The sequence below is a fragment of the Pituophis catenifer genome, unplaced genomic scaffold (genome assembly GCF_029215685.1).
Source record: "Pituophis catenifer annectens isolate HBS135680 unplaced genomic scaffold, rPitCat1.0.hap2 SCAF_6, whole genome shotgun sequence".
Classification (NCBI taxonomy): Eukaryota; Metazoa; Chordata; class Lepidosauria; order Squamata; family Colubridae; genus Pituophis; species Pituophis catenifer.
This window is the reverse complement of record NW_027256886.1, coordinates 19,887,639-19,959,727: the sequence shown is the minus strand read 5'-3', so window position 1 is coordinate 19,959,727 and position 72,089 is coordinate 19,887,639. Positions and strand designations below refer to the sequence as shown.

At 36.9% G+C, this 72,089-nt stretch overlaps 2 protein-coding genes across 4 annotated transcripts; both read right to left on the bottom strand.

Annotated features, from left to right (window-relative positions):
* Positions 1 to 20,128: 20,128 nt before the first annotated feature.
* NMD3 (NMD3 ribosome export adaptor) lies at positions 20,129 to 43,210 on the bottom strand. 3 transcript variants are annotated; one of them, XM_070944921.1, is made up of 16 exons: positions 43,096 to 43,210; positions 41,565 to 41,652; positions 40,872 to 41,006; positions 37,213 to 37,309; positions 36,779 to 36,859; positions 33,540 to 33,668; positions 32,487 to 32,577; positions 32,050 to 32,128; positions 30,959 to 31,055; positions 30,070 to 30,187; positions 29,160 to 29,305; positions 26,734 to 26,846; positions 26,045 to 26,117; positions 24,474 to 24,580; positions 22,925 to 22,995; positions 20,129 to 22,100 (listed from the first exon to the last, which is right to left on the bottom strand). In XM_070944921.1, the coding sequence occupies exons 2-16, from the start codon at positions 41,606 to 41,608 to the stop codon at positions 21,967 to 21,969; spliced, it is 1,515 nt and encodes a 504-aa protein (XP_070801022.1). In that variant the 5' UTR covers positions 41,609 to 41,652; positions 43,096 to 43,210; the 3' UTR covers positions 20,129 to 21,966. The 3 variants fall into 3 exon arrangements, with proteins under 3 accessions (XP_070801022.1, XP_070801023.1, XP_070801024.1); XM_070944922.1 differs by having other exon boundaries at positions 43,115 to 43,210; XM_070944923.1 differs by lacking the exon at positions 43,096 to 43,210 and adding an exon at positions 42,875 to 42,948.
* A 5,462-nt stretch (positions 43,211 to 48,672) lies between these two features.
* Positions 48,673 to 50,413, bottom strand: SPTSSB (serine palmitoyltransferase small subunit B). The gene has a single exon (XM_070945826.1). It carries the CDS (start codon positions 50,395 to 50,397, stop codon positions 50,167 to 50,169), a length of 231 nt encoding a protein of 76 aa, XP_070801927.1. The 5' UTR covers positions 50,398 to 50,413; the 3' UTR covers positions 48,673 to 50,166.
* Positions 50,414 to 72,089: the final 21,676 nt, after the last annotated feature.

The following is a 72,089-nucleotide window of genomic DNA, read 5'->3' as shown; positions in this document are numbered from 1 at the left end:
AATTAGAGGATTGGGAAACAATTTGGAATACAAATTATAAACTAACCAGGTTGGCAAAATATAAAGAAAATCAATATAAAATGCTTTACCATTGGTATTTGAAACCTTCTAGATTGGAAAAATATATCCAAATTTAAATCCCAATTGTTGGAAATGTGGACAAAAGCAAGGTACCTTCTTTCATACATGGTGGTTATGCTCTGAAACAAAACAATTTTGAATGAAAATATATAGTTGGATACAAGAAGTAACAGGCTTCCAAATAGAATACACACCAGAATTGTTTCTTCTAGGAATAATGAAAAGGAAATACAAAAAAAACCCCAACATATTTATTCTACACATGACAATTGAAGCAAGATTGGCCTTCACGCAATGTTGGAGAAGCTCAAATATATCTTCTGAAGATTTAATAATTGAAAAGATATTGGACTGTGCCAAGATGGACAAAATGACACTTGAATTGAAAGGATTGATTTTGGTTATCAATTTTTCATCCGGACCAATCAATATTTTATCCAGTTGTTGTGGCTGCATTTCAATTCCATATTCATCTTTATCTTTTGTATATCGTGATTTTAATTGCAAGTATGGCCACCAGTCTATTTTTATTCCCTGTTCTTCCAATTCTTGCCTATTTTTTAAATTTCCCTGCCTGTCCAGAATTTCATTATGTTTGACCATTTTGCTTATATCTAGGGTATTGGGATGAATCATTGCTTCCATCATTGAGACCCAGCTAGGAATTTTCATATAATGTTTTTTCTTAATTTCTTGCCATATTTGCATTAGAGCTTCTCATACTTTATGTTGAAAAAAAATAAATGAGATTTATTCTCTCTGTCCTGTAAGAAGGTATGCCATCCTTTTTTAAAATCATGTCCTTCCAGTATAAGTAATCTTTTATTTGTCAAATTTATCCACTTTTTAACCCAAACCAAGATTGCTGCTTTATAATAAAGTTGCCAATTTGGGAACCCTAGGTCACCTCTACTTCTGCTATCCTGAAGGTCAGATAATTTTATTCTTGCTTTTTTTCCTGCCCATATGAATTTTGTTGTAATTTGATTCAGCTCCATGAAAAATTTCTTGTCCAGTTTTATGGGTATGGTTTGAAAAAAATATAATAGTTTTGGAAGAATGTGCATTTTGATAGTTGCGATTTGACCTAGTAAAGATAAATGTAATGGCCCCCACCTTTCCAAATCTACTTTTATTTGTTGTATTAATTTTACATAATTGTCTTCCTTAATAAAGGAAATAAGGAATTTCCTTATATAAGGAAAAAAAGAACTCCTTTCTTTATTTCGAGTGTTCTTGTGATTTCTCCATTTATTATTATGCTTGCTTTCCTTTCTATGTGTATTTCCCATTATGTACTTGTTTACTCTCTTGTAACCTGTTCCTTTCCAACGATTGCAAATACAAACAATTTCCCATGTTGATTATCCCCAAACTGGGTGAAGATTCCAAAAATGTATAAGATTTCCTTTTCCTTCCCAGCTTCCTGGTGAATTGAGTACCAGAACATGAACTTTCCTTGCCATTATGGTTTACCAGATGATTGGGGTCATATCCTCCTGATTTTGTAAGTATTTAGGGACATTTAGGGACTTTTTAAAAGTTAATTAAAGTCCTGGCATCTCTCTTAGTATTCTTCCATATCCGTCCTTCAAATTCTAAATTAAGCTGATAAGCAGATTAATAGAAACACAAGTAGAGCTGCCTTTTGCAATTGACTGATGGTGATTTTGTCAATGCTTGAGGGTGTTCAAGTGGTACTCCAAATGTTATAAGTTTGTATCCAAGGCACCTATTACAATTTGTATTATCCTTGCTTTCCTTTGCCACAGTTGTTCTACTTCCATTTTCAGATTCATCTCTTCTGTTCTGTTTCTCCAGGTACTGCAACATCCACTCTCCAGACTTTTTTGTCTTATTAGCAGGGGTGAAATGCTCCCGGATCGGACTGGATCACCCGATCCGGTAGCGATTTTCCCCTGTGGTTCAGCGATCTGGTAGCGATTGCTGCCTGGGTGTCATTACTTCCTGGTTTTAACCTTCTGCGCAGAAAGGTGCGTGCGCTTCCGAACTGGTAAGGAAGGTAAGTGGACCTTGCTTACTAGCAATTGTTAAAATCTAAGGTATTATGTGGTGGCTGCTTGTCTGTTAAATTCTAAAATCCCAGCGCACTTTAGCTTCTGCATTTTCTATTACTTTGTCTATTTTGTGCTTGTTGTCTAGGTGCAATTGCATGTCTTTTGCTTGCTTGTTTGTTTGTGTTTTTTTTGTTTTTGGGTTTGGGTTTTTTTTTTGTTTTTTTTTTTGCTTTTTTTTTTGGCAAGATGTCTGTTGGTAACCACTACATGAAATAGCTATTTTAGCCTTGTTTTAATACCGCAGAGTTTGGATGGAATCTGTGGCATGAAAGCAATAAGTATGATCCATTTGATTCTGCTGTAATTACAGTATTTAGGTATTTCCATCTGCAATTTTTTTCTGAGTCATTTGTTTATTTGCTTCCAATTATTTGGTTCATGACTAATAGGTGGGTTCTAGACAAAGTAAACTACATATACACAAACCCTCTGGGGTGTTATTCAGAAATTACATCCAGCTCTGCTGTTCCTCATCGTATAAAACCTAGTACATAGCACCCTTGAACAAGTTGATAATCTTGACAGTAGTTTAAATTAAGGAAAAATTAAATCCAAACGAAGTGCTACACTTAAGGTGAAGGCTAGATAATGTTCTGTATGGGTTAACATCCTGTCTAGAAATTTAGGATTGCGTTGAAATCCTCAGCTGTCTTTGGACCTGCAAATTCCAGTTCAAGCCTCAACTCAAGTTATGATGAGGAAACAATGACTAAAAAGTCACCTGTAACCCTTCCTGAGCTACTTACATAAAGCAATAGTTATTCATATCCTGTCTTGACTGTTGCAGTGCACTTTACAAGGGGCTGCCCCTTGAAAAATGTGAGAAAATGGTAGTTGGTAGAAAGCCTGGTTAATCACTATGAGGCACTGTTTTTGCAAGACGCATATATGAAAGATCTAGATATCTGTCAATGTCAGGCACCAGGAACCAGATAAGGTAGGATGAGCTGATCAGAGTGGTATCTTTATTGTTGCTTGCCTAGAGACGGGAATCTTACCAGACAACAGCACACACTACTATATAAATACCCTACAAGCAATTTAAGGCTAATTTCACATCTCCCCTCAGCTCAATGCCAGATTCCAGCACAGCCAATTACTTACTTAGCATATGTAGCACAGGGCATGACTGTTAAAGCTGTAAATGACAGTGGTTCTTAACCCCTTCTTCACACAGACCTCCTTTAAATACCTTTTGTGGCCATGGATCTTGGCCATGGACCCTCAAGTCTTAATTCAAGATTTAAATCATAGCATATCTTCACACTTTCGCAGACCACCTGTGACATTGTGGCCCCTCAGGGATCCCCAGACGACTTAGGAAGTTAAAGGTGTAAAGACTTTCTAAAGAAAAAACATCTTTTACACGATCATATTTGACTTCTTAAGTCAGCAGGAGAAGCCCTCTTGAAGAGTCACCTTCCATCCCCATTGCCAGAAGTTTATCTGGCAGTTAGAGCAGTGGCGAAATGTACCGGTTCTGTGGGCGTGGTGTGGTTGTGGGGGTAATGTGACTGGGTGGGCGTGGCCAACTTTTTTTTTTACTTTTAAAACCATTTTTTCTACAACCTCTTTGGCTGAAGAGGTTGTAAAAAAATGTTTTTAAAAGCCTCTGACGATCCCAGCTGAATTGCCTGATCATCAGAGGCTTTTTTTTCTTTTAAAAATATTTTTTCTACAACCTCTTCGGCCAAAGAGGTTGTAAAAAAAATGCTTTTAAAAGCCTCTGATGATCACGCAACTCAGCTGGGATCATCAGAGCCTTTTAAAAGCATTTTTTCTACAATCTCTTCAGCCGAAGAAGTTGTAGAAAAAATACTTTTAAAAGCTTCTGATGATCCCAGCTGAGCTGCAGGATCATCAGAGGCTTTTTTTTTAAAACTTTTAAAATCATTTTTTCTGCCGAAGAGGTTGTAGAAAAAATGCTTTTAAAAATAAAAAAAAAGGCCTCTGATGATTGTGTGGCTCAGCTGGGCATGGGGGTGGGGGGGAAGCAGGGATTTTTGCTACTGGTTCTCCAAACCACCCGCCACCATTGCTACTGGATCGGGCAATCCGGTCTGAACTGGGAGCATTTCAGCCCTGAGTTAGAGGGAGCTCTGCTATGGAATAACATCCTGCCCAAGGATGTGCTCTTCACCACTGCATATTGTATTCAAGGAAGAAGGCAAAAAAATTCTCGTTAGCTCTATAGGGTGTACCAGATTAGAAACCAATGCCATATATCTCATTGGAATAGCTATAGTAATAGAACCTTGCAAATCTGAGCACGTTTTTCTCCTCCCAGATTTTATCTTTATGCCAGTTTGGGAGAGGCCTGTCTGATGTTAGTTGCCTTAATGCAGGATTTTACCAGAGTGGGATGATTCCTTATGCCATCTACATTTCTCTCATCAGTCTTTTAACTCTTAACTGAATTCATTTTAATTTAATTTAAATTAAATTTACTTCCAATTTTAATAGTTTTTTCAATTTATTTTTATCTTTATAATTTGAAATTTGAAAATGGGGATGTAACGTCAGGCAGGAAGGATATCAACTCAGTCAATTATTTTGGGAAAGATGAATATAAAGCAATGAAAAGGTTCCTGCACAAACAGAACAGAAATCTGTTCAGGAGCCTTCTCCCAACATAGAAAAATGAACTAAATCTATTTTTATCCTGTCTTTATTCTTTTTAGAAATAACTCAAGATGACGAATGTATCTAATACAGTCGTGGTGGTAGATGGTTAGAGTGCAGTACTGCAGGCTACTTCTGCTGCCTGCCTGCTGCCTGCAATTTGGCAGTTCAATTCTCACCAGGCTCATGGTTGATTCAGCCTTCCATCCTTCCGAGGTGGGTAAAATGAGGACTCAAATTGTTGGGGGCAATATGCTGACTCTGTAAACTGCTTAGAGAGGTCTGTAAAGCACTGTAAAGCGGTATATGAATTATTAAGTTGGTATATGAATTATTGAGTCTGTCATCTGCACCTCCATAATGTCTGGTTTGGCTCTGCAACCAAACAAGACAAACACAGACTTCAACGGATAATTAGAACTGCAGAAAAAACAATTGCTACCAACCTGCCTTCCATTGAGGATCTGTATACTGCACGAATCAAAAAGAGGGCAGTGAAAATATCTAAGACCCCTCATATTCTGGATATAAATTGTTTCAACTTCTACCTTCAAAATGATGCTATATGGCACTGGACACCAGAACAGTTTTTTCCCGAATGCCATCACTCTGCTTAACAACTAATTCCCACAACACTGTAAAATAATTTACTAAGACTGTATTAATATTATTCTTCTCTTCCTATTATCTATCTCTTCCCACTTATTACTATAACCATGTTGTTTGTATCTTTCAATTTATATTGTTTTTGTTTCCTAGTACAATTTGATAGCTTTTAGTAACCATGACTATCACTAAGTGTTGTATCTTTTTATTCTTGATAAATGTATTTTATTCTCCTTATGTACACTGAGAGCATATACACTAAAGACAAATTCCTTGTATGTCCAATCACACTTGGCCAATAAAGAATTCTATTCTATTCTATTCTATTCTATTCTATTCTATTCTATTCTATTCTATTCTATTCTATTCTATTCTATTCTATTCTATTCTATTCTATTCTACTCTACTCTACTCTACTCTACTCTACTCTACTCTACTCTATTCCTAATAGTCCTTCCTAGAACTCACCATCTCCCACTTTCTAATCAGGTGCCGTAATCAGGAGATAGAACTGGCTTATAAAGCTACACTGGCTGTTAATGGCTCTTGTAGCACTGTTTCCCAGAAGAAAATACAGATCATTCCTATGATTGTAATAGCAAATGATGCCGTCACTGACATGTTAAGATCTACCAGATTTCCCCTAACTTTGTTAGCATTTGCTGCCACAAATTCCATCTAATTTTCCATATCTCTTTCTCTTGAAAAATGGTAAAGGGAATGGAGAGGTAGTATCCACAGAGTCTTCTCAGCGTCCCCTTTGATGGTCTCTTGGAAAATTTCAGCATGTTTGACATTTATGCTTAAAATTCATAGTGTAAGTGATGCTGGATACAGACTACTATTCATTAAGTTGAGTTACATAGTCTCATCAGTTATCCATTTATGATTCATTCATCTTGTCCAAAATATGCTAAATGTTAAGATTCCAGGAGTTGAGCTCAACTTTTATCGACTATATTCTTGATAATAATATAAAATTGGTTTGCTATTGCCTTTTTCCTGAATGTGAATTAAGAGACTAGTAGGGAATGCCACGGATAATTTATACGATGGATAGAATGTATCCATGGGATTTCCTGGTAGTCTCTTAATCCACTTCTGAAGGAACTCATCAGATCAGTGCTTGCTTCTGATTAATGCCCAAAGAAGGACATCAGGTGTAATAGCATCTTCAATATTCTCTTTGTTTAATTATTGAGATAAAGCAATAATATATAGTGTGGATACTTTCACTTTGAACGGTTATTAGAAGATGAGGACTTTGGGTTCCTAGGGTCTCATATGGAACACCAGCCCATGATATTTCCATCATTTTAAAGAACTACTTTACTCTCCCCCCGCCCCTTTTCAATCATGTATGATTCTTAGAAACTGCTTGGATACATCCCTGCAGTTTTTTCAGCAAGGATTTTTCAGAAATAGTTTGTCATTGTTTCCTTCTTTGGGCTGGTAGAAAGTGACTGGCCCATGGTCACCCAACTGGCTTTGTGTCCAAGGCAGGACTAGAACCTACAGTCTTCCAGGTTTCTAGCCTTATGCTTTAATGACTACACCAAACTAGATCTCTAATCTGTAATTAGCTTTATTAGATATTTTCATATTTATTTTGTTTAATATTATAAAGACAGGCAAATTTGTACCTACTTTTTGCTCTTGTCGATTTTCAAGTTCCTCTTATGGGAGATTTTCCACTTAGTAAGAGCCCAGTAATATTATTGTGCAACTCACAATAAGTTTTTCATGCACTACTTAAACATCAATACACATTGCTGAAAGAGATTTTCTGTTAAACCAAGTGGATTTGATTACCTCTCCCATCTATAGTTAGGAACTGAATTATTTTTAAAAAACTGAAAAAGTATTTATTATATTGCTATTTACTGATGCCGGTCCTTAGCTATTTCTATTTAGATAACAGAAATGAAGCAAAACAAATTTATTTATAACCATTTGTAATGATAATATAACGTTTGGGACTCAAAACTTTAGTAGGAAGTCATCAAGCTTGGAATAACATGTAGGTCAACATTGCAACAATTAAATTGTAGTCTTCTTAATTGTGTGGCCTATAGGTTGAAATGACTCATGCCTTCAACTTTAAAAATATGTTTAGATGTAGTTCTACATAGTTCAGGCGTTGATTGCATTAACTTCTTGCTAGCTGATCAGGTGGCAGGGATTTCAGACGGTTTTATGTGTAGAGTGATGATTAAACATAAACAACTTCTCCATGTAAGGTAGTACTGAGCCTTAACTAGACTTCCATTACTCAATATATTTTCTTTTCTTTTTTCTCCTTTCCTCCATCCCCTTTTCTGCTCTCTCCTTTTCGTTTAAATATACACATAAAATTGTTGTATTTAACTATTTTTTTGTTAAAATCGGCTGGATTCTTAATTCCAACAAACTCTAGCAGGGCTTCAGCAAGTATTAGATGTAATATAATTTATCATAGCCTTACATTCTTGTAGGATTTTATAGATTCTAGTACTACTTAGTCCTCTTATAGTTTTGAATTATTCATTGTAATATTTGTAGCTTTATAGGATTCTGTAATTTGAATACTCTGTAATTTTATTTTAAATGTATTTTTACTTTATTTTATTATATCAATATAACTTTATATTTTTATACCCATTTTATACCCCAGCATAATTGTCATGATGGTCTAGATTAAAATAAAGTTGATTATTTCAGTGGGTTTAAGGGCCATGCTGTGCTTTTAAAAAAATATACTCTGAAAGTATGTAAACCTACTACATCCTGAATACATTTCATTTTAGTTGAAAGATTTCCTTCCAAGTAGGTACTTGTAGGACTACAGCTTGTGAAATCATAGCTATACTTAAAGCTGATTCAGATCATCTTAGTAAATCAGTAAACACTTTGTTGAGGTTCCTTACACAAAGATAAAGTCTGGATTTACCCAAGCTTGAAATGGGCGGCAACTAGGCGTGTAGAGCAGTTTTAAGCATTACATTCTTGAAAGAGTGTTAATGAATGTTATTCCTTGGTTTTCATTGGGCTGTCTCGCAGCAACAGACACCAGGTGAAATCTCTTGTCTGGATTCATAACAAGGTGAGAGTTCTTAAAGTACTATTACTATAATGATTATTAATTAAAAAAAAAACTTCACAAAATGAGCACTGGAAATTTTTCTCCCTTTTTGTTTGTGTAAGAAACATAGTGCATGTTCTGGAGCATCTATTTCTTTTTCTTTTCTTTTTTCTTTTGTTAAAGAAGAGATGCTTCTTTTTGGTAGTCTCTTGGCAAAGCAGATGTAATTTATTATGTGATATCACAATTCCATCCCCACTCCATCTTACATTATTAAAAATGGATGGTTTGTAAAGAAGTAAGGCATATTAGCAATTGCATGGAGAAATCTGTGTCAGTCTCTTATCAGTATAAGCAAACAGAGACTTTTCCAAGTTTCAGTGCATCTTGCTCCCCTCTCACTTCAGTTTCAATTACAGCTTAGCCTGAGTTCTCTAATACAATTCAAAGTTCTGCTTGATTTTTTATTTTTTTTTTATTTGTATTTTTAGAGGGACAGCGCAGGCATCAACCTCCTTGAGAATTCAAGATTTGCCTAAAATTTTGGGATGCTGAGTGTGTGGTTACTTTCATTACTTTATCTTTCTTTCTCCAGATTTAATAATTATATCAGAGAAAGTGATATATACAAAATATAGACTCTGGAAATTCTATACAATTTTGGAAAGAATACATTTAAAATAGAGGAGGCATATTTTACCCAAAGCAAAGAGTTTGCTTTTTTTCAGGCTATTCAAACTTGACGAGTATTCCACAAGAGAAAAATGAAACAGTGCAGGAAAATTCTCTTTGATGATATATTCTGTGGGCATCATTTTGGGATAATATGTTTCCAGGTGATGGAGTAGGGATAGTCAATTCTTTGCAATTTTATGTATAATTGATAACTGTAATTTTTTTGTTTTCAGAGAATCATTTTGGGAAGAAGATTTAAAGGAACAGTTTAAAAAAAAACAATGAACTTGGTCACAAGTAACATATTTGCCAAATTTGATTGAAAGAATGTTAAAAATAATCAGACAAGTTTTGTTATGGAAAAGGGACAAAATAGATGTGCAAACTGTAAATAGAGTAAATCTTAAAGATTTTCTGCAAGGAAAAATGTTCTATTACACTTTGTTAGCACAAACTTCATCTTTTTTCTGTATTGTGTAAAATTGTTGGAGAGTCCATATAGTTATTTATTTATTAAATTTATATGCTGCCCATCTCACTATTGACAGACACGACCACTGTAGAATTTAAGAAAATTAGTAATATTAATGTCAGTTTTCATATTTATTCTCTAATCATTGATAAAATAACTTCCATATATTATAATAATCTGATTCTTCCTTTTCTTGAATTGCAAATGTTAATCTGTTCATTTCTGCACATTCTAATATTTTCTTAATCACTTTTTCATCTGTAGGGATCTCTTCGCTTTTCCAATTTTGTGCAAATACAATTCTAGCTGCGGTTATTACATGAATAATCAAATATACAGTTTCTTTACTATAAATTCCCAGTAAAATCCCCAACAGGAACACTTCCGGTTTTAAATCAATATGTTGTTGGGTCATCTTCTCTATCCACATACACATTTTTGCTCAGTCTTTTTGCTTCCCCACATGTCCACAACATATTGATAATACGATCCCGGTGTCTGTTGACATTTCCAACATTTAGTTGATTTATCTTTAAACATTTTAGCCAGTCTTTCTGGAGCTAAGTGCCATCTGTAAAACATCTTATATAGGTTTTCCTTGTATGCAGTTGACAATGTTAATTTGTAATTCCTATCCATAGTTGCTGCCAGTTATCTAGCTCTATCGTGTGACCAAAATTTTTTCACCCATGCTATCATTGTTTCTTTGACTTGTTCTTCTAATTTAACCCACAATAAGTAACTGTACAATTTTTTTTTATCATTCTCTCTTCTATTCCTGTCAATATCTTATCCAATTCTGTCAGTTCCATATAAAAACCATAAAGTTTAGCATCCTTTTCATATCTAGATTGTATTTGCAACTGTGTGTACCAATCCATATCAATCCCCTGCTTTCCAATTCACATTTCATTTTAGGTTCCCCCTTTTCTGACAAAATATCTTTGTATCTAGCAATATTAATAATATTTGGATGTATAAGTGCTTTCATCGTCGGAAGCTAGACTGGTATCTTCAAGTAGTGTTGCTCTCTAATTTTTTCTCATACTAATAACAAAGCATTTCTTATATAATGTATTATAAAAATAGATAATAAAGAAGAGAAATGTTAGTTTTGTTATTTTATCAGAATTATTATTAACTAGTATTAATATAAAAATGAATGTAAGAAATGAATATGGTGGTAAGTTTAATTGTTAAAACACAAAGAATTTTATACTCAGATGACACACTATCTAACATAAGATGGAATGTTTGTATTAAAAGAAAATTTTAAAAAATATTTAAAAAATGTTCAATTTTAACTTTAATTTAATTTAATTTAATTAAATAAAACTATCATTTCCATTTCTTATTTGTCTGCATTAACAAAACTATCATCCAGATAATGGAAACAGAAATAAGATATCCAATTTTCTAAAAGAATAGTTGTTAATGCTTTTCAGTGGGGATAAATAATGCAGTAAATGTATACAATTATACCTTGCACTTATTCTTTAGTTATTTTTTTAAAAGGAAATCTTTGTTTCAAAATTGCAGCATTCAATGCTATAATCAGATGTAATTTCAGGATTAGGCAAACATTTCTTACATTTAAACATGTCAACATTGGAAACGATGTAGTTCAGTTTAGCAAGAGATTAGTCAGAAATACCAGTACTTCTGAAGTTTCACAGGATAGCAGTTGTATTGTTTCTAGTATCAGATAGACCTTTGCAGTAAAACACGTTTTTTCCTGTATAGATCTGACATGAAAAAAAATCTTTTTTGTCCAGATATTTACATGACATTTCTGCTAACCAACAAGTAAATATCAACAAATGCACATTTTTTTTTACTTAAATCTACTACTTTCATTTGAAATCAGAACTACTTTCATTTGTATGTTTTGTAATTTAATAGGTATGCAGCTCATTTTCCCAAATAAAAGTTTTGTAAAAGCAATAGCTAAGACATACATTGTAAAAACAATATGTGGGCTGGTTAAAAATTACTCAAAAGTTAAAACAACTATTTAAAAATATCAGGAAGTCCAGAAAAGGATAATATTTCAAAGAACCAGGGCAATTATATTCCACTTTCATGAGGACTTTAATGGCATATATCTAGCTAAATGTTGTATAAATTATAGAGTTTCTGTTTTATTTGGGCAATTACCAGAACTGAGGTAATGAATTTCATAGGTAGGAGGTAGATGCAATCTCAAATTGATGTTTGGGGAGATAATCAAAGATAATATTAAGAAAGAAAACTCACCACAGACTATTAAATAAATATGTTCTCATGACATATAGGGAAGATTATGTCTGTGGGTAAACATTTAGCATCATTTGTGGGTAGTTTTGATGCATGCTTTCTCTCACAGAGTAGATCATAAAAAATAATATTTTTAAATCATGAATTCAAGTGTTATTTGATCTCAAAAACAGTAAAATTAAGAAACTTATTGGAAATATATAAGAAAAAGAAGCATTGCCTTCCAACCTAGCATTTAGAAAAAAGACCATGATTTAGATAACAAAAAGTTTCTCACCTCCTTGTGACATATACTTGTTGTATATATAAAATATTCATTTAGATGACAGGTAGTCCTTGACTTAGAATAGTAGGTTTAGTGACCTTTCAAAGTTACGACATTGAAAAAAGTGACTTATGGCTATTTTTCACTCTTATGACTGTTGCAGCATCCCCATGGTCCTGTGATCAAAATTCAGACACTTGACAACTGATTCATATTTATCATGGTTGTAGTGCTCTGGAGTCATTTGATCACCTTTTGCGACCTTCTGACAAGTCAAGTCAATGGGGAAGCCAGATTCACTTAACAATCGTGTTACTAACTTGTGATTCATTTAAGAAATGGGCTCCTGCCCTCTGGAACGAATTGCCCCCCCGAGATGTGGAGGATTCCCGACTTACGCACCTTTTGCCGGGCCCTCAAGACGCTTTTATTCCAACAAGCGGGGCTGGCCTAATTTTTTAATTTTTTAACCTTTAATTCTTAATTTTTAAATGTCTAAAACGGGTAGTTTTATTTTAATTAGATATGGGCCAAATTATTTAATATTTCTTAAATTGTTTTTTAAATTTTATATCTGTGTGTTTTATTTTGGCTGTACACCGCCCTGAGTCCTTCTGGGAGAAGGGCGGTATATAAATTAAATAAATAAATAAAAAAAATACAACAGACAGGGCCATAAATGAGCAAGCCACTTTGAGGTGTAGGCCAATTTGTAAAGCTAGCTGTTCATTTCAATTGAAGAGAATATGCGTAGATCAGATCGAACTATACTATGGGGTCCTTGGTGTTCTCTGGCTGCTTGTTTGCTTGCAGACATCTTATTACCCACTAGGTAACGTCATCAGTATTAGTAAATTCGGGATTTGCTCCCTGTTTATATACAGCAACTTGTCCTACCAGTGTTGGTGGAGGATTGGTTTTCTCCCTGGTATTTCCTTGATTTAGGGGTATTATTTTCTGCTTTGTTCTTTGTCTGGTGTTAATCTGTGCTTATGTAGGTGTAGTTTGATATAAAGGATGTGTTCTGGTCTTTTTGTTTTCTTATGTTTTAATCATATGCTTTGAATGGTGTGTTAAATGTGGTCTCTATATACCTGTTGATGACTGATATGTCTGAAAGCTAAGCTTCCAGGAATTCTATAGCATTTTTGGATTTAGCTCGTTCTAGGTCCCTTCTAACTCTGTTATTCTGAAGGATGCTGTTTGCCACTTGAAATATGGTGAAATCTGTATATATGTTGTGAAATTAAAGTGTTTTCATTTTGTCTTCTGTCTGCTGATTGGTGTTCATGGATGCACTATGCTAGTTTTCTGCATGTCTGTGGCTGTTACAGTCTTTATACTATGTTGTAGATGACTCTTCTTTTTAATTCTACTTTTTAAAAATTTACTTTTACAGGGTTTTAGTTGGTTTGTGAACTACGGTGATACTATGTGGTTGTAATGTTGATAGTTTATGAGATGTTTTTGATGTATGGTAGTTTTATCCTTTGCATAGTTTGTGTTGGTTGTAATAGAATAGAATAGAATAGAATAGAATAGAATAGAATAGAATAGAATTTTTATTGGCCAGGTGTGATTAGACACACAAGGAATTTGTCTTGGTGCATGATAGTCATAGGGTACAAATAAGCAATCAGGAAACAATATCAATATAAATCGTAAGGATACAAGCAACAAAGTTACAGTCATAAGTGGAAAGAGATGGATAATGGGAATGATGAGAAGATTAATAGTAATGCAGACTTAGTAAATAGTTTGACAGTGTTGAGGGAATTATTTGTTTAGCAAAGTTGCTAAACTCTGTTAGAGTTGGTTGTGGTGTGATGGTTTGAGTGTTCAGGCACTTTTTGATAAAGTTGCATAAGTATCACTTTTGTTGGAAGAGGTTGTGTAGGCAATCTGTTTCCTCTTTTTGGTATTCTGGGTTCTGGTGTGTTTGTACTATTTGAATAATCTTCCACAGCTCCTCGAGTTGGTCCTCTGGTAATGGAAAAAAGGAAAACACCACAGCCCCACCAATACCAGCAGCACAAGCTACTGTATATAAACAGGGAGCAAATATCACTCACTAGGATTGGTTTTGTTACCTACTTGGGTAATGAAATGTCTGCAAGCTAACTACAATCTCAGTGCTAAGAATTGCATTGCTGTTTATTTGCATAAAAACACTTTCAGGCACACCAAAGTTCACATAACAATCAAAGGGGTTGCAGTCTCTCTCCTTCTATAAGGCAGGAGAATGAAAGGTAGTTTTACTACCTATGACTTATCTTGATAATAAAGGCAACTCTTCCTTTTCCTGATAAAGTTGTGCCATTAAAGGTAATTACTTTTATCTGTATATCACTGAAGATGTTACCTAACAAACATTTGGTAACAAAATGTTTGGAAACCAACCCACAAGCCCATACAATGAACCTCCACCCTCATCCTACACCTGAGCTACAAATATTCACTACTATTGCAAATCCAGGTAGATGACGCAGTGTGGGCTTCCCTCAGCGATTGCCTCATTAGAATTTTCGTTGGATATGCTACCACAACTTAACTAAGTTTGATCAAGCTTAGTCTTTTATCCTGATTGTCCTGCTCCCCTCCCCTACTTATTTCTCCTATTTTTCAGGTCTGTTATCTGCTCATATCACTGATGGTGTGGAAATTGGGAGTCCATTATCTTTTTTTTTAAAGTTTTTTATTTTGAAAACATTAAAAACAAGACACAAACACACAACATTTATATACATATCACTTGTCCCTATAGCTACTTCGAAGTGATCCTTTCTTACTATTTACATCTATTCACATTGGCATAAAATTAATTTGGGGAGTCCATTATCAATCAGACTTTTTAAAGGCCTTTCATGAATACCATCACAAGGACTTGTAACTTTCATATTCTGACTAACTAGATAATCTATCCATTTCACCTGCATTCTTTTATTATTCTGTAACTTGTACTTTGCCTGGGTCTTCAGGAACATTACCAGTTCGGACTGCTGGATCTGACCTTTTGGGGTATTTTATGAAGAAATACACAGAGTATATTTTTTTTTTAAAAAAATTGCTTAAACTTTGTGTTCCTATGTACTCCGATGTTGTAAAATAGGAATTACTTAGTTTTCTCTTGTCTCAAAACATCTCATCTTTTAGAAATTTCTGCCATATAATTCCTATATTTCAGAATCATTTCCCCTTTGAATAGTATTCAGAGCGATCTTATAAGGTTTAAAAAGGCTCTTAAAAGGTTTATTTTTCATGTTCTTGATAAATTTGAAAGACCTTTTCAGTAGTAATACTTGTAGGACTTAAATTATGGCATAGGTTGGATTAAAACTTTAAATTATTGAATAATTTTATTGTTCAATATTGGTTTATACTGTATTGCTAATTTTGTTTATACTATATACTAGTATACTTTATACTATATTAAAATAAAGAAATAAATGAAATTATTCAACATAATTATGATACTATCAGTTCTTGTATATGACTGGCTAGGCTTCTCCACTGTTTCCTAGGACCGGAGACAATGACTAATCTCCAGGAAATCATCACTGGATACAGGTAATAATGAGCTTACTAATTATAAATACACACTTAAGTATAATGAAGCAGTTACTTTAGATTGGGATGTGTAAGGGGTGATGAACTGAAGTAAATACCTCATGTCATGATGTCATGTTAAACTGCAGCCCAGAGCAACATCACTCTATATATGGCAGCTATGCATGCTGTGATTGTGACTGTGGTATCTTTGTGTACTGGGATTTCTGTGGTACCTCATAATTCATTACTTTGAGAGGCTTTCACAATGATATTATTAAATAGGGAGCTGAATCTAGGAAAATGGTTTTATATATATAAAGGATAACTGAGCCTTTGAAATATTTTGGATCCAAGCAGTACTCAGGTGCTCATAAACTACTAAATACCCAGAATTGATAGTTATTACTGCTAAGTGCTCTTCATGTTATCTTGTGAATCTTATCTCAGAAGTAGCATTGGAAAAGGAAGATGGCTTACCCCCTTTTGATGTTTCAGTTGCTATCATCAATGAGAAGACAGCAAGCAATTTTCTGCTTTCCAACTAGACGTTAGAACAAAGTTGAATGGTTTCCCAAGAGTTCTGGATTGCAGAAAGTGCAGCCTACAACCATGAATACCTCACTCATAGGGTAAACATACACAAACAACTTATAAACTGAAGGTCAATTATGATCAATGTAGGCTTTCTTTTCATCCTTTGCCTTTATAGACCCGTGATGGCAAACTATGGCAAGCGTGCCACAGGTGGCACATGGAGTCATATCTGTGGGCAGCTGAGTGTTGTCCTAGCTCCAGCGCGCCAGCTGATTTTTGGGCCTTCCAGGCCCACTGGAAGTCAGGAAATGTGCTGTTTCCAACCTCCAAAGGACCTCTGGGGTGGTGGGGAACGTGGTTTTTGCCCTTCCCAGGCTCCAAGAAAGCCTCTGTAGCCTGGGGAGGGCAGAAAATGGGCCTACTGGGCCCATCATGCCATCATGTGCCAAAAGATACTTTTGGTATGCAATGGCAAAAATGTTAGCCATCACTGTTATAGACTATGCAGTCTTCCCAACTGTTTGCCATCATGTGCCAAAAGGGAAATGGTGATATACAAGTAAAAGAGATGGCAATGAAATGCACCTTCTCCAACAAAAAATTGCTAAAAAATATTGTTGACACATGAAATTGCTATACAATCAGCATATTATGTTTCAGTGAATCTTATCTGCGTTTTCTTGATTCTAATAGGACAACTTTCCAGAAACAACGATTCATGGCAGCAGCAGCTATGAAGAGAATGAAGAATTATTTCTACTGGCTTTATTTTCAATACTTGATGATTACCTGCTGCAATGACTTCGAACATTGGGAACAAATAGTGATCCACCTTTTTGTTACTACTACTTTTACCATGCTGGCATACACAGCTTATGTGTTCATTCCTATTCATCTGCACCTGGCGTATCAATTCTTTCTACAATTTTTAATCAAATAGCAAAGGAAGACACTGAACTATACCTATTGCAACCAAGCCTGGATGTTTTTGTATTGTTTTGCTTCGTCTGTGTAAATAGAAAATTTAAAAACATTTCCTTTCCTTCCTAAATTATTATATCAATTGATACCCTTAGATGTGTTAACTTGGGGGAGTTGCTAAAGGTTTGGATAGTTTTCACAATGTATTTTACTACATTTTTTTTTTAATTATCAGACAATGAAATGAAGTGAAACTAAAAGTGGGTAGAGATATTGAGAGGGAAGATGAGGGAAAATATCAAATATGTATACAAACTGATAAACAAAAAGTAATGGGAAAGTGAGTTTCAGTCTGATATTAAAGATGTAATTTAAGACTTCTGAACTAAAGCCTTCTGAACTTGCTGTAAAATGTGTTAAGAGGAATTTTTATCTGGCACTTTGTTTCACTGCTAATATTTAGAGATCTGTTGTTTCTATCTTGGATACCAAATGGCCTGATTTAAATATTAGATGTTCATGTGGTAAATTAGTTCCTGATTTTAATACTGACTGGAACATATGCAAGATGGCAAATTTCAAAAGGCAACCATGAATGTAGCTAAATTAATGTATTAGGCTTTCAATAGAGTTTAGCTGAAGTGGATGGCAATGATCTCCATATGGGAGATAACCTTAGGTCATGATTAGTGGTATCATTGTTAAATATCGTTCTCTTCTGTGGTTGACTCCAATCAGTGTTACTAAATATTAGAATGCGCTGAACTTCCCTGCCCATGCTGAGAGAAGTAGTCAACTGGCCTGTAGGAGAAGGAAGAGCCTTCTATTGATTAGTTTGGCTTGGCGCTATGCAGATCTTTTGCCCTGGGCTCCAGGCCATTCTTTGCTATGGTGTTGGTGGCCATATAAAGTCACTGAACAATTTATGGAATGAAGGGCATGAATGGTAAACAGGTGATTTTCTTACTTTATCTTGTAGCCCTGACCACCAATTGAAGGTCTATGGGATGGGGAGTTGCACAATAAAGCAGGAGACAATGAATTTTATGCCAACTTTTTTTCTGTCAGCTGAAAGATATATAGAAAGTATGACAAGTGGGCAGTGGGAAAAGCCCCTAGATTTCTCTATTGTTGCTCTAATTTCTTGATATTATTGTTGCCCAAGCTTGACTTCCTTTCCCATGGATCGAAAAATGTGGGAAAATACTATATAATATTTGAAGATACTTCATCTTAAACCACAGAGGAATATAATCGTGTATACTGTGAACCACCCAGAAGTGGTTTGGAGACATTGAATTAATTTTCAAAGCTAACATTTTGTTTCTCATATTGCAGTTCTAATGTTCTCCTAATATCATAATAATGGCACTAGAAAGGAAATGTTAATCTAATTGATGTTTAATCTTTATCAAGAGTTAAGTGCGGTAGTTAAGAGTACATGTTAGTACTTGAAAGTTTATTTTACCAATGTGCTTGGCTTGTAGCTACTGTGTTTAATTATCCTATGACCCTTGAGTAGTACACAACTGATACTACTTGTCTCCTCTGCAACCACACAACAGCAGTTCTAAGAGAATATATATAAACTTGTCAAGACTCTGAAACCAATATTGTAATTTCTAAAATCATACCTATACATTGAGCATAATTAGAATGGAATCTCTTAGGACTATACTACTTGAGCAGAAAGGAGGGAGGCTGAAAGTATTTGCATATTTAGAATTACAATATTAGGAAAACTATTTTTTTAAAAAAAATATTGTGGAGAAGCGCTGTGCTTTGAAAGAATTAAAACAGGACCTATCTTAATAGAGGTGTGCTTTTGTATCTTCCTATGTAGCCTGTCTAATGGTGTTGTTCTGCAATAAAATATAATCCCTGACAATAGGAAAAAATTCTGCATCATCAGAAAAACACACATACATAGACTGATACTAAATGGAAAGCTATCTCACTGCACTAAGTCATTACTTTGAGTTTCTGTTAAATAACTAAGAATAGCCAACTAAATGGAAAAAATAGGAATATATATGTCTTCTCATATGCAACAAAAATCATAACAAGAAGGACATTAAAATACATGTGTGTTTTAATGTGTTTTAAACATTAGGGAAAAATTAAAAAAAATGATGTAAAGTATTACCATTGCTGTTATTAAAATGTGTCACAACTATCACTGCAAAACGTGTCATGGCTATCAGTGGGTGGCTTTTTGGTAGATGAATTTTCTATATTTATGTTTTCTATTTCTGTTTACTTTAACCCTCAGAGAGACACAAAATCAAAGCAAATAAATCCCATTCTATAGTCACTAGAAACCCTGCAGATTTCGCATTTAATCCTGCAATTTTTATAGGAATTGTCTGTTCATTTCAGTCATAACAGAGTAAAATATTTAATTAGCTGTCCTATTAACAAATGTTATGTGTTGCAGATATAACCATACATTATGAGTCATATGTAGGTGTTGTGGTCTGCCAGCAGCCTGCGGAGATGGCAGCAGTCAGACAGTGAGGAGGCTGGGGAGGATCATGGGCCAGTCCTGGAGTCTGGGGAAGGCTCGGACAGTAGGCTGTCTTTGCATAATATATAAGTACAATTTAATGAATCAAGTCTCACTGAATTACTACAATTGTTATTGTTCACACAACGTAACTAAAGCACATATTAGCCTATCACATTTTCATCAAGTGTTTGTGTGAATGTGACAGGTAATCCCCATCTAGCAAACACAATTGGGATTGGCAACTCCATTGGTAGATGTTGCAGTCACTAAATATAAAGTGCAATTTTACCTTTCCTTTTTTCAGAAGGCAACAATACATTCTAATGAACATATAGCTGAGATTAATTATATATGCTTCAGTGCTAAAAACGTTTTCATGAATACGTTATAGACTTTGATGAAAATAAAATGGATCATGCAGCATTGATGCAGAACAAATATATACATCTGATTAAGAGTGTACAAGATATGAGATGAAATTGAAACATAGTATCAACGATGAGCTCAATCTTGACATATTTTAATGAAGAAAGGTAGTTATTACCAAAACAGTGAAACAGCATTTACAAATTCATTGTAAAAGTAGCAGTGTAATTTCTAAAACTTCTTTGATGTAACATCTGCTCTACATTTAGAGTGAAATATTACTACACTACATTTAGAGTGAAATATTACAGAGATGTAAATAATACAAATATTCAAATATCATTATATGGATTGAGAAGTGCATTTCTTTTACTACAAAAACTCTTTTAGTAATGATACCATTTCTATTTAATTACTCTGAAAAGAGGTATTGTATACCAATCTTGTATGAAATGATTTTATGGCGTGTTGTCCTTATTTAGGGGAATTGTTTGTTTTTTTAATCATTGAAAAGCTATTTGATACTTCCTCAACTCAAGGGAGAGATCTTGAAATGCAACAGAAAAAAAATTGTTTGTGTAGACTCCTTCCCCAAACTATGTCACACCTGTAAAATAATTGATTTGGCAAGGACAAAAGTTCTAGATTTCCCCATTCTGCTTTCATAAACACACTTTCTTACATGTCTATGTAAGACCACAACCACAACTTGTGAAATCTCATTGCATAATTAAATAGTATCTGTAATCATAAATTAGCATTCTAAAAACTGTTCCTGGACATGTATAATCAACTTATGGAAGTAAAGAAAAAAAAAGACTTCTTTGGTGTTCTTTAAAGATTAGCTGGAAACGATAATAACATATCAAGAAAACAGATACAAAAGCAGTTAGCATTTTCTATACCATAAAAATATTGTCAGCTTAATACAGCATATTTTTAAAAAATGTTTTTTATGGTTTGTGTCTACTTCTAACTTCCATCAATGAGAGTATGTTGCACAAATAAAAAAAAATTACAAAGAAAGTATTTCAGACCTGCAATACTGATGCACCTTTTTACCTCATGAACATATTTCTAACCTCAACAGAAGGCTTAAGAATTATGTCCTGTTGGAGAAGTTAAACAGAGTTTACACCAGCCTGACCATTCTTTACCTGTCTGGATTTCAACTGCCATTATTCTGAAAGAACTGAAGGACACAAATATAGTTCTAAATATTTGGAATATTAGCTGGTATGCTTAATTGTGGGGTTCATGTATCACACTATCTCCCTAACTCTAACCTAACCATGGTTTATTAATTCACACAGTCCAGTGGTGGGTTCCTACCTGTTTGCACCAAATTGGGCGAACTGGTAGCGGCGGGAGGCTCCGCCCATATCCCCGGACACTTCTGCGCATGTGCAGAAGCGATGTGCGAGTGTGCGCGCACGAGTGAACCAGTAGCGACAGGATTTGGAACCTGCCCCTGGTACAGTCCTAAACCATAAATAAATTTTAGAAATTACAATAGCTGGGGAAGAAGAGAAATGACATTTCATGGAGCATGATGTTATAATGCAAATGATATGCATTAAATAAATTATACCATAATTATAATCTATGTCTTTACATTATCTGCATAATTTCATAATTTCATGACTCATATGATATTTTGACACTTATGTCATAAAGCATACTAAACTATCAAATCTCATTCAAACTTACTGCAACATGTTGAATCAGTTTTTTTGTTTACACTCTAAAGAAATTTAAATCATTTTCAAATAATATGAATAATCTTGATTCAAATTGTTTCACTTCCTAATTTGAATTTGAACTTCATTCATTTGCCAGCTGTAAGATATGTATTTAAAGGACCAGTTTATTTGAGATTTGTTAATACCTGTCAACACCAACAGCCTCAAGAACAGATATTGAAATTATTAAAATAGTAGGAAATATACCAATTTAGCAAGATCTCCTAACTTATCCCATCAGCATATTGGCACCTTCTCCCCCTGTAGCATCTTCAGATATCTGAAGGTCTTCAAGCATTTCAGTGAGACTGATTTGGGGAATGCTCTCATCATCTATGTCACCCTCCACTGGTATCACTGGATCTACAATATAAAAACATAACATATAGTCTATAAAGAAATTATTACAGGATCAAACACCATGGCTCTCTGCAGGGCATAGAATATTACAATCTTAAAGATTAGTAACGTGTATTTCTACAAGGTTTTATTTTATTTTATAAAATAAAATAAAAATACTGTGCTATCTTTGCATTATCTATCATATAAATGTTTATGAAGAGAACCATAAAATAAACTAACCAATGGTAAATTCTTACAAAGCCTTGTTGCCAAATTTATTATAAAACAAAGGACATTATCTTAGAAATGGATATGTGCATAATGATCTGTGTTTGTAATTTTGACTCTGTGGACACCCATGTCTGGACAAACCCATGGGAGAAACCCAAGAGCCAATGTATCCTTATTGCTGTTATAATCTATTGAATTAATCCTAGCGTCTGGTGACTGCAGAGACAAGTATTTTTGGCAATATTTTCAGAAGTGGTTTGACAGTTCCTTCTTTCTAGGGCTGAGTGACAGCCCAAAGTCACCCAGCTGGCTTTCATAGTCACCCCGCTGGTTTCATGCCTAAGGGAGATTAGAACTCTCAATATTCCAGCTTCTAATACAGCCTCTTTAACGACTATGCCAAATTAATTATCTTAATCTTCAGACAGTTTAAAAAATGTTGGCAATCGAATAGAGGTAGGCAAATCACTAATCATCAAACATGTCTTAGCAATAAAGCTAATTTAAGAAAAATATGACCTCTATTCCTCATGAATTGCAGGTTCTATAGATGCAATATTCCCTAACATTGCAGTGTTCAAGAAGAATGAAATTATTTCAGCTGGGAAACTTACTTTTATAAATATTGATATTTTTTCTAATTGTTTCATCTTCTTCTAGATCTTCTAAAAAGTCTTGGTATTGTCTGTAAAAAATATCACATTGGAAATAAAGTCAGCATTTTTTCCCCACCCAGAACTATGCATTCTAGATTAATTACATGCACATGCAAATAACATGAAAAAAACCAAATATTTGGCTCAAAGGCATGTTCTATAACTGTTACAAACATATTAAATTCCTGTTCCATATGAACCTATTCTAAGTATACAGTGTTCTGAGAAAAACCAGTTTCAAAAATTGGGCAGGAAAACCAAATACAATGTTGGTGATCTTCAGTCTTTAATTTAGTTAGTTACATCCATCAGCTCTTAAACTGGGTTTAATACATGCTAGTTTACACTAAACTAAGCCACAATTTGTTTCAACAGTGGCTTTATACTAAGCTACAATTGGCTAATGATAACTGGTGAATTAGGAATGGGTACTTTGCAAAATGTACTGCTGCACATGAAGCTGCATCTCTGTGTGGCTGTTCTGAAAACTTTTCATAGCTCTCTATGATTATAGGCATAGAAACATTTCCTTTGGTGAAGTAATCAAGTGAAAAGGTTACAACACAAGTGTTAAGGTAATGATGATTTAACAGCTGACCAGCTGCTGTAATGCTGTAAACTGATATGATGCAATGAGAATGAGTCAGCAGGGTTATCACTTTAAGAGGCTATGTAAGAGAGACCCTGTGAGGGCAGTCTCTCTCTCCTCATGTTCCATCTCCATTGTAGTTCTCCATGTATTTCTCTCCGTATAGAGTTGAAGATTGATTGATTGCCTGGCTTTGCTTAGAACGTGTATGTATATAGATATGACTTGTAGATAAACCACTGTTTGAAAGACAAAAGCTCTGTGTACTGTATTTTGCTCCTGGGTTGTCTCAAACTAGCATTCACACTGTGCACACTCTGAGACAACAAGCAAATAAACAAGACAGCCAGAGAAACCCCTAAACACAGCTGTACCAATCTTCCAAACGATAGAGTTGCTTTAATATGTTCAGGAGTGCTTTGTGTCAATGCTTTGCAAAGGGTTTGCTTCTGCCAATGTGCTTTGCAGGGTGCTCTTTTCAAAAATTTTGCATAGCCTTACCGGCTAGATCAATTTATTTCTGAGTAAAAATAATTGAGATTGTATAATAAGCTAAACCAAAACCAAGCAACCTAAATTCAACGTGCAAATTCAATCAAAATGGACATCAAGAGATAGTAGAGGTGAATAAGCTCTTTCCTGGCATTTGTGTTTTTGCTGCTCTAACTTTAGTGAAAGAACAGAGCACAATTTAAGATTCCTAGAGTTTCCCATTTTATTTAATTGTAGCTCAAATACATTAACTTCAATTTTTATATTCTTTAAACTTTGTGAGACTTCATTTATAAATGCATATGTCACGTAGATAGTTCTCACACAGATCTTCTGCAAGCAACTTAAACTGGGAGCACAAGTAAGCAGATTAAGCTGGTAAAATAAGAACAAAGCATAAAAAAGGAGATTAAAAGAATTCATAACCTTTCATCATCGGTATCCATGTTATCTCGGTCTCTTTGTAATTCTTTCAGTTTCCAATTTCTGCGACGTTGACGCTTGGTGCGATCGTAACTTTTTTTAATCAAAACCTATGAATGGAGCAGGGGAAAAAAATAAGCCCAGATTAATACTGTCTACAGAAAAATATTGAGATCTCCTGGAAATCCATTTTTATTAAATAGTATATTTGTAAATAATTTCACTAAAACTATTATTAGAACTGCCATTTTGGTTCTTTGCAGTGCAAAATGCAAAACCAATTGTTTATCGAAAGCATTTTTACTTTTCAGATAAAAATAAAAAAATCCTGCTACAGCAGTTTCCAAAGAAAATGATTAAAAGTGACTGCTTATGTTATACCTTCTCTATATACTCCAGCTACTTCACATATAGTGCAGATTATGAGCCAATATTTTGACCAAGAGTAGATGTGACAGGAAGTAGTAAGCTTGTTAAACATGTCTATACTAGTCTATTCTATACCCTTAATTTGATCCTGGAAAAAAGAAATGACTTAAAGTATAAACAAGAAGACAACGGAGTGTATTAAAAACATTTAAAAAATAAACTAGAAGTGGGAACTTTAAAAATTAGCATTTGGAAACGACTACTCAAGGTGTCTGAATCTAAGATTTTTAGGTCATGTATAACCTTGGGGACTCATATGCTCTCTCTTATACAACAAAGATATACTTGAAAGAGAAAGTATTGGCCCAATTTTAATTGTAAATTAAATTAAATTTTAATGTGATTTTTTCATACAAACATGTAAAATTCACAGACACTTCAGGGAGACAGAATTTATTTATTTATTTATTTATTTATTAGATTTTTATACCGCCCCCTCTCCCGAAGGACTCGGGGCGGTGAACAGCCAAAATTAAAAAACATACAATATAAACATTAAAATACGTTTAAAACAGAATTAAATCCAAAATGGCTCCCCAATTTAAAACGCCTTACCCATGCCCCTATAAATTTAAAAATTTAAAATTTAAAATTTCCACATTTAAAAAGGGGGAAGATTTAGGCCAGGCTAAATGGTCATGTTTAAGACGTGGAGAAATAAAAATGGATATAGTGCTTGTTAGAGAACTGGGGCACAAAAGAAAAACAAATATAATTTCTATATCTAGCTAAGATAAAATAACATGAAACAAAATTAATTTATTATGCTATCAAAATATACTAATAGAAAACAAAGGCAAGTCAGAATTCTTGATGTGCATTAAGATGTATTATATATACAATAAATTTTAGAATTCCTAGCCGATATGGGATTCTGTGGACTGTAATCCAACAGATCATATGTTATTTTAATATGATTTTAGTATGTTTGTACGGTTTTTAAATTTAAGTCACCTAGAGACAGTATTGTAGGACATGTGGCTATATAAATGGAACAGAAGAAGTCAATTAATTAAATAAGAAGCAAAACAAAACTAAAACTGTCAAATTTGAGAATGGAAGCATATGCCACAATCTATGAATGTTTATGAGTGTTTTTAACTTTAAGAAATGACTTGTTTAAAGAAAAAAAAATCACACCATACCACATCAGGAACATTATGGGGATTCATCTTATTTGCATATTCATCATTCAGATTACAATTAACCAAATCAAAGCTAGAAAACAAAAATATGAAAAACATGTATTAATTATATATTGTTCTATAAATCTTAACAAGTGTTATTTCCATAAGATTACTATAGAGTAGAATGGAGAACATTTACAACAAGATTAAGTACCATTGAATATTTTCATGAAAAATTCAAAATGTGTCATTATGCAAATAACCAGAATAGTAACAAGAGGGGAGACTTGACAGAATCTGTATCTGACAGTTTTCCAAAGCATATAAAAATACCGAAGCCCAATGTCTTTTGATCCAAGACTTTAGAGACCCCATAAAGCTTTCTTTCGCTTTCTTTCTAGAAGCAAATGCAGTTTCTAGCTGCAGCAATATCCCAAAGGAGACATGTTAATGTAGGTTGTAGACATTGGAGTCCAAACATGGACTAGCAAAAGGAATCTGGTATAAAAGTGCAAAGATAAAGCACTGTAATGTTTTCTATTGTTTACCAATGAGCATTCAATCGGGCACGATGGGAAAAACTGACTGAAATCCTTGCATAATTTGGCTGCCCAATAACTTTGTTTTCAACTCTTCTCTCTCCCATTTTATCGTGTATATCAACCATAACATTGTATGTGTAGAGAAAGATACAGAATATTACAAACCCCAATACAAGATCTCCAGGATTCAGAAGATGCCCCAAGTGAGTACGACAGAAATACTGATGGTCTGTATTCAATTCTGATGTTTTCTGAACCCAGGCTTCCGCAAGGATATGCTTAGAAATGTCAAAATAAAAGGAGTACATACATGAAAAGTAGCTCATTAACCGAAGCAAAACAATTACAAATTACTTTCTAGCCTAATGATTCAATCTTTCTAAGCTACATTGAGAATTTTCACATGTAGATTTTCAAGCAATGCACATTTGTGTGATGTTCATCACCCATTTAGCAAATGCTGCTGTACATGTGAAATCCACTATATGCTGAGTGTACTTTCACATGTGGCTTTTCAAATAATATAACGAAGTCATTTTGCAAACTAAAGTAACAAAATAATCACAATGCATATATGATTAACTTATACATCCCAAAGTAAAGCTTTGTTTGATCGTTAATAAGCCAAGCCGAAGCTGTTCTCCTCGAGAAATCTGTGTTGTGGTATTAACTCATAGGAAGCGAAGCCAAAACTTTTCTTTTAGAACTGGTGGTTCTCTGTGCAAACTTGGGAAATATATGCTTTCTTGGCAAAACCTTGGGAAAAGGAGGGCAAGTGTTTTTTCCTTTATTTAAGAGCGACGTAGTGGGTAAAATGAAGACCTAGATCCGTGATGGTGAACGAATGGCACGTGTGCCACAGGTGTCACGCAGAGCCCTTTCTGCGGACACACGTGTCACCTAAGCCCAGCTTCACCACACATGCACCTCTCGCTGGCCAGTGGGTTTCTGCCGCGCATGCATGGGGGGCAGGGTGCATGTGAGAGGTGTGCATGCGCAGGGATGGGACACATGCGCCGGGTGCTCCCATTGCAGCTGCACCCCACCCACACCCCATTTTGGGCCTGGAAGGCCTCCTGCACCAACCTGGAAAGCAAAATAGAGCACGGAGTGATGTGCACACATGTGCAGGGGAGGGGTGCATGCGCAGCGGGGTGCTCACATTGCATTTTGGGGTTCGGGCACACGTGCATGCATTTGTGTGCGCCCATGCGCGCTTTGGGCACTCGGCACCAAAAAGGTTAACCATCACTAACCTAGATTGTTGGGGGCAATATGCTGACCCTGTAAACTGCTTAGAGAGGGCTGTAAAACACTGTGAAGCGGTGCTATTGCTATTTCAGCACAAATCTAGCTCTACTGCTCCAGGAGTTAGGCAAAAAGGGGCATTTTAGGTGCAGCGGCTGAAGCTTTAGCGTATCTTTTTTCCCCTGGCCTTTGGCTGCCTGGGCATTCTGCCCTTCTTTTGGGTGGGTGGGGCTGCTTTATACTATAGTGTGCCCCTGGAGCCTCCTGGCTATTTGGACCTTCCTGCAGGATAGCTGCTTTTCCCCTGCTGTGGAGGTTTCCTAGCATTCAGCCCTTTCTAGCATTCAGCATGCTTCCCCATACCCTGAGGCAGTCCTGTGCTTGTTACTTAATGACCCATGAGTTCATTATGACTATAAGGGGAATGACTATAGGGGAATTGCCAGGATTGTAGTTGTTGAGTGAAGTGATCCTGTAATGTACCACTTAATGACTGCTTCGTTCAACAAACAATTCTGTTCCTAATTGTGGTAATTAAGCAAGGAATACCTGTACTTAAATCTAGAATGTTACTCTTCAGCGTAAACTTGCTTATGTTAGACAAGAACAATTATAGTAATTTACAGCATATGTCTCTTTTTAAGACTAATTGTATCACATTTATTGTCATGACATCATTGAAAATGAAGTGTTTTCATATATTTCTAAAGAAAGCAAAGAAACATATTTTCATAAATGCAAAGATTGTGGTACAAGTTGTTTTCCTAAATAAAAGTATTCTAATCACACCCCTAAATTATAAAATCCAAAATTTTTCATAATTTCAATAATCTGAATACCTGATCTGAAATTATTGATGATTAATTGCAAAATATTCCTCATTTTAAAGGATTTACCCTATGACAAATCTTGGATCAAGCCTTTAAAAAAGCAAAAAAGGTTATCGGGATAATCCTGAGCATAACTCTGTGGATGAAATTATGATCTTCTTGGTAGTGTTATTCCACCTGCTGAAGTTAATCTAAATTAAGTATGCCCCTGATTAATACTTATTATTTCCTTGTTTGTTTTGTTTTTCTAGTTTTTAATATTTTTACAATTAATGATAGTGGTTTTACTTAATTATTTTTAGCTTTGTTGTATGCCATCCAAAGTCACTTTTGGTGAGATAACTATATAAATTAATTATATAAAAATAAACAATATTTAAATCATTCTGAAGAATCAAGGACTTCATTGGAACTATCATACTTATATGCAATATACCTGCAAAGTGAAACAATGTTAATCAGGAATCAAAATTTACTCAAGCTTCTAGCAGAGAACCAAACAAATATGCTTACCTTATTGGATTTCATGCCTGCACCAGCATTTTGCTTCTGTTCATAGGCCCTACTGATATCCATTACAATAAATTCTTCTAACTGTTTTGGATGAAACAAGCTATTAAAAGGATGGCGCCAATAAGTATTTCCATCTATTTCTGCAACTGAAAGAGCAAAAGAAGAAAATAGGAACCAGATCAGATATTTATGAATCAATTGTCGACATTTCTGGATATACATGCTGATATGGTATTCTGGTTAGTAACCTGATGTTGGTGAAGTAGTTTGTAGGCTTTGAATGGGGAAATAGAATGGACAAATTATGAAGGAATCACAAGCAAGTATTTCTTCTAGTTAACTTCTAATGTCTTGGAAATTCAGACAGCTGGCAACCTAGGACTCTAGCTACTAAGGGAAAATATGAGATCCAAATTGTTCATTCACAGCTTAGTTGTAGATTTGCATATAATACCATGACTGGATGAGTTCATTTCAAGATTTGCCTTTCTAGGTTTTGGGTCCTTTTGATTTCAACGGGAAAACTCTTGTGAAAAATCTTGAATGACACCATGCCTATGATCAGAATCTAATAATCTGTTTTAAAATAGCTGTAAGGTGGTATCTAGTTAGCAGGTTTTCATTTATTAAATTACTTAATTATCAATTTATGTTTTTAAACTTTTGAAAAACATGTTTTTCATTTTTTATATTTTCCTTTTAAAAATTTAGTTTCCTTGAATCCGCAATCTTGAAAACAATACTCTCACATGTCAAAGATACACGTATTTTCAACTGTAGCTTCAAACCTTAAAAATAGTTCAGTTTTTTTTAAAGGCTTTAGGACTGTATTTAAATGAAGATTCATACCGAGTGTTTATTATTGGTATTTTATGATTAGAGTTTACAGAGAAAATATCAACAAACTTACTTTGAAGAGTACTTGGATCAATGATGTGAATGGCACTGGTTACCCGGATACAGATGCAGATCTGGCTCATGTTACCAAGGCTTTGAGCCAGTTTTGGTGATAAACACACAACATTGTCCTGCAAATGAAGAACAGAAACAAAAAATGGTATTTATTTCCATTTTCTATCTTAAACCGTTTTAATAAATCCTGAAAGACATCTGGAGATCAGAAAACTACACTGATATGTTTCCGGGTATTAAAGAATTATTGAAATAAGGCAAAGAATTAATTAATATCAGCTCATTAATGCTAAATGGAGATTTAAATAGTATTAAAATAGATTTGTTTAGATTAACTTATTAATCACTGCCTGCTAAGTTGATCATGTATATACGCACACATATAATTTTTAAATTTTATATAGTTGCTGCTACCGACTATATAGTTGGAAGAACATTCAATTGAATTTAACTGCACTTACTTATTAGATTTCATACCAAATACTGTACTGACATTAAGATGTAAACCAGGAATGAAAAAAAATTATCTGAAGCTGGTAGAACACAGGTTCCATCATCTGACTCCTAGTTAATGTAGTCTGACTAAAATTAAACGGAATCTTGGAAGAGCCACAGATTATCCATCTCTAATAAATGCAAATAATTAATGCTTTTACAGGGATTGGACAGCTCAGTTCTTTTTATCTCATATTGAATAGTATCCAATATATGCTGCCCAACGTTGCTCAAAGCCACCCAAGGTCACTTGAGAGTGAATTAAGTGACATATAAATGAAATAAATAAATACATGTGCAAGAATGAATACAATTTATTCTAAGGAACATCCCACTCCAGGCAAAAAGTATGTGTAGTTTTTCAGTGCCTAATCCATAAAGACAGAAAATACCTTGCATACTGGAACAATCTCAACAGAGAAAGTGCTTTTGTAATTATATGTATTGCTGTGAATGTCATGAGAAATCAAACGCTGTGATGATTTAATTCTGAAATTAAAAAAAAATGACAAACTCAAATCAGAGCAAATAAGGCTGTAGGTATAATTCATTTTTTCAAAAAAAAAAAAAAAAACCCATGGTTTTCTGAACAAATCAAGGTGGCCTGGCTTGTAGACAAAGCCCAGCCATAACGAGCAGTTCCTCATAAGCTTATAACAAACAAATCATATTTTGGATTAGATTTATAGATGAATTAGATTTTACAATAAAAATCTCTCCCTCCCTACCCTGTAAAATAAGGTAAGGCCCATTCACAATTACAAGTCTAAATCTTGGCTGTATTACTTAAATCACTTCTAGTTTGTAAAAGTGAAAATTGAAAGAGGACATTTAAAAAGAATCAACATTCTCCAAAGATATAAACTATCATCTCCACAATGGTTAATACTTGAACCATTCCGACTGTTAAATATTCATTAAAAAGTAAAACTGCAAGGATCTCATTCTAATAGTAATTTTCGAAGTATAAGCTTTCCCTCTTTCCAAAAGATATAAGAAAAGCTTGAAAGATAAAATGCAAGAACATGTATTGGATTTTGCTTCCATGATATGAAAATATAACTTTATTTATTTCATTAAATTTATACGTTGCGCATGTCACTTGTAAGGTGACTCTCAATGTCTTATCTTGAAAGGAGAAGCCTTCTTCCAATTACATTTTACTGTTCTTGTTTGGGAGTTTATCAGATCTGGTGTTTCACTCTATTTCACTCTATTTCTATTCTCATTATTGGAATTGTAATATGTAAATCTTCAAATAAAGTATCAGGCAAACAAGACTATACTTGAATATGAGTATGTCTGTTATGGGTTGTTAATGATGTTCTGGAGTACATCAGAAAATAAACCATGTGTATGGACTTTCCCCCCCCAAAAGTTTGACAACTTGGGGTTTGTCTAACTTTTTTCAATATGTGTACAATGCCTTAAACAACTATGCACAATTTAACAACTATGGACAATTTAAAGAACAAAGACTTACCTACAAGGTACAGTACACTGAAGGAAGTCCACCATTTTCTGAGCATGCTGTTTGGAAGCAAAATAGAAATCCAGACCATCTGTAGGTACATAAAATGAAATTGAAATGAAGACTTATTTATAAGGGATCTTATTTTCCTGGATTTTTGTGAAAAGCTGTTTTGATATTTTCATAGACTAATGTAAACTGAGTTCTTTATATAAACTTGTTAAGAAAATTTTAATTTTATTCTAAAAATAGTTAGACAACAATGTAAATTTATTTATTTAACTAACAAACAAACAATAATCCTCAACTGACTTTCCTGTGTGATCCAGTTTCTTTAAAAAGCAAGCATTCTATTCTTGAGTACTAGTAACTCATGTTATTAGTATTGAGATGCCGATCATTCATACACAAAGAGCTTTACATAAAGAATATAAAAGCATATTACTTACCATGAATCTCTTTGATCCGAAGAGTGTTCTGGTGAAGCCTGTGCTTTAAAATTAATTGCTCTAAATAATAGAATGTCTTTTTATGTAGAGTCTATAAACAAAACAAAATTTATACATAGATTGTGTTTATATTCCTGCAAAGGGATTAAGGGTATTAAAAAAAAAAAGACCACGAGAGCTATCATTTCACTTGAAATCCGAAACTCTGTGGCCCATACAAATTATAAAGGCAGGAATAAATATATAGACCAAAATAAATAAATAATAAACATCGCGGGTTCGGGCAGCAGACCCACGATCCCCTTCCCGATTCCAAACATGGGGTGTGTGCAGAGACAAAAAAAAAAGTGCACCGTGTTTCAGGTGGCGGATCTGGCCAGGAGGAAAGAGAAGAGTCTGCTGAGAAGGAGGACGGGGACACGCAGCTCTGCAATGTGCAGAAAAACACTTTTAGGCGTCAGTGCTACAATCTCCTCCCTGAATCCAAAGCACTTCCCAGTTCCCCGCTGCACATTGCAGGGGAACTGGCCGCTACCTGAAGCGCGACTCTTGAGGTTTGCATTTTGGAATCCGGGCAGCGATGGCTGGAAAGGAGGAACGTTTCCCTTTAGGGGCTCCCATTCAGCTCGGCTTGGCTCCTGGGCGCAGAGAGGGTTAGGCAGTGGCGGCTCCTCACATTGCTGGGGAGTGAAGTCAGCGCGGCCAGAGGGGTGACCAGCCGCAAATCATGGCACCTTGTTCCCCAAAGCTGCTGGGCAGATTCTCCCCCCCCCCACTGTCCCGAAGAGGGAGGGTTGTTCGTCAGGCTGTGCCCCGACCCAGATCCCTGCCGCCTGGAACTGGCCGAAAATGGCCGAAGGGTGGGGGCCGGTGGGTGGGCGGGGCTACATTTGGCATATAAGACGCACCCAGATTTTCACCCCTTTTGGGGGTAAAAAGGTGCGTCTTATACACCGAAAAATATGGTACATTTCTACACATCAGATGAAATCCTAGCAGATGAACTATGTCTTCAGCATTCACTATTAGTGATATATACGCACATATACACACCTTTTGCCTAACTTGAACCACTGCTTTCCAGAAGTCCTTAGCTTCAACTCGATGGCAGTCTTCACACATTTGTGACTGAACAATATACTCTACTACAAAGATTTGCTGAAGAATTGCACCATTCATTACCTAGGTGAGAACAAGTAAGATTTGCCACCTTGAGTCAACTGGCAATTAGGTGATTTTACAAACTCATTGAATAAATAAATCTCTCCCTAATTTTTTTCCTTCTTCAAAACTTATCCAATTTGTAGTTTATGGTTGTCATTTTTTCTTCTGCTAGAAGAAGGCTTTCATAAAGCACAGATAAATGATGAAATATCTGGAAACCATGTACTACAACAAATAGTTAAAAATGCATTTACCCTACGGAAAAAACAACTTGAGGGGAAATATCTTCAAATGTTAAACAATCTTCAACTATTATAAGGGGTGTTATATAGAAGACAGAGTGGATTTATTCTCTATTTTATAATCAAGGGAATACTTTTCATAGAGAACAAGACTGGATTAAATTTACAAGGGAATACTTTCAGTCCAGACATTAGAAGGAATTTATTGATTCAGCATAACACAATGATGAGTTTTCTTTTGCTGAAATTCTTCAACCAACAGATGATTGGTAATCTATTAGAGATACTATAATGGAACCTGCTGTCAATCCTGAAGCTGATCTGACCGAGGTCATTTTGGAGCCCCAGTGTGGCAATAGCCTGCATTAAGTAGGGACTGGGAAAGATGACAATACTATGAATGGACATGCTCCCAGGCCCTTCCCCTAAATACTACTACTGATAGGAACTAGGAAGTGTGTCTTTTCCATCTAAGCTCCTACCCTTCTGTCTCCTAAAGTTTGGCAAACCTGAGATAAGATTGGATAATTACACATTAGAAGGTTGACTTGGTGCCATCTTGGTTTTAATCTGCTTTAATATATATGTAATATTATACATTGTCTTAACTTTTGATTGACAGCTACCCAGAGTTGGTTAGATGATGGACAGCGATATAAATATTTTAATTAAATAAATGAGTAAAAAAAATAATCAAATAATCTATGATAAAAGATAATATCTTTAGTAATGTACAGTCAAGGCCGTAAATACAGAAAAGTATTGCAGTAACACATGTTTTGCTATACACGTTTATTCCCTGTGTGTATTGGAACAAAACCAAAAAAGGGAGGAAAAAAAGCAAATTGGACATAATGTCACACAAAACTCCAAAAATGGGCTGGACAAAATCATTGGCACCCTTTCAAAATTGTGGATAAATAAGATTGTTTCAAGCATGTGATGCTCCTTTAAACTCACCTGGGGCAAGTAATAGGTGTGGGCAATATAAAACTCACACCTGAAAGCAGATAAAAAGGAGAGAAGTTCACTTAGTCTTTGCATTGTGTGTCTGTGTGTGCCACACTAAGCATGGAAGAGAACTGTCTGAGGATTTGAGAACCAAAATTGTGGAAAAACATCATCAATCTCAAGGTTACAAATTCATCTCCAGAGATCTAGATTTGCTTTTGTCCACAGTGTGCAACATTATCAAGAAGTTTGCAACCCATGGCACTGTAGCTAATCTCCCTGGGCGTGGACGGAAGAGAAAAATTGATGAAAGGTGCCAACGCAGGATAGTCTGGATGGTGGATAAGCAGCGCCAAACAGGTTCCAAAGCAATTCAAGCTGTCCTGCAGGCTCAGGGAGCATCAGTGTCAGCGCGAACTATCTGTCGACATTTAAATGAAATGAAACGCTATGGCAGGAGACCCAGGAGGACCCCACTGCTGACACAGAGACATAAAAAAGCAACACTACAGTTTGCCAACATGTACTTGAGTAAGCCAAAATCCTTCTGGGCAAATGTCTTGTGGACAGATGAGACCAAGGTAGAGCTTTTTGGTAAAGCACATCATTCTACTGTTTACCGCAAACGGAATGAGGCCTACAAAGAAAAGAACACAGTACCTACAGTGAAATATGGTGGAGGTTCACTGATGTTTTGGGGTTGTTTTGCTGCCTCTGGCACTGGGTGCCTTGAATGTGTGCAAGGCATCATGAAATCTGAGGATTACCAACGGATTTTGGGTCGCACTGTAGAGCCCAGTGTCAGAAAGCTGGGTTTGCGTCGGAGATCTTGGGTCTTCCAGCAGGACAATGACCCCAAACATATGTCAAAAAGCACCCAGAAATGGATGGCAACAAAGTGCTGGAGAGTTCTGAAGTGGCCAGCAATGAGTCCAGATCCTAATCCCATTGAACACCTGTGGAGAGATCTTAAAATTGCTGTTGGGAAGAGGCGCCCTTCCAATAAGAGAGACCTGGAGCAGTTTGCAAAGGAAGAGTGGTCCAAAATTCCGGGTGAGAGGTATAAGAAGCTTATTGATGGTTGTCGGAAGCGACTGATTTCAGTTATTTATTCCAAAGGGTGTGTAACCAAATATTAAGTAAAGGGTGCCAATGATTTTGTCCAGCCCATTTTTGGAGTTTTGGGTGACATTATGTTCAATTTGCTTTTTTTCCTCCCCTTTTTGGTTTTGTTCCATTACACACAAAGGAAATAAACATGTGTACAGCAAAACATGTGTTACTGCAATACTTTTCTGTGAGAAATACTTCATTTTCTGGAAAAATTTCAGGGGTGCCAACATTTACAGCCATGACTGTATATGCAGATTGAGAATAATTACTCTGTTTGAATTTAAGACTGTGCGGAAGAATCAGGAGATGCTTATGATATGAATCTACTACAAAGAAAGGATTCCTTAATGTTTTATTGGTCTGCATATACTCCAAATCTATACATCTTTCTTGGGAAATGAGATGTTTTGTAATTTATCTGCTTAGAATAACCTTTGTATACTGCCCAATTTCAAAAGACATTGCAAAACTGTAACTACAACCTAAGTCCATCATCTACATAAAAATCTCATGGGAACAATCTAGCTTTCAGAGCTTTGTGAATCACAGACAAGATGGACATTCATTCTACTTCCCAATACGAAGTGTTTTTTCTACTTAAAGTGACCCAGTTCCTACATACTTAAATTGATATGAAATGGGTATCCTGACAAGCCTCCTGAGAATCAATGCACAGTGTGTGCCACTTCTGGTTACGAGAGACAGTCCTGAATGTATATGCACACCAAGCCATATATGACTTTAAACGTTAAAAACAGTATCTTGGAAGTTATCAGTATACATTGCAGCAATTTCAGTACATACATCACACAGTTTACTTGCCTCTTTTTGTATAGTCAACTTTACTTTAAGTCTTTTAGAGTGTGGTTCAGTCCATACAAATCCTGCATCAATCAACCGAACCTATTCAGAGGAAACAGCATGATTATCATATGAATGCTCAAAAAGGCAAAACATAACAGAGACGGAAACATATTCACTCAAGTTTAGCTTTTAACTAATGTTACCACGAGTAAAAGTACACATGGTTTCTGTATATTACAAAATAAACTCAGTGCATGTTATAGTAACCTAGCTTAAATCATTTGTTTTCAAGTGTGTTGGTACATAGCGACTAGGAATTCTGGATTTTGGAAGTAGCAAAAAGTTGAAAGAAGGCTGAGAGATACTTCTGGGTACTGAATTTTTGTTCAAGAGTGATAGCAGTATCCAACTTAACTAAAATTCATACAAAAATAAACATATGCATGACAAACCTTACTAAGAGAAGCCTTAATTTTTTTAAGGCATAATGAAAGAAGTTCTCTTGATTCCAAGGCACACTGTAGCCAAGCTGCTGGTGGTTGAAGATATCTGAAATATAAAGAAAGGGGAAAAAATAAATAAACCGAACCATTTATTTTTAAGCCAACTCCACTCCCTACCCCCAGCCGTCAGTTTTGATAACACAGGTGCATAACACTTTTTATTAAACATAAAAATATGTTTAATATGTAATGGACATCAGCAGGACTTTTAATATGTAACAATTACTAATTTTATTTAATAATTAAATAAAACATTTTTTATAGCACAATCTTAAAAAGTTCCACTGAATTCACAAGGTTTATTTTATTTTTTAATTACATTATTTGAATCTAAATCCGACCAGTAATACAATCAACAGGCTTTTCTATCAGCAATATATCCCATTACATAAATCTTTGTATTTAAATTCAGAGCTTAATTTACTCTGGATGAATTTGGTGATAATGAGGGTAATGATTTTTATTTATTTGATTTGTTTGCCACCCATCTCGCTTTGAGGTAGACGCTTTGAGGTGATTTATCATCATACAATATTTCTACTTGGCTTGAGGAAGCAAGGCAAAGCCAGGCAATTGAGAAATGCAAATGTCAAAACACAAAAATTCCAGACATAAATTAAAGCTAGTTGTATAAAAAACAGAGTGGTCCATTCCAGGACTGTATGTCCATTTCAAGAAATATATCTTCTTCAGCAGAAATAACCTGTGATGTTTTGAAAGCAGTTTCTAATTAAAACCAATACCTATATTGACTAACAAATAGAAGCCTGCTGAGACTTCTGCTGCCCTTTTAAAGATCAAAATGTGCCTAGTATAAGTACACATGCGTTTGTAATTGATGTATGCATAAATATATTATATATAAGATTGGGGCATGCCAGTTTCCGTGTTCTTAGGAAGATGCCGGAGTTCGCAAAAGGTTTGGATCTAAAGGGGTGTAAGGTGTTTTTGGATTGTGCTGTATGCAAGAAGGCCAAATCCAAAGCAGCAGCCATTCCCAAACGCGCTACACGCCTGTCAACACGCATTTTTGATTTGGTTCACATTGACATAGTTGGTCCTTTCCCACCATCATTTGGTGGTAGAAAATATTTTCTAACAATTGTTGATAATTACTCTAGATATGGATATGTATATCCTATGAAAGAAAAATCAGAGACTTTTCAGATCTTTAATATATATTAAAGATATTAAATATATTAAATAATATATATTTAATATATATATATATATATATATATATATATATATATATATATATATATATATATATATATATATATATATGTATATATATGTGTATAGTTAATATTTCGGGTTTCTTCCCGTGTAATTGTGGATATATCCCTAAAAGGGTAGAAGCGACGTTTCGGCAGAATCCCATCTGCCATCATCAGGCTTATGCCAGTTGTCATTTTGCACTAACTGACGTTGGAATTTCAAATCTGGTGTTGGTATTCTGGGATGGCTCCACCTTTTCATTCTGATTGGTTGGGAGTCCCAGTATGTGTTTATTGGTTTGGCTTCGGGTGTATGGTCGGTTTTTCTCCACTAGGTGGCAGGGCTTCATCTTTGTGGCTGGTTTGAATATGATTTGGTTGGGATTTTTTTGTGCAATGTTTGGTCCATCTTCCACATATGGTGTCAAGATTCGTCTATCTATGAGAGCAGGTTTCCAAATAGTAGGCAGACGTGAAGTGTCATCCCGTTTATTCATGCAATATGGTCTTTTTTCCATTTCTATTGCTTCTCTGATTATCCTGCCATTGAGATGTTCTATTTTTGCAACTGTTTTTGTTTTATTAAAATTAATGTTGTGTCCTGTTGTATTTATATGTTGGACTAATGATGATGTGTGTTCTTGCTTTTGTATTGAGTTTTTGTGTTCCTCGATGCGCACACTCATTCTTCTGTTGGTCTGTCCAATGTATGTTGATGGGCAGGAAGCACATGGGACCAAACATTGCACAAAAAAATCCCAACCAAATCATATTCAAACCAGCCACAAAGATGAAGCCCTGCCACCTAGTGGAGAAAAACCGACCATACACCCGAAGCCAAACCAATAAACACATACTGGGACTCCCAACCAATCAGAATGAAAAGGTGGAGCCATCCCAGAATACCAACACCAGATTTGAAATTCCAACGTCAGTTAGTGCAAAATGACTACTGGCATAAGCCTGATGATGGCAGATGGGATTCTGCCGAAACGTCGCTTCTACCCTTTTAGGGATATATCCACAATTACACGGGAAGAAACCCGAAATATTAACTATACACACATACATACCCGTGAAAACTTACATAAACATATATATATATATATATTGAAAAATATAAATTGTGATTAGAATTCCAAAACGTACAGGTGCTCTTTGCTTTGCAATAGCCTGTTTAATGATTGTTCAAAGTTACAATGGTGCTGAAAAAGTAACTTTACAACTGGTCTTTGCACTTACGACCGTCACAGCATACCTGGGGTCATGTGATTGAAGCTGGGTGCTTCATAACTGGTAGGCATTTATGACCAGTGCAGTATCCCCCAGTCATCTGATTGCAATTTGCGCACTTCAAGCTGGTTTCAACCAAACGAAAGCAGTACAATAGCATGTTATAGTCATGTGCCATCTTGCTTAATGACCAGTTATGATTCACTTAATAATGGAAATGGAAGTGAAGTTATAAGCCTATTGAGAACAAGTGATGTTTTGCTTAGCGGTGGAATTACAGGTTTCAGTTGTGGTTGTTCAGTGAGGACTACTTGTTTCAGGAAAACTGCTAAACGGTGCCAGGTGTGTTATGATTCAGCAGAAGTGAAATCCAAAACACACTGGCTGTTTCAGGTTTTGGCCAAAAGAAAATCTGTAAGAGTATTATTGGCAATGGTCTTTCCTCTTCTGCATGTCTGATAAATCAATCTGTTCTCCTATTTACTAGCCCATTTCTTTTTTTCAGTTGCTGCCAAATTTGGCTTCAAGCACGGTTATCATTTCAACCGGCCTGTTTGCTCCTTTTTCAATATTTCCAATGTCTTCCTCTCTTAACAATCCCTTAGCAACACACACTATTGTTGCTATCCCTGTTTTTTTTTTCTGATTCTGAATGAAAATTTCTGACAGAATATGAGATTTAGTCTCTTAATCAGATCAAATATGTTTTACCCTAATAAAGGTGAACTAAAAAACTAAATTTTCAACTGGGAAATTATTATTGTAGTTTGTGTACAATACAGCTACTAACGTAACTGATCTACATAGCACCATCCTTATCAGAACTGTTTTAGAATTTGAGCTAACAGTAAGAATTTCAGTAAAAAAAATACTGCTATTTCATTTCTTGGTACAAGATTTTTGGTAATTCAGTAAATTTCAAATCTACATTTAATCAGAAGCAAAAGAAAATTAGCTAGTCATTTGCACACAACATTAAACAGACCCTATGATTTTCCAGGTTTGATACATGTACTTGTTGGCAAGTGGAACTAAGTGGGAGTGCTTGAGTAGCATATAATAGATTTACAATTCTAATCTAAACTATTTTAAAAATTGGCCTATCGTAACATCCAAATATAGCTGTTAATTTAAAATCTAGAAAGTAGATGGTACCTTTCACACTGTTTGCAGAAATGAACAGTGACTTGCTTAGGAATCCCCTCAGTGATATCCACTTGAGTTCTTAAACAGTCTACACACATGTTGGCTGGGTTTGGTGGGATTGCAATGCCACATTGGCAACATAAGCTATAACACATAAAATTATCATTAAAATAAAACACATAATTTCTTTATTAAAAAAAGAAAATAATAAAAAATACGTAACTTTGCTTTCTACATAGTGACAAGAGTGCTACACTACTACCAGTACTATACAATTTTGATTCAGACATTCAAATACCAGGATGGTTTGACTGAAGCCCCACATCAAATCGTATTTCGGAATCAAGACAGAAAGTTCCAACTGAACGTTTATGCTCTTGGTACCAATATAGAGATAACTTGTCACTTCATTTTTTCCTTCAATTTTCCAATCTAGCCTACAGACCTGGAATTCTGTGATTGCCATTGTCTACTATTCAAATCTATTTTGGCACAGGCACTGATTTTTGCACTGCTTAAAAATCATTATAACACCCTGATTTAATAGTCATATAAGCAAGTTTGTCATCTAACAATTTGTTTCAATATGCAATGGTAGTCTGATTATAGTGTTTTCTGATAGGCAATCCCCTGCATACATTTAATCCTAGGATTTCATATTTTCTGCATGTTTAGTTTGACTTTTAAAACCATGTTACTCACATGTTCCCCTGGTGAAGGGGAGTATACTCTTTCATATATTCCATTTCTTCTTCCACATGTGATTCTCAAAAGATACAAACACTGACACCTAGTGGAAGAAAGTCAGACCTTGGTAAATGGAGAATGATGAAGGCTAAATCTGTCACATTCTACAATTCTTAAGGTGGGAAGAAATGTGCTTCAATTTCAGTCAAGATATGGAGATTCAATAATTCTATAAAATACCAAGTGTCAAAAGCAAAATGTAAAAGCAATAATTACAGAGCTGGCTTTAGCCACACTATTAGAAACTAAAGAAAGCAACTGAGTTATAGAACCAAATAGGAACAAACAACCACAATTCAGAATCAGATACCGCTGCTGGGGAAGAGATGTTGGACACTAGTGTGCTTACAGAAATGCCCCATTTTTATTTTTTATTGTTTAAAACGGCAAGTTTGCATTCTGGTAAATCAGTATTTTTTGCATTTTTCATATTCCGCATTATGTCATTATGTGAATAGCAGTATTTTTTTTAAGAACCATTCAAAATTTATCCATAAAATTTCAAACATGTACTCCATTGCAAAATATTTATAAGAAGCAATACAGACGGTCCTTGACTTACAACAGTTTTTTAGTGACCATTCAAAATTATAACGGCGCTGACAAAAAGGAGTTATTACTAATTTTTCACACTTGCTGCTGTTGCGGCATCCCCATGGTCACGTGATCAAAATTCAAATTCAACACTGGGCAACTGACTCATGGTGTGGTGTCGGCCCTGGGTGATGTGATGATCCCCTTTTGCAACCTTCTGATAATGCAAAGTCAACCTAAGCGCCACATTTGGGATGCTATTAATTAGGGACTTTTCTTTCTTAGCTCAACGGCAAAGCAGGCGGTAACAATTCTTCCGAATTTCTAGGCTCATTTCAAAGAAATGAACCTAGAAATTCAAAGAAAACAGATGGGAGGTTTGAATTTTTGAACTACTGTATAAGGAAGGCAGTGCTTCTGGCCATTTTAAGATGGGTGGACTTCAACTCCCAGAATTCCTCAGCTAACAGGCTGGGCTGAGGAATTCTGGGAGTTGAAGTCCGCCACCTTATCATGGCCACGGTTGAGGCATATTGTTCTAAGGCAGAGGTCTTCAAACATGGCAGCTTTAAGACTTGTGTACTTCTACTCCCAGAATTCCTCAGCTAACATGCTGGGCTGGAGAATTCTGGGAGTTGAAGTCCACAAGTCTTAAAGCTACAAAATTTGGGGACCTCTGCTCTTAAGGCATGAGAATGATCCTCCCCAGGGAGCACTCTTGTTACACTCACCCTTCTCTCTGTCCTCCTGAGCAGATCCTGGGTTCAACTCCGACACTACCTGGGGCTGGCGAAGGGAAGGGGTTCATATATCAGCCCATCCCACCCACTTCCAACTGCACGTGGCAGTTGAGCTGTCGCGGGGACGCTAGTCAGCGGCCAGTCTGGCACGAGCCCTCTCGCCATCCCCCCTCCCCTCCCCTCCCCTCCCCAACCGCGCGTTCTGTCCCAACCTGCAAAACAACCGGTCACCTTCTCGATCTTATCCTTCCCTGACAAAGGAACGCTTCACCGCTTACGCCAAATCCTTCCAGAAACGAAGCAACTCTCGCGAGAACGCCAGTTACTCCATTTCCCCCCCCCACGCTTTCTCAAAAAAGGGAAGTAGAAAGTGAGGTGCCCAGGGAAAAGAAATAATCACTTCCGGTTCCCCCCCCGTCAGTCCTTTCTAGGCAGGCAAAACTTTATCACCCCGTACAGACCTCGTGGAGGTCCGGAGTGTTTGATTGAGATCCGAAACCGTTTTGTGTGCGGTTTTTTTTTTTTTTTTTTTTTTGAGATTACTTTTACCGAGTTTGAAAGGAAGGCTTGTGAAAACGAAACGCACCAACGGGCCAAAACCGTTACATTAAAAAAAGATGAAACCGTTTCTTCACACAGCTTTTCCTCTTGATGTCAATCACTTTTGAATACGTAGCGTTCCTACTAGAAGGTATCCAAGCTCCCTTCCCAGCTCTGTTATTCTATTAACTTATTGCAATATAGTGCAATGTATTGTAGCTGGTTTTACACAATTCATGTTAAATGGCAGCAAATGCAAAGTACCTAATCAAAATAATTGCATTCAGCATAATCTAATAATAACTGATTTGCCATGTTCTGAATCAGACTATGCTAAAACCACAACCCTTTTTTTTGCATCTTCCAGAATTCTGGAGAGAATTCTGATAGTGAATAGAACCGAACAGAACCGAACATATGAAACAAGACAAACTCCTTGTGTGTCCAATCACACTTGGCCAATAAAAAATTCTGTTTCTGTTCTGTTCTGTTCTGTTGTGTTCTGTACTGTACTGTACTGTACTGTACTGTACTGTACTATACTATACTATACTATACTATACTATACTATACTATACTATACTATACTATACTATACTATACTATACTATACTATACCTTTTTTACATCTTCCAGAATTCTGGAGAGAAGTCTGATAATTTTATTCACATAAACTATGATGTCAGTTTAATTTAAGAAGGACAACCAGGAAAGAGAATGTTCTTAATATTCCATTGCTCAGTGATGGAACATTGCTTTTATTTACAAAGTACTTTGTTCCAAAGGTAAAAAGGAAGAATAAAGGGTTCCAATATTGTTCGCTTAATAAACCTGGGAAAGCAGTTTGTGTCAGAGCCAAAAGAGCTTCATAAGTGATGGAAACCAGAAGGGACAACTCAAAATATTTGTAGAAGTAACTAGCTGTGAGTATGTTTAGTATTGAAAGTAGATAAAAGATAAAAGTATTGAAATAACTGTGGGGAGATTCTGGTTCAAATCTGCTTTCTGTCAGTGCCATTTCTTGTGTGCCGTTTCTTTGGAAAAGAAAAAAAAAAGGAGCTGCTTTAAGAGGATTATAAAGATGAGTAACAAGTCCAGTGACAAACTGAGAAACCAAAATGAGATATAACAGTAATATACAAGAACTTGGAAGCAAATTAAGAAGGATTATCAAGTATAGGAATAAAGTTAAAAGAGTAAAGCTCAGTGAAGCTAGTGAGGAATGCAAAGTAAGAGGGGATTTTGGGGGACATTTTTAAATAACATTTTTAAATAACATTTTTAAATAAATAGGTTGGGAAGTTGTTCATCTGTTGCACATGAATGGTTTGATACTTTATTTGCACCTATTAACTCTCAGAAAAGGGAATGGGGTCTTTTCAAGAAGACCCCATATATCAAGAAAAGTTCAAAACACCATTCAATACTAATAAAGATACACTAAAACCCCATATCACTTTCTTTAATTAATTTGTATCCCAGGGCATTCAAATTAACATCTCAGTGACTGTCAAGCATAAGTCACAGTGATGCAACAGCTAAAAAAAGCAGTTTTTAGCTCCTGATAAAAGCATTGCATCCAGATAATGAGAAATAATTGTTCTACTGTACTTTTGGAATAGTGTGTCCAGTTTTGGCTTGAAATTAAAAGAAAGATTCAAGCTGAATATTAGGAAGAATCTTCTGAATTTAAAATCCGTTAAGTATACAAAATAATACTTAAAACAATGGTAGACTCCTCTCTGGAAACTTTCAAATATTTCTAAATGGCCATCTATTATACATATTTTAATTTCTGCGTTGAGAAAAGGATTGGATTAAATGATTTATATGGTTCTATTTGATTTATTCTGATTTTTAGATGGCCAGAGCAAAGTAAGTAATATAAATGATTCCAGCAGGTGGCAGAGGAAGGTTGTTTGAACAGACAAGCCCCCAGTAATCCTTTAAACTGAACAGAATGTTTTCTCAGCTATTCGTAATGTGGGTTCTTTTTACTTATACATTGCAAAGATGTGTGATTGCCAGTCTTAATCAGGCGTGGGTTCTACTTACCTTTACTACCGGTTCGCAATGGGTTCGCATGTGTGTGTGTGAGCGAAGCATCGCACGTGCGCCAAGCTTCTGTGCATGCGCAGATCGCCTATGACGACATCCGGGGCAGTGGGCGGAGCCTTCCTCCGGTTTTACTAGCGGTTCTTGTGAACAAGTCCGAACTGGGGGCAACCCATCACTGGTCTTAATTGTATCTGCTCATTCTCACACATGCCATAAATGTCATTCATCACCATCTACAGAATCTTTTGAACTATGCTTCTAGCGCATTACACCAAATAATTTTGAATAACCCAGGAGGGAGTGAATCAATTTCTCTTTTCTATTAGAAGACATCAAGGTGTTTTAAAGGGTTCCTGAACTATGTTGAAAGCATACCATGGAGCAATATGTTACAGTGTGGTGATTTACAGTTAATGGACACTATTGTGAAGAAGAGGCATTGGGGCTGACTTAGGAAGTTCTTTGTCCAAGTCCTGGAGAAATAACGATGCCATTTGGTTGATTTTAGTGTAGAAGGGAATTTCTATGTTTTGCTGGTTATTTGCTGTATTTGTTGCTGGATCATTTATAAAACAAGAAATAATTACTGGAGCCAGAAATCTCCATCTCAGACTGGGTATTTCCATAGAAAATCTGATTGATTTTTCACATTCAAGAATATCAGTATGATGTTGCAAGAGCCAAGCTGGGATCTGATTTATTTTGGTGCTGACCATTTAAAAATCTGTTATCATAGTGTTTCTTTTTGCCTAAAACATTAATCAGTTGGCTATGACAACCTGACCCAGGTTGTTAGTAAAAATGTTTCGGAAGCAATTTGCTGGTGCCAGGTTATTAGAAAATACTATAAAAGACCCAACAGAGTTGCTGTGATTTTACACAACAATGCTTAAGCCATAACCTATCATTCAGAAAATATAATATTTTGCTCTGTATAATACTGAAACTAATGCATGTGGCTTGCTAGCTTTTGATGCATTCTGCTTGCCCAACCTCAGATCACAGACTTTTCAAGACCATATCCTTAGACTTCTTGGGCTAGAATGAACTCCAGGCAACTGTTTTGGTGGGATTAGGTTAAACCAATCATATCTGGTAGATGTGATGACTTTGTAATGCATCATGTGGGTTGCAAGTTAGCCTGTCGTATCCATTTAAGGGTAAGAAATTCGTTCAACTAACAATAAGCCAAGCAATAGCAATAGCATTTAGACTTAGATACTGCTTCACAGTGTTTTATAGCCCTAAGTGGTTTACAGAATCAGCATACTGTCCCTAATAATCTGGGTCCTCATTTTACCAACTTTGGAAGGATGGAAGACCGAGTCAAGCAAAGGAGAGAGACAGAGGGACAGTATGCAAAAAATCTTTCCTTCATCTATGTCTTGCCACTTGCCTAGTAGTCAAAGGGTGCAAAGAGATGATGCAGTCTCAAACAACTCTGCATTCTTTTTTCAAATGAACAAGGAAGAGAAAAATTGAAATAGGTGGAAAGATACACCTACTGTAGGAGTGTGCCCATTTGCCCATTTTATAGTAAACATACTCCTAGGTTTGCCCATTTTATAGTAAACATACTTTTTTCTCTTCCTTGAAAGATTAGATAAAAATAGATTATAAAAAGAAATGAAAGTTATGCTGCAACCATACAGTAATATGGTTATACTTACAACTTTTTTTTTGATCTTTTAATGACCCCGTAATCCCTTACATCGGGGTGGAGTCAGGGCAGCTGAATGCTCAAGCAGGAAACCCTATAGTATAGGGCCTATACCATTTCAGACAAGTGACTGTCCAGTCTCTTCTTAACAACCTCAGTGTTGAAACACCCACAACTTTTGAAGGCAAGCTGCTCTACTGGTTTATTGTCTTCACTGTTAGAAAGTTTCTCCTTAATTCTAGGTTGATTCTCTCCTTGATTAGTTTCCATTTTTCTTGTCCTCCTCTCTGGTGCTTTGGAAAATAAATTGACCCCTCTTCTTTGTGGTAGCCTCTCAAATACTGGAATACTGCTATTATGTCACCCCTAGTCCTTCTTTTCTCTAGAAGGACCCAAATCCCGCAACTGTTTTTGTCTTCAGCCTTTAATCATCTTAGTTGCTCTTCTTTGCACTTTTTCCAAAGTCTCAACATCTTTTCTGTAATGTGGTAACCAAAACTGGGTGCAGTATTCCAGGTGTGGTCTTACTAAGGCTTTATAAAGTGGTATTAACACTTCACATGATTTTCGTTCCATGCCTCTATTTATACAACCAAAGATTGTATAAAGTTGTTTTGCCGCAGACTGCTGACTCATGTTTAAGTGATCGTCTGCTAGGACTCCAATGTCCCTCTCACAGTTACTGTTTTTGATCAAGGTTTTGCCTAACCGATACTTGTACCTTTGATTTTTCCTGCCCAGGTGTAAAACCTAAGAGGGATCAACTCTGTTATTTACTTAGGTTGGATGATCCTTGAGAACTCTCAGGACCATAGGTTGGATGTGAAGTCAACATCTTTCCCAGGTATCTATTTGGTGAGGTAAAATCCTCATTTTCCTATCAAGTCAGTCTTTGGTCTTCATGCAATTCCCCCAAAATCTGGAAAACTGAAGCATCTGAGATCTTGTCTTGATATGTTTTCATTTTAGGTTTATAGGGATACACTAAACTTATAATTCAGGCAAAGACCGAAATATTCCATTTTAATTCCAGATCACACCGATATGGCCATCCTGGAAGTTATTTGGTAGTTGAAAATGTGCAACTGATGTTCTTCTTCATTCCGAAGAACAGAATATTTTGCAATTCCCAAGAATGTTGCCCCAAAATAATAGGTTTTGCACATAACTATTTATAAGCCAGTTTTCTTTCAAGAATAACTCCCAGCATGACTAACAGATCAGTATTAAAAATAATTCCACATTACTGATACAAAACAAGTAACTCTCTGTAAATGTATAACTAGACAATGTATTAAAATCCATAAAAAAGTCATTCAGCCATTCCCAATGGTATAGTAACAGTCACAGGCAAATATCAAAACAGATTCTTATCTTTCAAAGCTACAAATACATTCCATAAATAGAATTAACTTTATGAAATCCCTGAAAACAATAAAACACTAATAAAATAAAAATGCCAATAAAACCATGTATGCTCATAGGAATATAACTGTGATCCTGTCTGGGAGATGCATGAAGAAAGCTGGGCTGCAGATAAGAAAACAATACACAAACTCATTTAAAGATAAATTCAACCTTTATGGTTTTTGCATACATGTTCAGATTTTTTCAGTCTGGGAGAGATACAGCCCTTGCTTTTTAAAGTTCACAATCTAATGCCATCAGCACAAGGGACAAATATTTTATTATATGTAATTGTGCAGATATTTGATGCATACAGCTACTTTTACCGCAAGCTTTGTGAATTGCAGGAATACACTGATAATGCAAGCTTGCTCTTTGGCATTTATATTCCATCTATACAAAGTACAACACTGGCATTTTTCAAGAATAAAATATAATCCCCTTTGAATAAAGATGATTTTTCTGCTTTCTAAAAAGAAACAGTACGGTAGTACTGAACCTTCCATGTACATGCTTTAGAGCCCTTCCAATTATTACTTTTACTCTATTTGTGTGCACATGCAATTTCTCTCAGCTGAACAATAACAGAATAAAAAGCAATTCTTGGCTAGTGTAAAGCAAAATTAATACCAGTTTGCAAAAACATCCAAATAAATATTAGGTGAAAGTCTAAGATTACTTTTTGCAGAAAGCCAAGGCATCTTAAAATGGAAAATGTTAATATTTCAGTTGTTATTCTTTTTCTTGTATCCTTATATCTTATTGCCTCTGTAGAACTAAAAAAAAATTAAGATACTGGAATTCAAGGAATTGCTAATATAACGATTGATGATTGAGAGAGATGGACACAATAGTTCTTCGGTCAGTCCCCAGTGTCAAAATCAATTTATGAGAATTGGCAAAAATGTGTACATCAAAAGAGAATAGGAGAAAACGCTTTACTGAGGACAAAAGATCTATCCACATTTATCTGCAATTAGTTGTGTGTCTTTTAAAAAATTACTTTTGTCCTTTAAATACAATGAGGCCATCTCTCTAAAACTAAGTTCCCTGTTAAGTTACTTCTTCAGATACTAATTTGTTATGTTGTCATAGGAAACATAGGGGTGGCAGGCGCCATCATAAAATTAAAAGTTATTGAATCTTTTGAAAGCCTTAACATATTTTTCCTTTTATTTCCTTTTATTAAAATGTTCGCAGCTGTGTGTCCTTCCAATTGAAACATCAACAAAACCCAAATCCTCAAATTACGTAATGTGAATCCAGACAACTGAAAGGTAAAATGCAAGTCGATTGTTTCTTTCAATGGGGAACAGTGTTCAAAGAGCAAATGCTTCATTTGCTCGATTGCAAGTCGGTCACGTGTGAACTCAATTCATGAAGCTAATTCCAGAGACTGACTCATAGTTGGACTGAAGTTGTGCAAGCATGCATTCATGTGAGGACCAGCCTGATGGCATGACTTCTTATTCAAGAGGAGGGGTCATGGGGGGATATGTGCATTTGAACCAACAGGCTCACAATCACATCCAAAAGAAATCTAGGCAGAGCTGAGTATAATAGTATGGAGAAAGAGCATTTCCAAAGAAGGCAAAGCTCTTGAGTCAATGCTGGAGAATCAAAGTGTGCTTTCAGCTTGGCTTCCACAGACTTGGGAAAAAAAATCAAAAGCCAAGCGGACATGGATAGGGATAAAAACGTAGGCAGTGTATACCACCATAGCAACAACAGTAATTATGATAGTATCGAACATGGATCGTTCCCAAGGCTCCAGGACGTAACTGCAGGTGACCAGGAGATACTGAAAATGCAGCCAGTGAATGTAATCCTTGATTTTCTTCAGATCCATTGCTGGCTCAAATGACAGGAAACCTAAGAGAAAACAGACAATGTAGAGTCACGGGTCGAAAAAAGAAAACTGATTATCTGGTTATCAGTATTCTAAAAGAAATATCCTTCACCTAATGTGTGATATGTATTGCCAACATATCAGAGCTGCATCTTAAATGAACAAGCCCACCATAAATACATCAAGCCAGGAACAGATAGAAATCTCTGTCTTGAAATCTCAACTATACTGTACAGCAGCTCTTTTCTATTGTGGGAATGGTTGTGCCATAAAAGAGCATCTGTCCTGGACCATCGCTGGTTTTGAAACCCAGTCGTGGGTTGCTCCCGGTTCTGTCTGGTTCTTCCGAACCAGTAGGAAAAGTGGTAGGAGGCTCCGCCCACCTGCCCGGACATCATAATGAATGATCTGCGTGCGCGCACCTGTTGCGAACTGGTAGTAAAGGTAAGTAGAACCCGCCCCTGTTGAAACCCCTATAACCTTTTCCCTCCCAGCAATATTTGGTGAATAAATCACTGGATGCATCCAGAGATACTGAGCCTGAGCCTCTCCTTCCCTCAGTGTTTGCAGGGTGCAAGCTTCTGCTGCAATTTAGGCCAGAGGAAACATAACTGATGTAAGGTGTAAAGAGTTGCATCCCTTTAGGACAGTCTCAGGGGACAAGCCACTGCAGGAAGCTATAACAGAATAACAGAGTTGAAGGGACCTTGGAGGTCTTCTATTCCAAACCTACAGAGGAATTATTGAGTCAGTCATCTGCACCTCTATAATTGTCTGGTTGGTTCTGCAACCCAACAAGACAGACACAGACTTCAGAGGATAAGTAGAACTGCAGAAAAAACAATTACTATCAACCTGCCTTTCATTGAGGATCTGTATACTGCATGAGTCAAAAAGAGGGCTGTGAAAATATTTACAGACCCCTCGCATCCTGAACATAAACTGTTTCAAGTCCTACCCTCAAAACGATGCTATAGAGCACTGCACACCAGAACAACTAGACACAAGAACAGTTTTTCCTGAACGCCATCACTCTGCTAAACAAATAATTCCCTCAACACTGTCAAACTAGTTACTAAGTCTGCATTACTATTAATCTTCTCATCATTCCTATCACCCAGTTCCTCCCGCGTATGACTCTATCACTGTAACCTTGTTGCTGATATCCTTAAGATTTATATTGACTGTTTCCCTATGACTATCATTAAGTATTGTACCTTATGATTTTTGATGAATGTATCTTTTCTTTTATGTACACCGAGAGCGTATGCACTAAGACAAATTCCTTGTGTGTCCAATCACACTTGGCCAATAAAGAATTCTATTCTATTCTATTCTATATAGTGGCACTGCCATAACGGAATATTGTCAGGTGCAAGGAACCAGAAACGATACAAGGAGCTGATCAGGGTAGTATGTTTATTGCTACTTGCCTGTAGACAAGAATCTTGCCAGACTAAAGTAATCACTATATAACTACTAGATAAGCAGATTTTAGGAGGATTTCCTTCAGCCTCTTCCTTCCCATCAATGATTCAAGGCTAGCCAGCCTTTCCCTCTTCCCCTCAACTGAGTTCCAGACTCCACCACAAATGCCAAAGACCCACCTGATATTTATGTTATGTATATCATTTATTGTTATCAAGCAAAAACAGTTGTACTTATCCAATTATTTAAAACTATTGTGAAACTGAAAGAGCATTACAATCCCTCTCCCTGTTTCACTACCTCACTTCTAACATCCCTCAAAAATATTTTTCTGGGAGCAACACATAAGGGAAAACCTGAAAAACCTGAAAAACCTTCTTCCATCAGAGACTGGTTTTTCCAGCTCATTTGATACTTAGCTTATCTAAGATTGGTTCAGTCTGTAGAGATAAAATCAGAGGACTTGTTCCCAATGAGAAAATAATGTTACTTACATAAAAGCAATACCTTAAATGTAGAAAACCTACTTTGTTTGCAGATGTTCTCAATTTTAGCATCCCCAGCTACATCTCTGAAATATTCCTGCTAGTCAGTATGAACCAAATTGTTACATGGAACAACAATCTGGCTGTATATGTGCATTTTTCTATTTATACTTTTTCAATATTATGAGTATCCATAGAGCAGACTGTAAAAGAAAAACTTTGTTAGCACTGATTATTCAATAATGGTCCAAAATGAATGTCAAATTTAGATAACCTTTGGTGAAAATGTAGATGTAACTCAAAAGAAATGATTCTAATACTCTGAAGCAGCATGTATGTTTAAAATCCAAACCAACATCAATTATTTCTTATGGATGGAACATTGTAATAGTAAAGCTACCACTTAATTAACATTATCTTAAGATGCTCTCTATGTACATTGTCTGGTTGTAAGATCAGTACAATCAGACAATGTACATAGACAGAATTACGTCCAACATAATTCTTTCTGAATATATATTATTGAATTTCTATACTGTCTTTCTTTCAAAAAGAAAGTGGACAGTTCTTTTTCCATCCTGTGTCTTTACTTGCTTAATACTCTTCCAGTTAATATTCTGAGCAGTTCTCTTAGAATTATTTATTAATTCATTTGCAGAGCAAACATATGCTCCAGTTGGGTCACTCCAACATATCCCAGATCTTGTTAGATGCCGCCTGGTAGGTCAAAGAGACCTTTGCCTTCATGTTTTTCCAGCTTCTTTCTAAAAAATTATTTCCATGCCTTCTATGTAACAAGCGGACAAGTCAAGATTTCACAATCCCATTAATGCCTTGGAGCAAGTAGAAAAGCAGGTCCTGAACATTGCTACCCCAGGGGCCAAAATGGTTTAAATTTAAAAAATAACTCAAAAATATCGTATTGAGTGATACTCATATGTAACGGAGAGCAGGCACCACTTTAGATGCATTGTCACATATTTAATGCCTGCCTGCCTGTCTCCATCTATCTATCCATAAATACACCTGCTACCCACTGATTCTACCCGCTACCCGCTACATTCTATCCCAATAATCTATAAATCAATTAAGTTCAACAAATGACCTCCATCCTAGTAGTTGATGAAAACATTTTAAATGAAAGCATAGCAGCTTTGAACCAGTTATCAAAAAGTTATGATGAAAGTTTAATAAGAAGTTTAAATAGACTTCTTTACAAGCTGAAGATTTTGTTCAGTCTGCCCTCTGCAAAAGAATACAAGAATACAATATAAAGAGGTTATGCCTCTTTATATACTGACTGACATCTTTTTACTAGAAAAGATAGTCAGGCAAAGAAATACAAATATAAATAATGTGCTTACACAATTTTTGTTTTGGGGTTGTATTGTTTGGTAAGGGAGCATTTGGTCAGTGTAGGTTGTTTTTCAATATACTTTTTTTCTGTAATTTGCAGTCATTTTCTCTGCTGATAAGGATATATAGGAAAAGTATTGTGCTGTTGTTTTCTTTTTCCCGTGTGAATTTTATTCGTTTTGTTCCTTAACTTTCTACATCTGAAAGAAAATGAATCCTGCATTTTTAACTTATATATATATATATGAATAGAATAGAATATAGAATAGAATAGAATAGAATAGAATAGAATAGAATAGAATAGAATAGAATAGAATTTTTTATTGGCCAAGTGTGATTGGACGCACAAGGAATTTGTCTTGGTGCATATGTTCTCACTGTACATAAAAGAAAAGATACGTTCATCAAGAATCATAAGGTACAACACTAAATAATAGTCATAGGGAAACAATCAATATAAATCTTAAGGATACCAGCAACAAGGTTATAGTCATACAGTCATAAGTGAGAGGAGATGGGTGATAGGAAAATTTCCATTGTAAGTAGTGATTGTAAATTGAGTTATGTGTTTGTTAAGCAAATCACATGGTCATTAAAGAAATCCAGCTTCCCCAAAGGATTCTTTTTGGAGGAAAACAGGAAAAAAGAGAGATGGGCAGTTTAAAAATAAGAAATATCAATCAATCAATAATAAAGATCACAAATCATGATCAGGTGACTGCAGAATGCTGCAATCAGTCATAAATTCAAGCCAATTGTCAAGGGATCAAATTATAGTCACATGATCACAGCAATGATGCTAATGGTCGTAAGTGCGAATAACAGGTTGCAAGTCACTTTTAGTGAGACAATCATGACTTTGAAGCACCTTTAAGTGAAAGGCCATAAGTCAAGGACGACTAGTAAAGGCAAAACAAATTCTTTGCCAGTTCAGGACAAACAATGCAATATACTGTAACTGTTTTTTTAAAGACTTTTTTCCCATAATTGAAAGAACTTTTCCATTCATGTCACAAACTCATCCAGTAGTTTGAACTCTGAATAAGAAGCTAACATCCAATATAAAGAGAAAATTGTAAGAAAAACTAAGGAAATAAAAATGACAAATCCAGAGAGCAATTTCTTTTTGCTGGATTCACAAAAGAGATTTAGGGGTGAAATCCAGCAGGTTCTGGAGAACTGGTAGCGGAAATTTTGAGCAGTTCAGAGAACTGGCAGAGGAAATTTTGAGTAGTTTGGAGAACTGGCAAATATCACCTCTGGCTGGCCCCAGAATGGGGTGGGAATGGAGATTTTGCAATATCCTTCCCCCAGGAATGGAGAGGGAATGGGGATTTTGCAGTATCCTTCCCTTGCCACGCCCACCAAGCCACGCCCACCAAGCCACACCATGCCCACCAAGCCACGCCCACAGAACCGGCAGTAAAAAAAAATTGGATTTCACCACTGGATAGATTGTTATTTTGGCTGGTTCTCTTTGGATTCATTAATATCTCAACTGATAAATATGGTATACTGAATTTGTTTACATTGATATAGTGTTTAAGTCCACTCCCCATTGTTATTTTATGTCATTTAATTTTATAAGATTTAAATTGGCTCTGTATCTAATTGATTTTGTTTTAATTAAAAGTTAAGAACGTTTGGTGAATTTGTCTTTTTAAAGGAGAATCCTTGTTAAAAATAAAGTAAAATAAGCAAGAAAATGATAAGAGAACATCTTCTGAGTTCTGAAAAATCTGGCAGATGTTATCTCAGAACCATTGTACCATATCTTAAAAAATCCTGGAGCACCAGGGAACTACCAGAGGATTGGAAAAGAGCTGATGTGGTTCCCATCTTCAAAAACCGGGGCGGGGGGGGGACAGATCCAGGAAACTACAGACCAATCAGCCTAACATCAATACCTTGAATGATACTGGAAAAGAACAATAAAAGAACAGATTTGTGAAGATCTAGAAACAAATAAAGTTATAACTAGTAGCCAGCATGGGTTTGTTAAAAACAGATCATGCCAAACCAACCTTAATGACTAAATTAAGTACTAAACATAGTATACTTTGACTTCAGCAAGGCATTCAATAAAGTAGACCACATCCTACTTCTTGGTAAACTAGAAAAACATGGGATAGAAAACACCACCACCAGATGGATTTGTAATTGGCTGACAAACTGTGTACTCAGTGAATAGTCTTTAATGATACTACATATACATGGAAGGAAGGAAGCAGTGTGGTACCACAATGTTCCGCCTTAGGCTCAGTATGCGTCAATATTTTCATAAATGATTTAGATGAGGAAATAGAAGAGGAACTCGGGGAGGCAGGGAATGTTGTGGGTCCCATCCCCTGCAAAGATACATCTGGTGGGACCCAGAAGAGGGGCCATCTTCGTGGTGGCCCCCTCTCTCTGGAACATCATCCCCACAGAGATTAGAATGGCCCCCACTCTAGCACTCTTCCAGAAGGCACTGAAGACCTGGTTCTGCCAGCGGGCCTGGGGAACTCAGAGTGGGATGGATCCCATTAAATGGCTCATGTGAGGTGCTATCGCCAGGGTGGGGTGTGTGATTTTAGTATATTAATTTATTACACAACTCTTCTTTTATTAGTTTTATTGTTTTTATATGGGGTTTTATATTCTGTAAGCCGCCTTAAATCGCCATATACAAATAGGCGGCAATATAAATTCCCTAAAAAAATAAATAAAATAAACTCATCAAATTTGCAGATGACACTGAGCTGGCAGGAATAACCAAATACCCCAGACAAGCTCAGGACCCAAAAAGATCTTGACAGACTTGAACAATGGGCTCTCTCCAACATGCAATTGAATGTGGAGAAAAGCAAGATTTTACACCTAGGCAGGAAAAATCAAGGGTACAAGTACAGATTAGGTAAAACCTGGCTCAAAAACAGTAGCTATGAGAGGGATCTTGGTGTCCTAGTGGACAAACACTTAAACATGAGCCAGCAGCCAAAAAAGCTAATACAATCCTTGGTTGTATAAACGGAGGCATATAATCAAAATCACGTGAAATATTAGTACTGCTTTATAAAGCCTTAGTAAGACCACACCTGGAATACTGCATCCAGTTTTGGTCACATTACAAAAAAGATGTTGAGGCTTTGGAAAAAGTGCAAAGAAAATCAACTAAGTCACAGATGTCAAACTCGATCGCATGACATGACGTACTGTGACGTATCGTGACTTTTTTTGCCTTTACAGAGCCGGGATGGGCGTTGCCTGCAAGTGACACATCTGGCCCGCAGGCCGCTAGTTTGACACCCCTGAACTAAGATGATTAAGTCCCTGGAGACAAAAACATAGGAAGAACAGTTGCAGGAATTGGGTATGGCCAGTCTAGAGAAAAGAAGGACTAGGGGTAACACGATAGCAGTATTCCAGTATTTGAAAGGCTGCCACAAAGAGGAGGGGGTCAATTTATTTTCCAACACATCAGAGGGCACTATTCTGATTATTTTATATTCTAGTCTTTTGTTTATATTAAGATGCTGGAATTACTTTATATTTGCAATATGTGGATTTGTTTATGGTTTACAGTTGAGATATGGAATGATTATTTAAATGGGATATGTTACTATTTGATGTAGGTTTTTTGGTAATTGTTGGTATTTGGAATGGGATAAATGTTACGTTGGAGCTTGTCCTTTTTTTTGAAAGAGAACTGGTCTCTTTTTCCCTGGAACTTTAAGTTTAGTTTGTTTACACTAGGATCGGACCATTTTATGCCCTTTAAATTGAGTTTTGCTTACAGCTAAAAGTTGAGATGTGAATGCTGAGTTTTATATTTGCTAATTAATCAATATTGTCAATATTTTAGAGCTCTTTAGACTTTTTGTCAATAATTGGATAAGGAGAAGGTTTTAGTTGATTTTCCTAGTATTAATAAGTGGATTATAGGAAGAAGAATGTTATATTTGTTATTTAAAAGGAGATAAAGAGATTATGAAATTGCTTATACTGGTTGTGATGAAAATGTGATGGGAAGTCATCTTCTTAATGAGGAGTTCCTTTAACAGGTAGCCTTAACTTACAGGTTAATGACCATTTGAAGTTATGATGGATCCTCCCACAAAATATTTATGAACTAGTTCCAAAGTTCTGATGTTTGTGCCCCATCCCAATGGTCACCTGACTGCATTTTGTGCATTGGCAACCAGCCAGGGATGAAATGCTCCCGGTTCGGACCGGATCGCCCGATCCGGTAGCGATGGAGGTGGGTGGTTCGGAGAACCGATAGCAAAAATCCCTGCCTCCTCACATACCCAGCTGAGCCGCACCATCAGAGGCTTTTTTTTACTTTTAAAAGCATTTTTTCTACAACCTCTTCGGCCGAAAAAACGCTTTTAAAAGTAAAAAAAAAAAAAAGCCTCTGATGATCGCGCAGCTCAGCTGGGATTGTCAAAGGCTTTTAAAAGGAACCCCCCCCTTTTTTTAAAATGCCTCTGATGATCCAAGCTGTGTTTTTAAAAAATCCTCTGCCGATCAAGCAACTCAGCTGGGATCGTCAGAGCATTTTGAAAGCATTTTTTTACAACCTCTTCGCCGAAGAGGTTGTAGAAAAAATGGTTTTAAAAGTAAAAAAAAAAAAAAAAAAAAAAAAAAAAAGGGCCACGCCCACCCAGTCACATTACCCCACCAAGCCACGCCCACAGAACTGGTAGTAACAAATTTTAGATTTCACCACTCAACCAGCCCACATTTAAGGTTCTTTGTAGCACCCCATGGTCACACGTCCGTGATTTACAATGTTTTTTTCTGGAAGTTTGGTGTTTACTTCTGGCTTCCAGAAACCCCCTCCCCTCCCACTCCACAGCAAATAATGGATCTGCTTAACAACCATGGTGTTTACTGCTACATTTGCTTTATGACTGCTGTAGTCTACTGTGTTTGCTTTGCGGCTACCGCTTTTGCTTAATGACTGCTGTAAAAAGGTAATAAAATTGGGTCTGGTCACATGGTGACCCACTTTATGACTGTCACAATTTATGACTGTAGCTGTGGGGCTCAATTAGGGTCATAAGTCAAGGATTACTTGTATTTTTTTGTTTTCTTGCACATTTTTCTATTACTTTCTTTTTTCCTTCATATTTTCTTTTATTGTTGTTTCCTAAGATTTTATTATTATTATTATTATTATTGTTGTTGTTGTTGTTGTTGTTGTTGTTGTTGTTGTTATTATTATTATTATTATTATTATTATTATTATTATTATTATTATTATTATTATAAAAACAAAGTTATTCCAATGAGAAAGTTCTTGCATTTAACCCTTTTTAAAAAAAATCTCTAAGTGTCTCCTTTTCTAATTAGGAGCCAAAAAGTGAATGGCATGGCTCTGTTTTGAGAACTTTTTAGGTGAACAAAAGAGCATTGAGGACAACTAAACTGAAATTGCCTCTATCTTGTTCATGAAAAGGCTCAATTTAGTCCTACTACTGGTAGAATAAATCACAAGTATAGATACATATAGATGCCACGTAACGGAATGAGCTCCCATTACTTGCCCTAGCTTCTGTTTCGGATAAGCTTTTATTAACAAAGTTAAACTAACAAACAACGCTTATAAAGCGTCTTCCAAGGGGAACACCCAGGAACCCGAAACACCTCATAGAGGCAAATAGAGATAAAGATTAAAAGCAACACAACCCCATAACATCTCCCCTTTTCTAATAACAGCAACACTTTCTACAACTTGAGTCTATCAGGGGGGCGTGAGCATCTACCACTCCGAGTAATGACCGGCTCTCTCACATCTGACTCTCTCACGCAGGCCGGATCTCTTCGCTCGCCATTTTCTGAAGCCTCGGATGTTTGGCTATCACCAGACACACCAACTTGGTCAGGACTGTCATCAATGTCAGACGAGCATTCATTATTATCCTTAAGTTGGTTTGGCTTGGCAATTGGCTCTGACCCACCCACAGAATATGAGGAGTCTGGTTGTTCAGCCACACGCAAGTCCACACGGTTCCGCCGATATCGGTTTCCTCCAACCTCCACCAAATAGGAGCGAGGTGCCACTTGTTGTAAACAGGTACTCCTTTCCCAACAGCCAGTCCGATCTCCAGGCAGTGGTCTCATCCAAACTCGTTCTCCCACCTTTAACTCTGACAAGTCTCTTGCAGATCTATCATATTTGGCCTTTGCCACTTGCCTCTTCTGCCGTAGCCTTTCCAGGACCCCTTGTATCACCACGGGCTCAAGCAACTTATTTGCCACGGGTAAGGACGTCTTTAATCTCCGTGACATTAATCTTGGTGCTGGGCTACTGTCCATACCTTCAGTTGGAGTATTCCTCCAATGTAAAATAGCCTTCCACGGATCGCTACATTCGCCATGTGCTTTCCTACATAAGTTCTTAGCAATCTTTACAGCTGATTCAGCTTTTCCATTCACTTGCGGATGACGTGGCGATGAAGTAATATGATCAAACTCCCATTCAGCAGCAAATTTCTTGAATTGCAGACTTACAAATTGAGGACCATTATCAGTAATCATTACATTTGGTTGCCCGTAACGTGCAAACTGAGACTTACATCTCTTGATGGTGGTCTCAGCTGACAGGTCTGGAAGGAGGTCAATTTCCCAATAATCCGAATAATGGTCCACTATTATCAAGTGCTCTTTCCCTGCATAATTAAACAAGTCCATACTAATGATCTGCCAGGGTCGGGATGGTATCTCGTGTGACATCATAGTTTCTTTCTGTTGCCGATATGCATATTCATTACAGATGGTACAATTACTGACAAAATCCTCAATTTCGCCTCACATATTCAGCCAGTACAATGTGTCACAGGCTTGTCTATAGCATGCCTCCCTACCAATATGGCTTGAATGGATGAGCAATAACATCTCCGATCTCAATAACTTTGGCACTATAACTCTTGGGCCTTTATACAGAATGCCATCTTGTACAGCAATCTCATCGCTGAAGGACCAGTATTCCCTTACAATCATGGGAACTGCCTCTTTCACATCTGGCCACCCACTCAGCATGATATTCTTTAGTGTCTGTAGGGCCACGTCAGCGTCCGTATGTTGCCTCAACTGCTGTAACCGCTGATTCGTAACATTAAGATAATCTGCTTGGTTAATTTCAGCAAAACATATTTGTTCCTGTCGCAGCCAACAAACCGTCTGATATTCATGTTCTCCTCCCGTAGCTGTCTGATCTACTGTGGCTCTACTCAGGGTATCGCTGATATACATTTCACATCCTGGCTTAAAAACCACATCAAGATTATAATGCTGTAAACTGAGCATCATGCTTTGCAAATGCTTCGGGGCACACAGAAGAGGCTTTTTGAATATAGTTATTAATGGTTTGAGATCAGTTTCAACTGTAATTATATCTCTACCATAAAGGTAATAATGGAAACGCTGGCAAGCAAATACGATACTTAAACATTCTTTCTCGATCTGAGCATAGTTTAACTCTGTTGGCGAAAGCGCTCTGGACGCGTATGCAACTGGCTGACCTTCTTGTAACAGACAGCATCCCAGACCGTTCTTACTTGAGTCACTTTGAATAGTAACCATCTTTGTAACATCATAGTATTTTAATACTGGAGCAGTAGTAACCAAGCGTTTTATCTCTTGCACTGCCTGGTCATGCTTAGGGAGCCAGTGCCAAACTGTGTCTTTATCCAACAGACGTCTCAATGGCTGGCACACCTCAGATAAATGTGGCAAGAATTTTGCTAGATATGTAACAAAGCCAATGAATCTCTGCACTGCTTTAGCATCAGTGGGCGGTGGCATGTTCACAATAGCTCTGATCTTGTCTGGGTCCGCATCACCCTTGTGATGTTAAAATATGTCCATGAAAGTGGACTTCTCGCACCTTAAACTGCAGCTTCTTTATACTGAGCCTCAGCTTCACCTGCTTATACCGCTCCAATAGTGCCATCAATTTCCCGTCATGATCATGCTCCGCTTCATCATCAGTGTCGCCACACCCAACTATAAGGATATCGTCAGCTATAGGCTCAATTCCGCTGAGGCCACTCAATAATTCCTGCTGCTTCCTTTGATACGTCTCTGGTGCTACGGAAACACCAAAGGGCAGTTTAAGCCACCTCTTTCTGCCCCAAGGAATCCAAAACGTAGTCATATAACTGCTCTCTTCGTCCAGTTTACACTGTAGGAAGGCATCCTTGGCATCAACAAGTGTAAAAACCCGTGCCTTAGGCAGCTTGTGCAAAACATCCTCTAAAGTTGGCATTGGGTAATGCGATCGCTTCAAAGCCATATTCAAAAACTTGGGATCGATGCAAATTCGGATCTTTTCCAACTTCTTAATCACCACCATATTACTTATCCAGTCAGTTGGCTCAACTACTGAAACAATATGTCCCTCTGCTTCATATTTGTCCAACTGTGCTTTAACCTGTGCCTTAATGGCTATAGGGACATTGCGCGGGGCACTTTGTACTGGAGGGACAGCGGGATCAAGTTGAAAGTGAACCTCTCCTGGAACGGATGCAATAGGGCCCTCAAACACCTCCCTATAAACTTGGAGGACTTAATGCTTTATCAATGGTCTCCCCAAGGCTTTGGAGGAATAGGTTTCAACATTATGCAACTCCCTCGGAATGGTAAATCGCATCAGTCCCAAACGCTCACACGTTGAGCCTGACAGTAATGGCTTTTGATCTACATCCACAATTTCAAATTCCAATTTGTGAGTAACCCCACGTATGTTACACTGTGTATAAAATAAGCCTAGCGACTTCATCAGTTCCCCCGAATATAACTTTAACGTGGCACTACTAGGCTGGAGGGGTGTCTCAGGTGCCAATTTCCTTTTATCCTTTAGGCTCATCACATCGCATGTTGCCCCCGAGTCCAACTGACAAGATTGAGTTATATCATTAAATTGAAGATTAACAAACCACTTTTTGCCTTTTGAATGTACTGCACCAATGCATTCTTTCGTATAGATCACATCTGTGGTAAACAGTGATACATCCTCTAAGTCCGGCGTTTGTTCAACCATATGCAACTTCCTTGCTGCCAGACACACCCCAGCAAAGTGGTTCAGCCTCCCACACACCCTACAGATTTTACCATACGCTGGACACTGATCTTTCCCACGTGCATGCACATTGTCACAGTATTTACACGGTGTGTAGTTGTCTGCTGACAAATTGCGAGGCTTCTGTTTAAACTGCTGCTGTTGCTGACGATTCCTCACATTTGGCTGGTGTCTGGAAGCTACATTAACACAGTTGGTCTGTTTATCTCGCTCCAACGCCATCAGCCGTTTATCTGTAAGTTCAGTAGTCCGACATATTTCTATGGCTAATTGCAAAGTTAAACCATGTTCCCTTAATAAACGGCGGCGTGTACTTTCCTTGGCAACACCCCAAACTATTTTATCTCGGATTAGTTCGTCTCTCAGGGAACCATAATCACAGGTTGTTGCTCGTTCCTTTAAGCGTGTTACAAAGGCGTCTATCGTGTCCCCTTCTTCCTGCGTGCAGCTGCCAAAAAGATATCTTTCATATATAACATTCTTATGCGGTCTGAAGAAAGCTTCCAAAGCATCTAAAATAGCCTTAGTATCAGTCCTCTGCTCTTCTGTAAGAGTTAAACTATGCTTATAAACATGAAGACATTCTGCACCCATCAATCTTCTTAATGTGGCAGCTTGTACTGCTGCCGGCTTATCATTTAAGCCTGTTGCCAAAGAGTAATCTTCAAACTCTGCCCTAAAATTTTCCCAATTAGTGCTAGAGTCCTCACTTATTCGCATGGGTTGCGGCAGTGGTATATTATCTGCCATGGTGCAATATTTCTTACTTCAAACGCTGAACTTTCAAGGCCAAACCACTTCTGACACCATGTTTCAGATAAGCTTTTATTAACAAAGTTAAACTAACAAACAACGCTTATAAAGCGTCTTCCAAGGAGAACACCCAGGAACCTCATAGAGGCAAATAGAGATAAAGATTAAAAGCAACACAACCCCATAACAGCTTCTGCCAACCTAGCAGTTTGAAAGCACGTAAAAATGCAAGTAGAAAAATAGGGACCACTTCAGTGGGAAAGTAACAGCGTTCCATGCGCCTTCAGCGTTTAGTCATGCTGGCCACATGACCAAGGAATCCAATGGTGGGATTCAAAAAATTTTACTATTGGTTGTGTGGGTGTGGTTTGGTGGGCATGGTTTGGTGGACGTGGCAATGGAAGGATACTGTAAAATCTCCATTCCCACCCTATTCCAGAGGAAGGTTACTGCAAAATCCACATTTCCTCCTAATCAGCTGGGACTCGGGAGGCAGAAAATAGATGGGGGCAGGGCCAGTCAGAGTGGTATTTACCGGTTCTCCAAACTACTCAAAATTTCCACTACCGGTTTTCCAGAACTCGTCAGAACCTGCTGAATACCACCTCTGATGGAATTGTCAGTCAGCGCTAGCTCTTCGGCTTAGAAACGGAGATGAGTATCGCCCCGTAGAGTCAGGAACTGACTAGCACGTACATACGAGGGGAACCTATACCTTTACCTATAGATACCTACTGGAAAAAGTTTCTGTAGGAATATTGGATCCTGCCTCTGTAGAACTGATCTTCCTTCCAGACTTTTTCTTGGTGGGATAAGTACCCCTTCACTATTTTAATTAGAACTCTTCGGGTCTAAGAAATAGAAATTACCTATTACCTATTATGACCTGCCTATCAGTCATAAAAAGGTTACCCTATTAACACCAATTAAATAGGCAGGAAGAAGTCAACAAGTTTTTGAGTTCCACAGGGCTGTTTATCTGGCTGGATGCAACAGTGGACGTTGGAAAGAGGACAAGGGAAAAAAAAGCTGGCTTTTTATTACGGGGCAAAATTGGGCCTCACATGTATTCATACTTTTTAAAAACTTTTGTCTTTATTGATACAATGGATTTGATGTGACTTGGAAGAATCTGTATTCCGTGAAAATGTACAGACAACTTTACGCACAGATATGTATATGTATAAAATATACAAAAGTATGAAGGCTATTGCTTAACGTATTGTAAGCCGCCCTGAGTCTCCAGAGAAGGGCAGCATATAAAAATAAATAAAAATAAAAACAAATAAAAATATGCAGCAGCAAGATTTTTAGGTCCAAGCAGCACCCAGAGGATCAGAGCCCAAGATAAAAATTGTAAAAAGAGGTCCTGCATGAAGGAAGTACTCACCTTAGTTTTTCGGAAAGAGAAATAGATGATGCTGGAAACTCCTTTGCTAGCTGGACTGGCTACTAAGAGTTCAGTGGTTTGAGAACTTAGCCTGGTTTCTCCCCTAACCTACAGCTCCACCCTGCTACAGTAAACTCCCTTCTGCCGCCAGCCCAGTTCCAGAGATTTGGTCATTCATTGATAGGGGACGAAAATCCCCAAGGCTCTGCTGCCTCCTTTTTTTTACAGGACGGGATCAAGAGCAAATATAAGTCTGGCCACCACCTCCCGCCTTCCTTAGAATTCAAGCGTGCTGGGGGTGCCCATCACCATCTCCAACAGAAGCGCTGCTCAGGTGCGCTTCTGCTGCTGCTTAAACCCAGCCCGGGAAACCACCACAGTCACTTCTGCAGTGCCGCAGTGCCAGGAATATTTTAAAGAAGGTCAACCCCGCCGGGGGTTTGTATCTGGAGAAAGAGGAGGATTATTTCCCCCACCCCTTTCTTATTTAGCGATTTCTTCCTTCTCAGACCGTTAAGGTATTTTTTTTTTTTTAAAAAAAAAAACGCTTTTCCATTTTGGGAAGCTGAGGGAAAAAAAAAAATCTCCCTGCCGTCAGTCCGCCCTTAACCTTCCAAATGATGCGGATAAAGGCGCAGCCCTCCCGCCACCTTCTGAAGAGACTCACGCATTTAAAAAGCCGGGCTCGCTGTAAGTTTTGGGGGTGAGGGCAAGAGATGCAAGGATGGGGAGATCTCTCTCGCCGCAAAACGCTCGGGCGCTTTTTTTACGCGACTCTGAGCTTCGCCGGCGTTTTGCGCCACCTTCCCCCCCCCGTCCCCGCCCCACGGTTCTTTCTTAAGCAGAACGAGGTGTATAAAGAAGGGTGGGGGGAAAAAACAAAAACCAGCGGCACCGCTGCGCAGGACCTGCAGCTGTTTTGTCATTCCTGGCTTGGCAAGCGAAGGAGAGAAAAAAAGAAATAAATAAATAAAAAGAAAAAAGAAAGCAAGGGGAAAAAAAAAGACGCATCTTCAGACTAAAAGAAGGAAGCCTTTTTCTCCCTTCTCGGGAATCGCCCGGGAGCCCCTTTAGCTTTCGATGGATTTTTAATAATAATAAATAAAAAAAGAAAGAGAGAGAGGCGGGGACGAGGGAAGGTCGGAAGCAGCGCAGAGACGAAAGACGCTGAGGCAACGCGCGCAGAAGCCGGCCGGAGAAAACGCTGAGCCTGAGGAAGCGCTGCGTGGGGCAGAAGGGGCGGGGAAGCCAAGCCTTGCCTTTCCCCGCCAAGGATGCCCCACGCGGCCGCAGATCCCTGACTTACCATCGAGAGTTTCCGCCCCACGCTGAGACACGAAAATGCTCACCCTTACCACCCCCTCCCGCCCGGCCCTCGTTGGCGCTTTTTGAACGAACGAAGGAACGAACGAAGGAATGAAACTAACCGGGAACGCGCGCTCTCTCTCGTTGCAACGCGTGGACCGCCGCTCGGTTTCTCTCCCACCTACCCGCCGCCGGCCCGAGTGAGATCCGCAGTGGGGTGGACTTGGGCAAGTTGTGCGAGGAGACCAGGGCGGGTTGGTTATATGAATATAATATAATATAACCAAACCGCAGAGGAATAAAAGAGCGTCAGCGAAAGGCTTCGCGCCCACATAATAAAATGCATCTTGATGAAACCGTGAGAGAATCTTCTACTGCGTGAGATTCTTCGCAGTATAACGAGGAATCGCCGCGGGTGGCTTGCAGGAGGGGACAAAGGTCAACCCGCGACCCCTCTTTTCCTTGGATGCAACCTACAGTGCAAAACGCCGACACCTCTTACAAATCCTTCCATTTCTCCCTGTCCTGCCAGAGCTGAAGAAGCTTCTTGGATGAGAAGCGAAACGTCTTCAAAGAAAAAAGCAAGAAAGTCCAGTTGCCTCCTGAAAAAGTACTTTATTTATTTATTTATTTTATTTATTCAATTTATATGCCGTCCCTCTCCGAAGACCCAGGGCAGCTCATAATACACTCAAAAAAATCACTATAAAAACACTTAAAAATTAAAAACATTAAAACCTATTCACACCATTCGTGGCCGGATCTCGTCAGATCGTCAAGCGAGATCAACGGCCCCAGGCCTGCCAGAAAAGCCACGTCCACTGCTTTTTGGAAGGCCAATAGGGTGGGGATGGTCCGGACTTCAGGAGGTAACTGGTTCCAGAGAGTTTGGGACCACACCTCTTCTAAGGGCAATTAAAAATGGCTTGGATTGTGGATTGCTGGCCCATCGATGCTGCTTGGAAGTCTGGCTTCCTTTATTTATTGACTTTACCAAACCAAAGGTGTTGCTTATAGGGCTTCTTTCCAATTGTGAAGCAGTTTACACTCACAACTCAACAAAACTATAAAAATAGGTTAAAAGCAGGCTGGAACAAAATATTGCATCTGTTTATAAATTTGCTCACTTAGACCCTGCGTGAAATAGACTGGGAATCTGTCTACTGTCTGTCCACTGTTCCCCAAGGTTTGACTCTTCCCACCTGAATTTTGCCTAGCCTGTGAGAAAATATAAACTGCTAGCTGTTTCATGGTCATTAAATGGTACATTAGTGAATTCAGCTTTTCCAAGTTTGTTTTACTGCAATATATAACAATATATATAGTTTTACCTGGCACATTTGTATTTTAACATTTAATTTGTATATTACATCTACATCCTATCTTTTGTAGGAGAACAAAGAAAGCAAAGACATGTTGCATCCATTTTCAAATTAACCCAACAACAATTCTGTAAATAATAGAATATTTGTATCTCATGGAAGAACTGTTGGATCCTTGTTTGCTCTCTGGGCTTGGTGGTTTTCTTGCAGATGTTTCATTACCAAACCAGATAACATTATCAGCACTAGAAGGGAGTTGGACTTGCTCTTATTTTTATATACTACTGACTTGCCTTGTCATTGTTAGCGGGCATGGTCTTGGTGGTTCCTTGATTAGGCTGTTGTTTACTGCTAGTTTACCCATGTAGACAAACAAGCTAACAGTAAACAACAGTCTAATTAAGGAATCACCAAGAACATTATCACCAACACTGAAGGAGCAATCTAGTATATGTTTGTGTGTATATATATATATATATATCTCAATAAGAGCAAACCTCACACCGTTCTAGCACTGCAAGAAAAACACTGAGCTCAGCACCAAGGACCCCACAACAATCTTGTAAGGCAGTGTCACTGGCCCAAAGTCAACCACTGAAGGAGCACTTGAAATCAGATCTTCCTGATCCTATATCTAGCAGTATAACAACACACACTGGCTCTCTCTTAACTTCCATCCCTGCTGTATATCAAACAACAGAAGAGGGAGGAAACTCTTCACTTTACCAGCATGTACTGATTGGAAGTGCATGAGAAGTATTCCCAGGTCCCAATGGATAGCAGCCAATTTCTTTGATTTTATGCTTGCGCTGGACCATTTAAGTATAATCCCCTTCTTCCAAATCAACAAGTACAAACTAAACAAACAAACCCACCTTCTGAAAAAAAAGATTTATCCAGCAAATTGCAAACTGCTTATTAATTTCCATGCTTAAGTGCAAATTTAAGCAATAATTTTTTTGCTGTTTAAGATGCGATACAAGACATCAGATGATTTGTACCTGTATGGTCTGCTACTGCCCAGCTGTCAATTATTGTAGATAGTAATTCCAAGACCCGGCTTTTTTTTCTTTTGGTCTTTTATCCTTAGTTCTTATTTGAAGAGCATAACCTTTCAGAGAACTGTTCACTGCAATGTAGCAAATACTGTACTGTTGCACTTCTTGACAGATTGCTGGTATTACATTTCTTTTTGTCATAGTTTATTGTGAAATGTCAGGTGTATAATAAGCCAAAAGTCAATAGACAGAAAAAGTGTCTGTACAGACCTAAAAAGAGGTTGAGCCTTCTTCTCATCCAATCCTGGAATCACTTGTACTGGTGCAGGGGTGAAATGCACTACCGGTTTGCACTGGTTCGGGCAAACTGGTAGTGATAAAAGCTACTGGTTTGGGTGAACCGGTAGTAAAAAAAGCTACCAGTTCGTCTGAACTGGTATTTCTGACGATCAGCTGTGTTGCACGGTTTATATTTGCTAGAAAGCAGGAAATCCTGCTTTCTAGTGAAGCTAAATCGTGCGGCACAGCTGTCTCCCCTTCGCTGTTGTACTTACCTTCCCAAGCCTCCTTTTTCCGCGAGAAGCACGTTTGGTATGCACCATGCATGAGTGCACAGCATGTTTTTGGCGTGCAATGTGCATGCACGCACGCAGCTTTTGGCATGCAGTGCACATGTGCGGTCAGCAAACCAGTGGCAATCCGCTGAGGATTTCACCACTGTACTGTTGTACTTATTTGTAGGTTGTCTGGCCTCTTCTTATCCGGCTACAATTCTTGAGAGATACAAAATTTCAAGTCAGTAAGAAAGAATATAAACCTACACTCTCATCTCAATAAAACGTAGGGCTGCACTGTATGTTGAAATTTTTATAGGTCCTTATAAGTGGAAGATACGAATGCAATGCCTGGGGTTACTTGACCTTCTGATTTGAAGAAATGTGATACAAGGTTTCTCAGTGATAGACTAGTAATATTACTTTTGATGCTAATATCCTTCTCTGATGACTTCATGAAGTTTTTGAAATAAGGTGACAATGGCTTGCTAGTGTCTGCATGGTCACATCAATGAAGTTTTCCAGGCAACAGTACAGAGATTATTTGTCTTTGCCTGTTTCCAAGATGTATGTTTTCAGATTCCCAGTCTAGTCCACAGCCCAAGGATTTCTCACTGATTTCCCTTCTCAAGTATAATTACTGAGTCCAGAGAAGGTTGGCTAAGGGTTGCCACTACTTATTGAATAGCCTGAAAAAAGGTTCAGGTTAAGGTAAAATAGGCTAACCATTGTATCCAATTACAGTGGGAAAAATCATAGCTGTTTTTTTTTAATGCTCTGGGATAAAACATAACACCTCAAATTTCACTTGCTTTCAGTAAGCAATTGAAGAACCAGATGTTCAAACAAATAAGTATGTTCCTGGAGAGAAAATAGATATACATGCACATATATGTTATTTTTTTAATTATATGTATATCTATATTTCAAAATTTGTTAATTCTTACTTTATAGAAAATAATTATAGAATAAACATTCTTTTATTTTCCTTCTTTTTATTGTTGTTGTTAGTTGCGAAGTCGTGTCCGACCAATTGCGACCCCATGGACAATGTTTCTTCAGGCCTTCCTGTCCTCTACCATCCTCTGGAGTCCATTTAAAATCACACCGACTGCTTCAGTGACTCCATTCAGCCACCTCATTCTCTGTTGCCCCCTTCTTCTTTTGCCCTCAATCTTTCCCAGCATTATGCTCTTCTCCAGTGAGTCTTTCCTTCTCATTAGGTGGTCAAAGTATTTGAGTTTCATCTTCGGGATCTGGCCTTCTAAAGAGCAGTCAGGGTTGATCTCCTCTAGGACTGACTGGTTTGATTGCCTTGCAGGAGACTCGCAGGAGACTTCTCCAGCACCATAGTTCAAAGGCCTCAATTCTTTGGCACTCAGCCTTCCTTATGTTCAACTTTCAAAGTCATACATTGCAACTGGGAAAACTTTAGCCTTGGGAAAACCTTTTTTTTTATACTAATCTGCTAATTTTAATTTCAAGAAATTATTTTAGAACATATGGGAAACGAGGACAGGAATATGAAGCCTTTTTGTTGTTCTCTGGTTCCTCCCAGAATCCCTCTTGCCTGGAGCACCTCCAATGTGTATTTTGTTATTATTACTATCAAGCAATTGGATGGAAAATATGGAGATGTTGCAGTCTTGAATTTGTAGAGTTTTATTCTGGGGCAGGCTAATATAAACTATTCATATATATCCCATAACTAATGGTACTTACACCTGAGTATTGTACAAGAATATAGAATTTAGGAAATATACCAAAAGGCAAAGATAATTGCTTTCTTTATTGGCCTATTTTACATCTTTCCAAATAAACATAACAAATTCCAATTTCTGATGAATTTCTCATATGTTCTAAAATAATTTCTTGAAACTAAAATTAGCAGATTAGTATAAAAAGATTTTCCCAAGGCGATGGTTTTCCCAGTTGCAATCTATGACTCTGAAAGTTGGACTATAAAGAAGATTGAGTGCCAAAGAATTGAGGCTTTTGAATTATGGTGCTGGAGAAGGCTCCTGCAAGACTCCTTGGACTGCAAGGCAATCAAACCTGTCAGTCCTAGAGGAGATCAATCCTGAGTGCTCTGTAGAAGGCTGGATCCTGAAGATGAAACTCAAATACTTTGGCCACCTAATGAGAAGGAAAGACTCACTGGAGAAGAGCATAATGCTGGGAAAGATTGAGGGCAAAAGAAGAAGGGGACAACAGAGAATGAGGTGACTAGATGGAGTCACTGAAGCATAGATCATAAAGCATTTCTTTCTCTTTTAATTTTAAGGTAGCTCAGTGCTTTTTTCTTTTGTCCAAAGTGATTGTTTTAAATATGTTTTACTGTATGTAAACAGCCAAAAATAAATTATGATTTTTTTAAGTTACAGCTTTTTAGATAAAATGTAATTTAATATAGTTTAAGCTAGAAATGCAAAGAATGAAGCCAAGTGGAGATATGGATAGAAGAGTATTCTTTTGTTTTCAATTTGAAGGTCTTGAAAATGATAAAGAAGCAAAAATGATTATTTTAAACCTTTCAACATACAAATGAAAGACCTCCATTATTATCTCAATATAACTGAGTCATGGACAAGGAAATAACTATCATAAATTCAGTATATGTGTCAAGGAGATTTCAACATGGGAAAATGACAACTTAAGTGTTTTTAAAATCGTAAATCAGCTTTTTTATATAATGATCTAACATTCTATCATATAAGTCAGTAACATGCATTGATAACTTTTAAACTGGTACTTGTCCTGCAGGCTACATCCTGCAATATCATATCTAACAATTTTTATTTTTTAGAAATTGGTCGTCTCTGTTCATTGGGTGTGGAATTATAATTTCACAAAAATATTGACTTAAGCTTTATTGTAGGAATAGAATTGTCAATGAACAGGTAAAATGGTTACACATGTGTTAAATGGGTTTGTTTATTTTTTACCCCACCTTCTTCATTACAGTACAATGCACACACAAGCTCGATAAACCGATAAGAGATTAATATGGTCCCAGGCTGTTCCACCCACAAAA

What these genes read in the sequence shown, in the direction of transcription:
- NMD3 (XM_070944921.1), bottom strand. Translation starts at nt 41,608, where the DNA reads ATGGAATATATGAAAGAGTATACTCCCCTTCACCAGGGGAACAT. An exon ending in AGTTGACTATACAAAAAGAG is followed by an intron (nt 33,669 to 36,778) that starts GCAAGTAAACTG and finishes GTTCTCACCTAG; the next exon opens with GTAATGAATGGTGCAATTCT. An exon ending in CAGGCATGAAATCCAATAAG is followed by an intron (nt 26,847 to 29,159) that starts GTAAGCATATTT and finishes GACATTTCTAAG; the next exon opens with CATATCCTTGCGGAAGCCTG.
- SPTSSB (XM_070945826.1), bottom strand. Translation starts at nt 50,397, where the DNA reads ATGGATCTGAAGAAAATCAAGGATTACATTCACTGGCTGCATTTTCAG.